This window comes from Theobroma cacao, chromosome 10 (assembly GCF_053813885.1).
Source record: "Theobroma cacao isolate CCN51 chromosome 10, ASM5381388v1, whole genome shotgun sequence".
Lineage (NCBI taxonomy): Eukaryota > Viridiplantae > Streptophyta > Magnoliopsida > Malvales > Malvaceae > Theobroma > Theobroma cacao.
The window spans coordinates 16399535-16471623 of record NC_142648.1 but is presented as its reverse complement, the minus strand read 5'-3'; the positions used below and the strand labels follow the sequence as shown (position 1 = coordinate 16471623).

At 33.9% G+C, this 72089-nt stretch overlaps 3 protein-coding genes across 11 annotated transcripts; all 3 read left to right on the top strand.

The window, feature by feature from the left end:
• The first annotated feature begins 26255 nt into the window (after positions 1 to 26255).
• Positions 26256 to 41021, top strand: LOC18586732 (Sodium Bile acid symporter family). 5 transcript variants are annotated; one of them, XR_016023087.1, is made up of 16 exons: positions 26256 to 26484; positions 26575 to 26656; positions 29291 to 29398; positions 29485 to 29552; positions 33718 to 33796; positions 34211 to 34269; positions 34355 to 34423; positions 35656 to 35769; positions 36180 to 36249; positions 36672 to 36739; positions 39072 to 39157; positions 39844 to 39973; positions 40115 to 40216; positions 40289 to 40354; positions 40562 to 40700; positions 40833 to 41021. XR_016023087.1 is itself a non-coding variant. In XM_088802503.1 (15 exons), exons 1-15 carry the CDS (start codon positions 26326 to 26328, stop codon positions 40646 to 40648), a joined length of 1347 nt encoding a protein of 448 aa, XP_088658629.1. In that variant the 5' UTR covers positions 26256 to 26325; the 3' UTR covers positions 40649 to 41021. The 5 variants fall into 5 exon arrangements, 4 of the variants coding, with proteins under 4 accessions (XP_088658629.1, XP_088658630.1, XP_007010323.3 ...); XM_088802503.1 differs by having other exon boundaries at positions 40562 to 41021; XM_088802504.1 differs by having other exon boundaries at positions 26257 to 26484; positions 36180 to 36201; positions 40562 to 41021.
• A 2329-nt stretch (positions 41022 to 43350) lies between these two features.
• On the top strand, positions 43351 to 46171 carry LOC18586733 (uncharacterized). 5 transcript variants are annotated; one of them, XM_088802716.1, is made up of 6 exons: positions 43351 to 43464; positions 43566 to 43843; positions 44399 to 44661; positions 44760 to 44971; positions 45227 to 45491; positions 45722 to 46171. In XM_088802716.1, the coding sequence occupies exons 3-6, from the start codon at positions 44401 to 44403 to the stop codon at positions 46016 to 46018; spliced, it is 1035 nt and encodes a 344-aa protein (XP_088658842.1). In that variant the 5' UTR covers positions 43351 to 43464; positions 43566 to 43843; positions 44399 to 44400; the 3' UTR covers positions 46019 to 46171. The 5 variants fall into 5 exon arrangements, with proteins under 5 accessions (XP_088658842.1, XP_088658840.1, XP_088658841.1 ...); XM_088802715.1 differs by having other exon boundaries at positions 43360 to 43479; XM_088802714.1 differs by lacking the exon at positions 43566 to 43843 and having other exon boundaries at positions 43354 to 43464.
• A 15317-nt stretch (positions 46172 to 61488) lies between these two features.
• On the top strand, positions 61489 to 62328 carry LOC148760378 (uncharacterized). Its single transcript, XM_088810478.1, has one exon. The coding sequence runs from the start codon at positions 61489 to 61491 to the stop codon at positions 62326 to 62328; it is 840 nt and encodes a 279-aa protein (XP_088666604.1).
• The last annotated feature ends 9761 nt before the right edge of the window (positions 62329 to 72089 follow it).

The window sequence follows — 72089 nt, the reverse complement described above, 5'->3', positions numbered from 1 at the left end:
ACTCAAAACCTAAATTTCTAAGTTAAATCTTCCATTTTTGCCACTCCTTAAGTTCCCTTACCTCTTGGGACTTTCTTTAAGGCTCAATCCTCTTCATTAAACACATTTTCATGTCATCATCATTGAGTTTAATTCATGATCAATACTCAAATAACATTAGCATGCAATGTACCATAAACATAATAATTACGATTATTCCACTAACATTAAACTCATACTTTGTGATGGTATGTTCCCAATCACTTTGGGTTGGTAACGTACATCCGCATTACCCTTGGGCATTTATGATGCTTCACAGAAGTGAAGTCGTCACTTGCACCCCGTGAGAATGGGATCAATCACACTTATAGAGTTCTCATACTTATAACATCAGGTTTGTGGAATGTCCTTCACAAACAAGCTTACTCATCTCATATAGTATATGGACAAATACATCATATACATAATCTCATGTATTCATCATGCCTTTTTAACCATTTCAAGTAGTATATGGAATGTACATCATATACTTAATTTCATGGCAATCATCATGCCTTATTAATCATCTCATGTAGTATATGGTATATATATATCATATACATAATATAACATCTTAGATGGGATCCATCATGTAATTCATCATACCTATCATGCCTCATCACATCTAACATACACATCATAGTATTTATGCATTAATCACAAATCATATCTTATACCCACACTAGTCTGAAGACCAAAGTAATCGAGTGCTTCAAACAATAAAGTGCTTGTCCTTCTTTGTTGAAAATTAATACATAATAGAATATTTACAAACGTAGTAGATTCGTAAACATTTTGAAAACCATTGTGTCAATCATATTACAGTCACTAGTGATTTATTTTCTTAAAAAATCATTTTCATTCTTGAAACTCAAATCTTTTGATAAACCATTTCAGAGATGTCATTTCAACGTACACAAATAATCCTTTGCATAGAAGTCCTTCTAACTTTACATATTAAAATAATTTGAAAGTGGTGTATCCACTTACCTTAATCGAAAACCTGATCATAACCCTTTTTCTGTAATTTCCTTAGAGTTTTCAATCGTTCTTGTCACATAGCAATCTTAGAAATCAGTTTCTAAACTAATAACCTCGGATTGATCGTTTTAAAAGCTTTCGAAAGTTACTCGCTTTTGACTAAGTCTACTTTCTATTATTAAACCCATTCTAAAATTGATAAATCATCCATTCTAACCTCAGATGAGCTTAGATTGCTTGAAAATTCACAAACCTTTAACTTTAATACTCTAACAGAGTTTTTGGGCCTAGAAACAAAATTTTCAAAATAAAAAAGATAAGCTTTTAAGGTTTCAAGGCATAACAATGTCATTTTTATCATTAAATCTCAAAACCAAGCTTAAAAACATAAAAAGGAATGATTTTTGCTTACAAATGAATTAAAAAGGTTTTGGGAGAGAGTTACCTTTGAAAAATGTGGCTGATGGTTGCTAAGCCTCAGAAAATGTGGGGTATTTATAGTTTTTAAAGCGAAAAAACCATTTTGCCCCTTTTGTTATTCTAAAAATGACGTAATGTATCGATAAATAGGGCAAATGTATCGATACATTGTGTTTTGGAAAAGGATTCTATCAATATATTTGGCCATGTATTGATATATGTTCATAAAAATTCAAATCTATCGATACATTTTTACATGTATCGATACATGTTCTTCAAATCCCCTTTTTAAAAGATTCTAGGCTAAATCTATCAATACATTAAGGTTATATATCAATACTTTTGTTCCAGTAAGCAAAAATACACTTAAAAACTTGTCCAATTGGATTTCTCTTCAAACCAAACTTTGTACAACAACTCAAAACATTAAAACATGAAATTTTCTAAGTATAAAACTAAGTTTCAAGTGTTAAATACAAATTTTATCTTGCTCATCTAAGGGTTTTTAACTTAGAAATCCTACATTAGGGTGGGATTTCACAATAATTGTCATAATCAGTTTTGCAATTATGGTTTATGATTACATGCATGTAAATCTAAAAAGATAACACATAATCAATAACATTAATGAATAGAGTGAGAACCTTTTTTAAAAAAAGAATGCTTTTATCAATAACAACTACATTGATTGGAAAATATTTTTCAATATCCATCCTATCAAGTTAAATATAAAAAAAAAATGTTATGATCCATTCGCTATACGATCAAAGAATATTTTTGAATGCTAAGTCTATTAAGTAGATCATTAAAAGTTAAAAGATTGGTACATAGGTGTACCAATCAAGAAGAAATATATTAAACAAATGATCAAACCAAATTGGTTCATGGAAAATATGAAAACCTAAGAAAAAAATGAAGGCACAAAATAGATGGACCAAATCATGCCAGCAATCAAAAGCAAACAATAATGGTAAATACAATCCAAGTCCATGTACTCTCAAACAAGCCCACAATAAAGCAACAATAAACACAAAATAATCGAAATCGCTATTCCCCAAAAGAACAGCAATGCACATGAGTTAGGAATCCATGAATAAAATGGAAAACAATTATCTTAAAATAGCAAACAAAAGCGTGGAAACGTCTGAGAAACTGAAATACCCCATACTTTGATATGGTGATAAATAAAATTGATCGGATGTAAATTGAGGTCAATTAAAATTTTTAAAAGTGATAAAAGACGAAAAGAGTAGTTTAAGATAAAATATTTCGCACGCGAGAAAATAACAATAAAATAATAATAATTTTATTGGAGGAGAATTTGTAAGATAGAAGGCAATTCGGAAGTCAAGTGAGGCATAATAAGGTATTTTGAGTACCAAGAAGACAAGATAAAATTTTTAAAATAAAATAATATTTTATTAATAAAATAATATTAAAATATTAATATTTAACCAGATGTTGAAATCAGTCATGAAAAATGATCATATGGTTGATCCAAGTGGGAGAGAAGAAATACAAGTGAATTTTTGTAGAAATGAGCGACAAAAGTGAAATACGCGTGTTTTGTTAAGTCGAACTCACACGGATAAGTAAATATTTAAAAATTGTGGTAATACCGTAATTTTTATATTTTGGTGGTATACGCACCGAGAAAGGAAGTTAGATGAAAATTGGAATTTTTAGATGTATTAATAGGATGGAATTTAACATATAAAAGTTAAAGGATATGTTATGGAAATTAATGAGAAAAAAAAATGAACATAGAATAAAATAATAATAGTAAATATATATATATATATATATACATATTAGAGGACCAACATGGGCAGCCGCCCATGTGGTCAATAAAAGAGTCAAAGACTCTTTACTTGGTGAATTGGAAGGGGGGGCGGCCATGTGAAGCAACAAGTGAAGGAAGAAAAGAAAAAAAATTGTGATGTGGCCGGATGGAACAAGGTGGAAGTTTGTGGAACATTCAAGAAAGAAATAATATATATATATATATATATATATATAATTGACCAAACTAAGTGAAGAAGAAAAAGAAGAAGAGAGAGGTCGGTTGAGGGAGTGTAAAAGAGAAACCAAAGAACAAAGAAGAAACAGAAAGAAAGAAAAACAAAGAGAAAATTGTGCGTGAGAAAGAAAGTGAGAGGAGAGAAAGAGCTGAGTTGAGGGGGCTATTTTTACTACCATTCAAGAAGGAAAAGAGAGCCATTTAAGGGCTGGTTTTGGAGGTTGAAAAGTGCCATTTTTTTGCTAATTTTGGAGCCCAAAAAGTGCCATTTTTCTGTTGATTTTGGAGGCCAAAAAGTGTAAAATTTTGCAGCAGAATTTGAAGGTTTTGAGGTGCTGTTTTAATGGTTAATTGTTGTTATTTTGGCTACAAATTTTTGGAGAGAAAGGTGCAGCTTAGCTATTGAATTTTTGAGAAAAAATAGAGTAGCATAGCTACTGATTTTGAAGCAAAAATAAGCAGCCTTAGCTGCTAGAAAAATTAAAAGTTGAAAAGCAAGAAAGGGTGACCGGTGGTGAGAGGGAGAGGGAGAAAGAGAGTGGGACGGTTTGTGCATGTGAAAAGAAGAAAAAGGAAGACAACAAGGGCTGCTGGACGGTAGGAAAGAAAGAAAAGAAGAGAAAAGAAAAGAAAAGAAAGGAAAAGAAAATAACAAGATAGAAAATTGGACATGGCCCAATAAAGGAAGAATGGGCATGACCCAATTAAAAAAAGAAATTGGAGAAGTCCATGAATAAGAGTCCAAAAACAACAAAGGAAGAAAAATCCAAAAGAAAAGGAAGGTGGAGATTTGGGCCAACTTAGTCTAATTGGGTAAAATTCTTTACTCTTTTTCATGGTTTATTGTGAAATTGGATTATATGGAGGCTAAATTATTTTATTTAATTATGCATTGGTTAATTGGTGATGTGAAGTAAATTTAAGTTGCTTAGAAGGTTGAAATAGGCACTTAATACCGTAAATAAGTTACCGGTGTTAATACTCTAAAGAATTACGTGAGTAAAGGATGCAATTAATTATAGTAAGAATATATTAAAATATGAATTAGATGGGTGAATTTATAATAGAATGAGAGAGAGAGAAGTGGAATTGATGTACTAAATATAGTGGATTTAAATTGTTGCTAGGAAAGTTAATATGGAAGCGTGTCGAGCAAAGTATGTGATTGGCAAGTAGGAATAATTGTAAGTGCATACGAACCAATAGCGATGTAGAAATCCCGCTATTGTGAGATGAGTAACCTTACCATCATTTTAATTATCTAAAGCATGTTTTTAATCGATTTTGGTGAAATTTCATGAAAATGAGTTTAAATGGTAAATCTTTGTGTTTTACAAACAAAATGTGTTTAGATGAAAGGATTTTATAAATTATCTTGAAATTGAATGATGATTTTGAAAAACAGAGTAATCGGAGACCACTTGTTATGTCGTAAATTTATTATTTGAATCAAATGGCTTATGACAATATTTTCATGAATGGTTGAATTGATATTCGTGTTGAAATATATGAAATGTGTATTTAGCCTTAAAAGGCTGTGAATTACAATAATTGCCAAATCATGTTATTGAATTTTATTGATTGATGGGATAATTATTAGCTTACTACAGTAAGGGGGTTCCGTGGACCAGTCTATGAAAGAGGCACGGTAACCCCGTTTATATATGCTCACCTCAATTGTAGAGACGCGTAGGGTAGCTCCTAAGGTGATATTTGAGTTCACTTCATGCCGAACCACCATGTGATGGTGAACTCAGCCAACGCTAAGGAATGGCTGTATTTTTCTCAAATTAAAAATATGTTTTACGTGTATACAAAATTTTAACAGACTTGGCGAGCTCGAGTGTACACCTCTGATCAAGGTGTCACCGAGTACTATTTGATGGCATGAGCCAAATGTTTATGGAAATCATAAGCCTTAATGAGAAATTAAATGAAATACAACCGTTTGCATGGGTTGGGATGAATTTTCAAATTGTGAAATACGTATTGTGATGGGATATTTTAATTGTCTCCTTTTACTCGGTTTTAGCTGATTTAAATGATGTTTGTTTATTCACTAGGATTTTATAATCTCACCACCCTCCTTTCCACCCATTTCAAGCTTAGAGTAGGCTATAGATAGCTGATTCCATCGAGGGCTTCTATTGGATTAGCATCCTCTACACAATAGGTTCACAGTTTCTTTAATTCTGGTTATTGTGGGCCCACTTGATATTGTAACTTTAATAGCTTATTGTGCTACAATATGATGAATTCATTTTGTTTTTACATTTCAAAAAGTATTTACGTATAACTCTAAAATTACTGTTTCTAAGAAAATAAAATATTTTGTTGAATACTTTGTTTTATCTTCTTATTATATTCAAATAATTATAATTTCATTTTAAATAAAGGTTAATGCCTAAACTTATTTTTAATTGTGAATTATGCAATTGGTACTTGTTTACTACATTTTTAACTGCTTTCAAAATTTTGAGTGAAAAATGACCAAAATGCCCCTATGAGACAAAAATTTTTATTTTATCAGTTTTAAGTTGGAAATAGCTCAAAATCCTTTAGAACATAATATTTGGCAATAGTTACTCACTGGGGAAAACGAGAAATTGATATCAAGCCTTGCGGGGTTCCGATTGGCATTTCGGGAGATGAGTGCCTATCGAGGCACCGAGGCAGTTGTCACGGGCTCGAGGGAAGTTTCGGGTCATGACAATTAGAGTGGTATAAAAGCTTTTGGTTTTAAAGATCTGAGCTTTTGGGTTTAAAGTTGTTTTAAAAGTTGTTTTAAAGTTATTTCAAATTTTACAATGTCATGTCTAGAAGAGGTAGTGGTCCCTATACCCCTCATAATGCTAGCGAAAGATCTCTAGATTCTACGGCTAGAAGCAAATGGCGCCTTGATCCAGGTGATTCAGAAGGTGGTTCGTCTCGAATTCCTAATAATAGAATTCTTTCGAACTTATCAAAATGGGTTCATAATAAAGGGAGCTTCGAGAGTAGCAAAAATTTTGTAAGTAAGAGTAGCTCCAATACTCCGAAAATTGAACAAGATTTCCTTTCAGAACAACCTGGAGAGCACCATAGAGAATGGACGAGGGAAAAAATTGCAAGGGGATATATTCGTCCTAGGAAGAGCGTGGTAGTTGTCCGACACTTTCCTCCCGGATGTGGGAGTAATATAAGGGGACAACCAGAAAAGAATGTGGAGAAAGAAATAGTTGTAAGTAAACCCCGTAGGGGGGTGAATGTTGTACGACATTTTCCTCCCGAATGTGGAAGAAATGCTACACCGGTGAGTGTTGAGGAAATTAGGAGAAGACAACAAGCCTGGATTAAAAAGCAAAGAAAAAAATCTAAGGAGGAAGAAAACCCGGAAGAGGATCTTCAGGAGGACTCGAAGTAAAATCTTCTGATAAGATCAGATTAAGATAATGATCCCAATGACATGTAATATTTTTGTAGGATTTTGCACTACCTTAACTGTAAGTAGATGTTGTGTAAAAGAGATAATAATTATCTGTGCAAAGAAGTAAAAATAGTTTGGCTTTTAAAGTATATGACTAGAATGTAATATAAAGTAGCTATTTAAATAAAGGGGATTACTCAGTGATGTTATGACACTATGAGGTAATAATTGGGCACAAATATAACCCAATGAAGTTAAATTATGGAATATAGGGAATATAAAATTTCGATTTAGTAAGGATTGCGAGAATAAAGTGAGGAAGAAGTTGAGCTGTTTTCGTAGTTAATTTACTGAAAATCAATAAAATTAATGAAGTATAAGACAAGGAGGATAATTAGATAGAGATGACAATAAATTTGAGAAAAATTGTAGACAGTAAGCAACTTATGTGTGGAGTGGTATATGTATCATGAATTTATTACATTGTATGGAAATGCTGTGTTGAGGAGGAATTTTATGAATGATGATGAAAGTCAGAAGATGACACGAGTTAAAAGTATTAATTTGGCTTAGTGTGTATGACAAGAAAATAAAAGGTACCTATACTTATGGAACTCATGATATATGTCTAAAAGGGAAACCCACTGGTTGAGAATGATTAATATGGTGACTTTGAATACAGACAAATAGCTTTGATGAAGAAATTTCTAATAGTTGCAGCGCCGTAACATTGACTGTCCAGCGCTGCAATACTCTGAATACCTCACATCTATGATGCACGAGTATGATGGGAGTGGCACAATAATGAGCATAAAAAAATTTTTCTTGAGATAAAATACTAAATGATAAAAGTGTGAATGAAAAATTACGAGACTGGTATAGAAAACTAGCTTATATAGAGTATCATTACGAGAATTTGCAATTTCTGTCTTGATTCAGTTAAATGACAAGGGTTAGAAACAACATGAGGCTAATTGTGTGGCACCCTAGAAACCTATGAAGATGAGTTAGGGATTGAATGGATGAGTATGTACTTATATACGTTTAAGATTAAGTGTTTTATAAATGCATAAACATCTTTGAGAAGAAATTTTTAATCATACACGGCAAATACGAAATGTGAGATTTTTAAAACTTGTTGAGGAGGATAACGGCTAAGTCAAAAGTTAAGTGATCACATGCTGTGAGACATGAGTCTAAGATAGATATTCCCAAGGAGATGCTCAAGAGGAGTTTTACTATGGATTTTGTGAAAGTTAGCATAAAGTTATGTAACTATAAAGAGGAAGCAGTAAGCTGGAAGTGAAATTTGTGTTGATGTTGAAAAGTACTTAAGGAGAACCTTATTTAAAGTCTTACAATTTTAAGTACAATTGCAGATTGGTATAGGGAGAGTGATGTCCCATTAGTACGAAAAAATAAAACAAAGGATTATTGAAGATAATTTGGATAATGAAGCTAATAATGAAAACTTCCTAAGGTAGAATGAAAATTGGAAATTTGAAAATGCCTAGGGCATGCATGATTCGAAACAGTCTAAGTTTTTAAGTGACACTTAGTTGGTGAGATGTGATTAATGACATTGTGATGTGAGGATAAAGCATGATAAAACTCAAGCATATGATTGGAAATAACATAAATCATATGAAGTTATACGCAAGCATAATAAAAAGGTTGACATGCACTATAGGAATCATTATATTGAAACTAGGAGTTGAATGCGAATGAATAAAGGGAAATGTAGTCCAAGGCATGTGAACACATGGATCCCTATACATAACGAGAGATGTTGACATTTGAAAATGCATGTACGCATGTATATATGAAATTGACAATTTGACTAACTAAGGTGAAGAATTGTTCTTAATAATTGGGATATTTTGAAATAATGCCAGAGGAGGTCGGTGAACTAAAGTGTTATCGGACATGTAATAAACGATTAGAGTTACGAGTGGCTTTGAAGGTAAACCTTGAATTGTTTAAGTTCTTAATGAAACTCTATTAAAGGAAGTGTATGGAAAAGCATAAGATGAATAAATCAAGGTTGAGAAATTTGGCATGGAGCAAATTAATAAAATGATGATTAGGTATACATAAGTAACTATAATAGGTGATAAAGGTATGCTTAATGACTCAATATAAGAAATCATGATTGTGAAAGGTACTACTGATTTGGCTTCAAATGATGATAATTGGCATAAATAAAGTATTTAATTGAACTGAAGGTGAACGAGGTAAATAAATTGAATGTGCCTATAAAAGGAAAAAAGAAAAGGATCATAGAAAGAGATTGATAACGCAACATCGACGGGAATTCGAGGACGAATTCTATTTAAGTAGGGGAGATTGAAATACCCCATACTTTGATATGGTGATAAATAAAGTTGATCGGATGCAAATTGAGGTCAATTATAATGTTTAAATGTAAAGAAAGACGAAATAAGTAGTTTCGGATAAAAGAATCCGCACTCGAAAAAATAACAATAAAATAATAATAATTTTATCGGAGGAGAATTTGTGAGATAAAAGGTGATTCAAAAGTCAAGTGAGGCATAATAAGGTATTTTGGGTACCAAGGAGACAAGATAAAATTTTTAGAATAAAATAATATTAAAATATTAATATTTAGCCGGATGTCGAAATCAGTCATGAAGAATGATCATATGGTTGATCCAAGTGGGGGAGAAGAAATACAAGTGAATTTTTGTAGAAATGAGCAACAAAAGTGAAATACACGTATTTTATTAAGTCGAACCAACACGGATAAGTAAATATTTAAATATTGTGGTAATACCGCGTTGAGGTGCAATTTTTATATTTCAGTGGTACACACATCGAGAAAGGAAGTTAGATGAAAATTGAAATTTTTAGATGTATTAAAAGGATCGACATTGAAATATAAAAGTTATAGGATATGTAGTGAAATTAATGAGAAAAATAAATGAATATATAGTAAAATAATAATAATATAAAAAAAATATTAGAGGACCAACATGGGCAGCCGCCCATGTGGTCAATAAAAGAGTCAAAGACTCTTTACTTGGTGAATTGGAGGGGGGGCCCGTCCATGTGAAGCAACAAGTGAAGGAAGAAAAGAAAAAAAATTGTGATGTGGCCGGTTGGAATAATGTGGAACATTCATGAAGAAAAAAAATAATATATATATATATGTGTAATTGACCAAACTAAGTGAAGAAGACCAAGAAGAAGAAAGAGATCAGTTGAGGGAGTGTAAAAGAGAAACCAAAGAACAAAGAAGAAATGGAGAGAAAGAAAAACAAAGAGAAAATCGTGCGTGAGAAAGAAAGTGAGAGGAAGGAAAGAGCTGAGTTGAGGGGTTGGTTTTGCTACCATTCAAGAACGAAAAAAGAGCTATTTAAGGGCTGATTTTGGAGGTTAGAAAGAGCTATTTTTCTGCTGATTTTGGAGGCTGGAAAGAGCTGTTTTTCTGCTAGTTTTGGAGGTCAAAAAGTGCAGAATTTTGTAGCAGAATTTGAAAGTTTTGAGGTGTTGTTTTGATGATTAATTGTTGTTGTTTTGGCTGTTAATTTTTGGAGAGAAAGGTGCAGCTTAGCTGCTGAAATTTTAAGGAAAAACAGAGCAGCATAGCTGCTGATTTTGAAGGAAAAACAGAGCAGCCTTAGTTGCTGAAAAATTAAAAGTTGAAAGGCAAGAAAGGGTGACAGGTGGCGAGAGGGAGAGAGAGGAAGAGAGTGGGACGATTTGTGCATGTGAAGAGAAGAAAAAGGAAGACAACAAGGCTGCTGGACGGTGGGAGAGAAAGAAAGAAAGAAAAGAAAAGAAAAGAAAAGAAAAGAAAAGAAAAGAAAGGAAAAGAAAATAACAAGGAAAATGGGCATGGCCCAACAAGCAAGAAAAATGGACATGGTCCAATTAGAAAGAAATGGGAGAAGTCCATAAACAAGAGTCCAAAAACACCAAAGGAAGAAAAATCCAAAAGAAAATGAAGGTGGAGATTTGGGCCAACCTAGCCAAATTGGGTAAAATTCTTTACTCTTCTCCATGCTTTATTGTGAAATTGGACTATATGGAGGCTAGCTTATTTTATTTAATTGCACATTAGTTAGTTGGAGATATGAAGTAAATTTAAGTTGCTTAGAAGGTTGAAATAGGCACTTAATACCATAAATAAGTTACCGGTGTTAATACTCTAAAGAATTACTTGAACGAAGGATGCAATTAATTATAGTAAAAATATATTAAGATATGAATTAGGTGTGTGGATTTGTGATAGAATGAGAGAGAAAAGTAGAATTGATGCACTAAATTGTTTCTAGGAAAGCGTGTTGAACGAAGTAAGTGACGAGCAATTAGGTATAATTATACGCGTATACGAATCAATAACGACGTAGAAATCCCGCTATTGTGAGGTGAGTAACCTTACCATCATTTTAATTATCTAAAGTATGTTTTTAATCGGTTTTGGTGAAATTTTATGAAAATGAGTTTAAATGGTAAATCTTTGCATTTTACGAACAAAATGTGTTTACATGAAAAGATTTTATAAATTATCTTGAAATTGAATAATAATTTTGAAAAACAGAGTAATTGGAGACCACTTGTTATGATGTAAAATTTATGATTTGAATTGAATGGCTTATGACAATATTTGCATGAATGGCTGAATTGATATTTGTGTTGAAATATGTGAAATATATATTTAGCCTTGAAAGGCTGTGAATTACAATAATTGCCATATCATGTTATTGAATTTTATTGTATGGCGGGTTTAGCTTGCTGCAGTGGGCGGATTCTATGGACCAACCTATTAGAGGGGCACAGAATCCGGATATATATATATATATACCTCGTTCGGAGAGACGCGTAGGGTATCTCCTGAGGTATGGTTAGAGTTCACGTCACGCTGAACCACCTTGTGATGATGAACTCCGCCAACGCCAAGGAATGGTTATATTTTTCTCAAACTAAAAATATGTTTTACGTGTATACAAAATTTTAACAGCCTTGGCGGACTTGAGTGTACGCCTCTGATCAAGGTGTCATCGAGTACTATTTGATGGCATGAGCCAAATGTTTATAGAAGTCATAAGCCTTAATGAGAAATTAAATGAAATACAATCGTTTGCATGGGTTGGGATGAATTTTCAAATTGTGAAATACGTAATATGATGGGATATTTTGATTGTTTCCTTTACTTGGCTTTAGCTAATTTAAATGATGTTTGTTTACTCACTAGGATTTTATAATCTCACCACCCTCTTTTCCACCCATTTCAGGCTCAGAGTAGGCTGTAAATAGCTGGTTTCATCGGAGATTTTCATTGGATTTGTGTATTCCAAACTGTAGGCTCACAGCTTCTTTAATTCTAGTTATTCGAGAGCCCACTTGATATTGTAAATTTAAATTAATTTAAATACTCTAGTTTATTGCATTACAGTATGAATGAATTTATTTTGTTGTTACGTTACAAAAAGTATTTACGCATAACTCCAAAATTATTGTTTATAAGAAAATAAAATATTTTATTGAATACTTTGTTTTATCTTCTTATTATATTCAAATAATTATAATTTCATTTTAAATAAAGGTTTTAGATGCCTAAACTTATTTTTAATTGTGAATTATGCGATTGGTACTTGTTTACTACATTTTTAACTGGTTTTGAAATTTTCAGTAGAAAATGACCAAAATGCCCCTATGAGACAAAAATTTTTATTTTATCAGTTTTAAGTTGGAAATAACTCAAAATCTTTTAGAACATAATATTTGGCAACGGTTACTCACCGAGGGAAATGAGAAACTAATATTAAGCCTTGCGGGATTTCGGTTGGCATTCTGGGAGATGAGTGCCCATCAAGGCACCACAGCGGTTGTCACGAGCTCGAGCGGAGTTCCGGGTCGTGACATGTGAGAGTTAATGTAACAATTCAACTAAGTAAAAAAAATATAATTTTAGTGAAAAACAAATGTTTAAATTTATATTCTCAAGCTAAAAGTGTTTAACGATATATAAATTTTAATTTTTAAATAAAAAATAATAAAGATAAAAATAATTATAGTTCAAAATTGACATAGATAAGCCTAAACGTAAAATTGTAATAATTGACGTAAAAACTTATAAAGGTGGAATAACTAAATTTTAAATCTGAACGTAAATGTGTAAGAGTTAACGTAAAAAATCAATTAAGTTAAAAAGTCTAATTTTAGTGAAAAACACATATTTAAATTTATATTCTTGGGCTAAAAGTGTTTAACGATATACAAATTTTAATTTTTAAATAAAAAATAAAAATAATAAAAAAATTATAGTTCAAAATTGATATAGATAAGTCTTTACATAAAATTGTAAGAATTAACATTAAAACTTATAAAGGTTAAATAACTAAATTTTAAACTTTACCGTAAATGTGTGATAGTTAATACAATAAGTTAATGAAGTAAAAAAAATCTAATTTTAATGAAAAAGAAACAGTAATATTTATATTATCGAGCTAAAAGTATTTAATGATATACAAATTTTTATTTTAAAATAAAGAATAATAAGGATAAAGATAATTATAGTTAAAAGTTACCATTAAAAAGGCTTGACACAAAATTATAAGAATTGACATAAAAACTTATAAAGGTGAAATAAGCGAATTTAAAATCTTAAAATAAATGTGTGAGAGTTAACGTAACAAGTGATAATAATAATTTTTGTTAAATTAATTAATTAAATATAATTTTAATATTAAAAAATAATATTCTTGTAGTTTAAAGTAATAAAAAATAAAATTAAAAGTAAAATAACTTTTAAAATAACTTAAATAAGTTTAAAAATTATCTACGTTGTTATCCTTTTTTTTTAATGCTGGAAATTCACGCAGAGCCCAGTTACCCTGTTAAATTTTATTTATTACGAAATAAAAAGTACAAAGGAGGGGGGCCTAACTGTACCTCCAAATTACATGATATAAGAAAATTTCAAAGAAGCACCTATAGTAAGGAAAACCATTTTACGTGCATAACTTTTGATGCTACAGTAAAACAGATATTCTTTACTATTACATTGAGACAATAAACTAAAATAAAATTTAAAACAGGAAATGAAAATAAGAAAAGCACCTAGAGTGGAGTATTTCATTTTATGACCATATTTTTTACTATCGTCACAAAATTGAAACACTTCCATATTATAAAAATCTATGTGAATAACAAAAGAAGAAAAATAAATTAGGAGTACTACTCCTTTACATTCATTTGAAGCGAACATAAGGTAAACTAACTTTATCTAATCTAAGAATACCTTTAAGCTGACCTTCTGCTTGTGAAAATACCTGCAAGTTTTAGTGCGTATGCCCTTGATTTGAGAGATGGTCTGCTGCCTGGTTTCTTTCTCTATGGATGTGCAAAATCCGAAAAGAGATATCACTTAAGGATCTACGAATGGAAGCAAGCAAATACCGAGTCCTAGAGGATCCCTGATGACCCTCATTTATCATGTGTACCACTACTTTTGCGTCCATTTCTATCCAAAGTCTAGTAACATTGTACTCAATACACAAAAGTAAGCCCCTATGTAGTGCCATTAACTCTGCTTGTAATGAATCACACGGTCCAAAATTTTCAAAAAATCCAAAAATCATGGTACCTGTATGATCTCGAAGAAGTCCTCCTCCAGCAGCATTCTGAAAATTATGCTTGGAACTTCCATCAACATTCAACTTAAACTCACCTGCTAATGGTTTATGCCAAGAGAATATTTTTGGTGGATGTGGGGCTACCTACTGAAATATTAGACCCCATGCCTGAGCAATCTGTAGATCTCCCCTCCATTGCCATTAGTGGAATTGCCTCCCATGAAATAATTGGTGGATAAGTTTGAGTACTCTCCACACCACTCTGTTAGGTTACATACCAAGGTTCCTATGTTTTGCATCATTCCTTTCAACCCATAAGAACCAAAAAATACATAAAGGCATTAACGTGCGTATGTGTCCTTTTTTCGTATAATCACTAGAGAACCACCATGCCCATATAATATGATAAACATTCTGGGGATAAGTTATGTTGATTTGGAAAAATTTTGTAAAATAATTCCAAACCTGTGTAGCAATTGGGCATTCCCACATGACATGCAAGAGGGACTCCTCTGAATTACAATGTTGGCATTTAGAAACTAACTAGAATCCTTTGCTTTTCAATCGCATGTCAACTGGGATCCAATCTTGTAACAACCTCCAAAGGAAAAAAAAGATAGTTAAAGGAATGTTTTTATGCCAAATTAAATTGAACACTGGATTTACTGACTAGCGTTGTCGAATCATCTCCCAAGCGGACTTAATAGTGAATTGCCCATCCGAGGTTGGCACCCAATACACCCTATCATCACTAGAAGGATCTATCGGAATTTTTAGAATTTTCGTCACAACATCCTTCGACAACACATTGTTCAACTTATCCACATTCCATTTTCCATCATCATAGAAATAGGAGACTCTCGTCATCGATGAAACAAATGATGGGAAACGATTAACTAAGGGAGTTTCACCCATCCAACAATCATGCCAGAAGAATAACTCACCTTACTAATCCGCCACTAGTGTATTGCTTTGTGGTTGGGCAACTAGCAAGCATCCGTTTCCATGTTTGTGAATCATGAAGTTTCGGCTGAACGTACCTCAAAATTTTGCCAATACAATATTTAGTCCACATAAATCGCATCCAAATGTTGTTACAGGACATAAACCTCCACCAAAGCTTCATGCTAGATGCCTCGAACACATCACCTAGGCTGCGGATGTCCAATCCTCCCTCATTGGATGGAAGAGAGGTTTTTTGCCACTGACCCCAATGAATGTGTCTAGTGCCTACTGAACCTCCCCATAAGAAATTATTGAACATTCTTTCGATTTTCTCAATCACACAAATAGGGGGCTTAAGGACTTGGAGCAAATAGATAGGAAAAGAAGACAGAACACTTCGTAATAATGTAATTCGCCCACCCAGAGATAAAACTTTGTTGTCCCATCCTTTTATACGCCCCTGAATCTTTTCCACCAACTCATCAAATAACATTACCTTTTTTGGACCTTTATAGAGTGGCACCCCCAAATACGTGATAGGTAGGCACTTGTGGATGAAACCAGTAGCTTGAGAGATGATCTGTATGCTCGAATTTGCCACATTTCGATGAGTGATAAAGCAGCTTTTAGAGTGGTTTATTCGCTGTCTAGAAATCTCCTCAAAATCTTGCAAGAACTTTAGAATCTTTTGTAAGGAGGATTTGGCAACATTACTGAATATAAGAATATCATCCGCAAAAGCCAAGTGGCTGACTGTCATGGAGCAATCAGAAACATAGTGCAAAGATGGATATCGAGCAAACAAAGCATTTAACCCTCGGGGATAAATATTCGGCAGCCAGGATGAACAAAATAGGAGAAATGGAGTCGCCTTGTCTGAGTCCCCTCTCTGACTTGAAGTACCCCACAACACCACCATTTATCAGCAAAGAAAACCAGCAATTAGAGATGCAACGGCGAATCATGCAGATCCATTGAGAATTAAATCCGAATTGCTCTAGCATTCTATAAAGAAAATCCCATTCAAGCCGATCATATGCCTTCATCATGTCTAACTTGAGAGCAATATTTCCACCCCTTGACTTCCGATCAATCTCCCCCCTACGAATCCGCTCTGATTATCTGTAATAATGGAAGGAAGCACCTTTGCAAGGTGATTAGCTAAAATCTTAGTAATGATTTTATTTAAAACATTACAAAGACTTATCGGTCTAAAATCGCTCCATGTCGAGGTAGTATGATTCTTAGGCAACAGCACAATTGTTGTGGACGTGATTCCCCTTGGGAGGTTAGTCCCATGAAAAAAATCAACTACTGCTTCTAGGAGGTCATTAACAATTATATCCCAACATTGTTGATAAAAATAAGAGGAGAATCCATCAAGGCCAGCAACGTTGTCCTTGTCAATATTAAAAACTGCCTCTTTCAGCTCCTCCCTGGATGGCTCTGCACATAAATTCAGATTATCGTTATCAGAAATAATAGTAGGAATCAATGAGGCATCAAACCTGGCCATATTACATGGTTCTTTCTTCACAAGAAAGGAAAAGAAATCCACTGTAGAGGACTTTACTGCGTCCCGTTCTTCAATCCAACTGCCATCCGAATTTTGAATCTTGAATATATGGCTTTTAATTTGTTTCTTCTTGACCTGCATGTGGAAGAACTTGGTGTTGCACTCACTCTCCACAAGCCCTTTATTACCAAATTTCTGCTTCCAGAATAATTCTTCCTCACTAAGATAATGATTAAGCTGTGCATACGCTTTGTTCATTACTGCACGATTCTTAATTGACTGCTCCTATTGAAAAATTAATTCACAATCTGCAGCTCTTTGTTCCGCCACCTTCAAGTTGTGAAAAATGTCTCCAAAGACCTCTTTATTCCATCGTTTTAAAGCCTGTTTCAATCGGCGTTGCTTTGCCCAAAAAGCTTGTATACCTGATCCAACAATGGGACAATTCCAATTCTGTGCCACAAAATTTTTAAACCCATGATGAAGAACCCAAGCATGCAAGAAACGAAAGGATGAGGGAATTCTATTTTTATTCATGGAACAGGAAATCAGTAATGGACAGTGATCTGATCCGTCCCTATTTAGGTGCTATATACGTGTCGACGGAAAAAACTCTGCCCAATGATGATTATACACTATTTTGTCCAACCGTTGGAACATCCGGTTATTGGTCCAAGTGAATGGATTTCCTTCATAACCACCATCCATTAAACCGTAATCAAGTAGAGAAGTAGCAAAGTCTTCCATAGAACTTCCATGCAGAACTGCACCATTCAACCACTCTCCACTATGTAAAATGACATTAAAGTCGCCCCCAACTATCCACGGTGTCTGAATATCCATAGTCAAGTTCCTTAAGCAGTCCCATAACCCCAGCCTCTCAGTTCTGGTACATTTGGCATAGATAAAGGATACCAGCAATGGTAATTCCAACTACGGTAAGGAAAGTTTGATGTGCAAACATTGCACATGATCTAAAAGCACTGCACAACTCAAGTCAAAAGAATGAAAAAGCCAGATTTTACGTGAGCAGTTTGTAAACACTTTATCAAAACCCAACTTCCTTCTAATAAACTCAGTTTTAGAAACATCAACCATTGGCTCCAATATCACTAAAATTTTTATTTTATGCACTAACCACAATGTCTTGATCCTTCTATGAATTACTGCACTTGAAATACCCCTTACATTCCACACAAGTGCACTAATCATGATCGGTTTCTAGCTGCATAACTTACCGAGATGGAATCGTCATCAGAGATTCCATCATTTCCTCCCACTTCCACTACTTCCTCTGAGGCCAGATTGGTTATTTTTCCAATTGAAATTGTAGTATCCGAGTTCCTTCTACGTCACGCTAATGGGTGGACTTCCATCTCCAAATAAGTTCCTGATAATGAAGGTATAGCACTTATTTCTTTATTATACATATATTTGCCGAAGGCGGACTCCAAATTGGGAGGATTATCATCATTTCCTGCCATTCTTTCACTTGAACTGGATCTTTTAGAAGAAATCCAAATATTTACAGCTTGAGTTCGTGTTTGGCTTGCACCTTCTCCCATTATTGGGCTGTGCTCTCCACTTCTTTCTAATGTGTCAATTGACATGTTCTGACCTCCCAACTCTCTCTTTGCCCTCAACTGTCCTTTCAATTACCGCAAGGCCTCTTTCTGCACCAATGGGTCCATATTAGCATTTTTTAAAATCTGGTCTACGCTTGCCTATCCCGCACCTTGCTGCGCCATCCCGTCCTGGTCTGCAAAAATAATCAATTCTTGCTCCCTCTCGCCCGTGACTCTATTTTCATGCACGTGAAGCATGGGACATGGGGCGAGCCCTACTACCGTCTGTCCCTCACAACAAAAGGGTGTTGTCCATGATCCTTCAATCTCGACAAGTATTGTCCCAGTGGCTAGGGGGTCTCAATCAAGGTCTTTCTCTGGTTTACTGTCAGCAGACCTCTTTAATTCCCCATCTTGAGAATTTTCTTTGGACAAAAAATTGATATTTTTCTTCGCAGTAGCCTTTTTGTCCATCTCTTCTGTCAAATCCTGCTGCAGGTGATTGACTTTACGTACAGTACTGCCTATTTTTAGAGCCTCCACTATTGCACTCTGGTCCCGCGGGCCATACTTGCTGTTGGAAAAGCTTGTAGCAAGCCTGCCACCTGCCTACGAAGAGTCTTTTTTATTTTCCCCATCTTCGGCTGCTTTGTCTAACATCTTTATTGCCGGTTTTGAAATACCTTCACTGCCTATTGCTGCCATGCCGAGCTGAGCACTGTCAGCAACTGCAACCGGGCTCGCTACAAGCCTAGATGTCTCATTTAACTCACCATGCATGTTCTGGATGTCGATCACACCTCCACTTTTTGTCAGCTGCTGTACTTCCCCATGCAAAACAAGTACGTCCAACTGTTCCTCTCCTGCATGCTCTGACCGCTCCCTTCCTCTCACTTTGTTTCCCATTTGCACAAGCTTTCCATATTCATGAAATAAGGTATGGATGTCTCTCTCTTCGGTCTGCAGCTTTGCAAAATTTTCTGTTGCTTTCTCTGCATCAGCTGAACTGTCGATGCTGTGCTATCCCGTTACGCCCTTCCTCCGCTCGTCTATTACTTCCTGGGGCTCTGTCAAGTCTCCACCTTCAGCCTGCAGTAAATGCCCAGCAGCCGCATAGGCAGGCGTATCATGCTCTATAGCCGCTACAGTTGTTTGGGCGAGTATGGCAGTATTCACGTGCCCTGTTCGCCCCTGTTCCACTTGCATTCCCGGTTCGGCAACCTCACCCTCTTCCAATGTACCAAAACGGTTCGCCAGTGGCCTCGTTGCCTTGCCCTGGACCTGTGCCTCAACCTCTCGACCTGCAATTTCTTTTTCCCCGCTCTTCCCCGATTTTCCAACCATTTGCCATTGCTTATTCTGTTTCAGCTGACCTGGCAGCATCGATTCTTTTTCTTTTCCTTTTTCTTGTTTTTGCTTCGGTTCTGCCTCCTTCTTCAGCATTTTTTTTTTCTTATCTCAATGTTTTGCTTACCTGCACCTTCCCTGGAGTCGTTAGCCTATTACCTAACACCAAACACATTGAACTCACATGACCCATATGACAACAATGCTCACAATACGCCAGCATCTTAGCAAATTCAACTCGCTGTATGTAACCTCCAGTAACAGCCCCAGAAATTCGATCCTTCACCACTATCCATACCTGGTCCACCGGTTCCTTTCTGCAATCATATTCCATGCAAACCCGAGCCACACTAAGTCGGGATCCTGTAGTTGTAGCTTCATCAAAGTACAACGGCTTCCCTACGATTTTAGCTATTAACAGCAATGCTGATTTCTCATAAAGGTGGGCTTTTAGGTTAGGAAAAGAGATCCACACAGGGACAATAGGTGATTCTTTTTCTGCTTCAAAGTCTGGGCTCCATTTAAAAACCCTCATTTTTTGATTAACAATGAACCATCACTGCTTGACCCATATCCTGTTGAAGTCTTGCTCGTTTGATAAATGGATCAGAACGTGTTTGTAGTCTAACCATCGGATAGTGTAAGCTCTAGTGAGGCCGATTCCTTTGAATGCTTGCCGGATGTCTTGAAGTTTTGGCATGCGGCTAAATTTTCCAATGAGTGATGCTTGAACGGCTGGGCAAGGGACTGGATTTCGTCCTCAAAAAAAGCCGTTGCTGGTCGATCCTTGAAAACGATGGGATCTCTAGAGAAGGGGATCAAAGCCGGCTTGTCTCCAACGGCTATTGAGAGGAAAGATTTTTTTAAGGTTCGGGGGGATAGTGGTGGCTAGGTTTTGTCTTCTGCAACTTGCTGGAATTCATGGGGGGCTTGTGGGTTGGTGCTAGGGGGAGTTGTCGACGGTGGCTGGAGAGTTGCCGGAGGTGGCTGGAGGGGGTCCAGCGGCCGGCCAGAGGGTGGACTATGTGTGGTGGGGAGCCTTGGGGACTCATGTTGGTTGAGAGCGTTTTGCATTTTTTTTTTTTTGGTTTAAGTGCACATGTTCATCTACGTTGTTATCTTAAAATTGATAAGTTTGAAAATTATATATATTGTTTACCTGTTATATAAAATTTTATTATTTTTTTTAAATTTTATTAATTGATCTTAAAGTTAAACTTATTGTAGTGTTCACTTACCAAAATATGATTCAAGCAGCCTACAAAGTAAGCCCACTCAAAATTGAACAGCAGAGCCAACGCCAGTGTGACACATTTACCTTTGTTGAGGTAGCCACGTGGCAAAAAAGAAACCCTTCGAGGCTTCCTCTGTTTTTAAAAACTAGAAATGTACCCGTGCATTGCACATAAATATAAAAATATATATCGTAATAGTTCGGACTCGTTATAATCTAATATGGATGTTGTACACATTCAAATATATGATAAAATAGTTGATGTATGATTTTTATTTTTAAAAACTAAAAATCCTCAATTTTTTAGATAAAAAAATGAATTTTGTATAAAAATAAAACTCTTAGAAATAAAATTATGAATTTGGGTCATCCAACTTTCAAACATTGAGAGAAGCACAGACTGATCAGCAACAATAACACCCCCAAGAACGGAAAAAAAAAATAACGCAAGTTGGAAGAAAGGAAAGAAAAATCTGGAAGGCAAAAAGAGGTTGAAGGAAGAGTTTAATATCAAAACACAGAAGCAATGATGGACAATGGTACAGGAGACACCATCGCTCAAGCCAAATAAACAAAAGTCAAAAGCCATTTCAAAGCTCTGATTAGGTAAGCCGTATAGGGAGATGTGGAGCTTATGACAGGTTATTCTTTGAAAGCAGTAAAATTTGTTTATGACTTCTAACTTACACTATGGAATTTCTTCTTGTATTTTTTTAATCACTTTTTTGTCTCAATTATTATCTTTATTTTTAATATTTGACCAAATGAATTCAATTAGTCATTTCGGAAACGCCAAAGACCCTCATCAATTTTCTTTTCATTATTTTCACAACTCATCATGTGGTAGCCTAATAGAACCATAACGTGGCTAAATGTGGATCCAACTTTGAATCTTCTTTTTATATATGTTTTAGATTATGTACAAAATAGAAGTTGTAGAGAACTTTGATGAAGAGAAATTAGATGATTTATATGAAGGAGATCATATCTTTCAAAGTAGAACTTTTTTAATTTATTTGAACATTAAGATGTTTCCGAGAAAAGGAACAGAACAAACTTTCTCTAAAGCAATTCATGTAGCACAAATTTACACAGTCAAAAGCGAAATGATAAACCATAAAATAGCAAAAATAAAACTCAAATACCGAATAAAAAATAAACAAAGAAAAGGTTGGGGTAGGACGATTTGGGTTGTAAAAGAAATATGCCGAATGGATTGAAGGGTGAATTTAAAATAGACTTGATATGTATGGGAATTCCAAGATCATTAATGGTATTGACAAAGATGAAATTGGGCATCAAATTGAGATGATTATGTCTTCTGGGGGAAACCTTTTTGTTTAATCATCGTGACTTACTTTCATATGATAGTTTTTCTGTACCAAAGAACTCATTAAAATGATAACCCATTAAAAATTAATCACAACCAGATTGATGAAAAGGGCTAACATGGTAAGCTCAAGCATGGCTGGCCCTTGGGTGAAACCACCCAAGCAAGGGCTTTAGGCCTCCAATTTGGGGAGGCCCCAGTTTTAGAGAAAATTTATAATTTTATAATAATTATAATATAATTAATTATATTAAAAATATATAAAAATTAAAAAAATGTAAAAGTAAAAAATAATTAATAAAATTATTTATTTTTTCATTTTTTAATTATGTGCCTAATAAATCTTAATTTTTTATTACTTTCTTATTTCTAAAATGCTATTAATTCTCAACTATATTATCTCATTTTCAATAAACTAACAGTCATATGTATTTAATCATCTCCAACAACTATTTTTTTCTCACTTATTTCTCTTATTTCCAATTAACGCATTTAATGATTGCCAATAGCTTTTTTTTTCCTATATATAAAACTAATTTTTTTTTCAACGTATAATATCTACTTTTGAAATCTTCCTTTATCATTTGCTCTTTCTTCCTTTAATTTCAATTTTTCTCCAAAAAATACACAATAAGTCTGTTTTTTTATTATCTTCATAAAGTTGTGAGCCTTATTTGAAAGACTATTGCCTTAGTCTTGAATGTTTATTAAAATATAACAACTATTCTGATATTGATGGTTTCGATTTATTTTCAGAGTTAAAAATTTTAAAAGAAATTATACAGTAAGAAAACAGTCCAATTGACATACTTAATTATATAAGAAGACTCGATTCTTTTCCAAATGTATATATTGCTTTTAGAATAATATTAACAATTCCAGTAAGTGTTGCTTCAGGAGAAAGAAGTTTTTCAAAACTAAAATTAATAAAATCTTATTAAATGGATTGGTTATATTATTATTTGAAAAAGAAATATTAGAAAAACTTGATTATAAAAGTTTAATTAAAAATTTTACATTTCAAAAACTCATCAAGCAGAGCTTTTTAGCTTTCTTCAGGATTTGGTCCGAACTGTTCGACAGATTCCCACTCGTTACGCTAGAAGAATAAAATTTTAATAATTTTTTTTAATTTCAATTAAAAAAAGTCTCATTTGAATATTTCGCTTTAGACCTTTGAACTTATTGAGTCGTCCTTGAGCTCAAGAACTACCTAGAATAAAGCAAGGTAAGCACTTGTGGTTGGGCAACTAATGAAGATCAATAGGGAACAGACCAAAGACAAAAGCACTACAAAATGGTAAACAAAAGATTGGGAGGTAAGAAACAAAAGTAAAGAAACTTATAAACAACAAAAGAAATTTATGGAATGGAAGAGAAGTCCAAGCAAAGGTGATAAACAAATGTTACTAATGTCATGGGATAACAATGACCTCCGGCCAAATCCTCATTATAAGAAAAAAAGGTACCAATGCCTTTGGATGAAGGATGACATGAGTTCAAATCATTAGGGTGCATGGGCGTTATTTTCTAACTAAAAAGAGAATGACCTCCCTCATACTGCACAAAAGAAAGAGAGCTAATGGGTTTTCTTTGAAGAAAAAATGACACTTCAAGAGGAGCATACATCATAAATGGAGTTATGATTAACAAACACAATAAAAAAAGTTTTTCCAAGGGAAAAAAGAAACACTTTTCAAAACAATTAAGAAATGATCTCCTTCAGGTTGGTATTATGATAATCTAGATCCAAGTCAAAACAATAAAAACATTCAAAAAACATTCAACACAACTTTGTTCAGCTTCCTATGGATGCTTTCAAATAGACTGAAATTACTACCAGATTTTTGCAAAGATCAGTGCAAGTATGGCTAATCAAAGAATTACGAATAGACAATCTAATAATTTTCAAAATCACTAAAGGCAACAACAAAACAAACTTAATTCTAATCAAAACTAAAACGTCATTTTAGGTGATATATCAACCAGAGACTAAAATGATAATCCATTAAAAATTAATCACAACCAAGATGATGAAAAGGGCTAACATGTAAGCTCAAAAATTACCTAAAATAAAGCAAGATAAGCGCTTGCGGTTGGGCAGCTAACGAAGCTCAACAGGAACAGATTAAAAATAAAAGCACAACAAAATGATAAACAAAAGATTTATAGGTAAGAAACAAAAGTAAAAAAACTTATAAACAACAAAAGAAATCTTTAGAAAGAAAGAGAAGTTCAAGCAAAGGTGATAAAATTGACATAGAAAACAGTTCATAGATATAACTATTAAATACAATTCCAAAGGAAGAGGAAAAGCTCATGCAAATTTGACGTGTTGCACACTCAAACAATGTGTGGCAATTCCCAAACTTGAAAAGGCTAAAGGCTAGTTTTTTTTTTTTTATTACTTTCCATATGACAACTTAAGAAAGGATAACAATGTAGTTAAATACGGAATTACTCAAACAACGTGTTGCAATTCCCAAACCTAAAAAGGTCAAAGGCCAGCTTCTTTTTTTCTATTTTGATAATTTTTCACGTGACAGCTTAAGAGATAAAAACGTGACTAAATATAGAGCCAGTTGTTGATCTTATTTCTATATAAGTTAGTATAGATATAGATTTGCTGGATTAAAGATGTTTCAATGTAAAACACTTATTATTGTACATGTTTGCTGCTTTAACACAATCACTTTAACACAATTGCTTCCTCCTCTATTTTACAATTTTTGTACTAAAGAACGTGAAAGAAAGGTTTCCCAATAAGAAGCAAAATCGGATAGAGAGAGTAGAGAAGGGAGTGAAGACCCAAAGCATCAGGGCGGAGCTAGTTAATTTTTATTGGGAGGACTAAAGGTTAAGAAGAATAAAAGTTAAAAAATTTTAAAGCTAATATATTAAACTTAATTGTTAATAATAAAAAAATTTATAATAAATAATAATTTTATATAACATATAAATCAAAAAAAATAAAAAGAAAAAAACTTACAATATTGTTCTAAAAATGTTTTGTTCAATGATAGTAATATATTTTTAATATAAATAACTAAATTATTTGTAAAAAACTTATCATCTATTTTGTTTTGAAATCTTGTCTTTTTCAACATAAACGACTAAAAAATTAATGTTGTCAACATCTAATATTCTTATTTTATTATATTTAAATTTGTAATACTAAATATTAAACTATAATGTATAAACTATAAATAGTTAAATACGATATACAGAATTAATAATTTCTTTTTATACTCAAGATAATTTTCTTTCAACTAAATATAAAATATAAAGCACATTAAAAACATATACTCAAGATAATTTTTTTCTTATATAATTAAGATTAATAAAAAATAACATATTAGTGAAAATTTAAACAACAACCAATAATGCAATACTAGAACTTATATTTGAGAATTACATATACAATAATTTTTTAATTTTTAAAAATTAAAATCATTAAAAATAAAATTCACATAACAAGAAAAGAAAACCATGATAAGTAGGAGATATAACCTATATAACAAAAAAAAAGAATGTGGTTGATGATTCATAAAAATTTAAAAAAGAAAATCTATAGAAACTTAAAATATATAAGTAAATAAAATATAATTGAAAAAATAAATAAATAAAAAAATAATAATATAAATAGAAAAAATTAAATAAAAAATTTATTTTTTTTATAATTTTACAATATAAGGATTAAAAAAAAAGAGGAAAAGAAGAGTGGAGAAACTAAAAAAATTTAAAAAAAATTAAGAATTTGAGTAAAATTGAATAAGTTTGTAAGTTCATTTTATTATTTTTTAATTATATTAATTATTTAATAACAAATTATTTTGAAAATTTATTAAAAAATATATAATATGTTAAAAACTTAAAAAAGTTTGCCCATTACAAAGGGACGCTCCGCTCCTGCAAAGCACCATTTCCGTGTTTGAGAGCTCCATGGCGGTTACCATCCAATCCATAATTTTGACGCCTCCGCGCACCGCGACCACACCATTTCCTTGCCTGAAAACTTCCCATCTCTTAAGCCGCTCACTCAGAATCAATCCTAGCCGTTCCTTTGCAACACCTATCAGATCATGTAAACCGTCCGATGAGGTTTCCTCCAGAACTAAGCTTTCTACTTTCACTTTTACTCTTTTTGTTGTAATGTCCTTTTGCAGCTAATGAGGTTTGAATTGTATTTAGACACATGGTTCGGGTTTGGCAAATGGATTAAATTGGACAAAACCTTTGCTGAATTTTGCTGCCGATAATTTTCTTCCATTAGGTAATTTATCTTTCTTTTCTTTTTTGTTTAATGGAATGGAACTGCTTTAGGTTTTAGTTTTAAACATTTCATTTTTTATCTTGAAATTTTGGTATAGAATTAGGTAAATATCATTGCTGTTCGTGAAGAATGTACAAGAATATTTTTTATTTTGTAATAATTAAGGATTTTAAATTTCACAGTGGAGTTTAGTTCTTGATAAATGTCAAAGCATTTTGCTTAGGATTTATTAGTTATGAAAATTGAATTTATTCTTCTCATCTTTGAGAAAAATGAGTAATGTCGCCTTTTTCTGGGTTCTTTTGTGCGAAAATTCTGATCTGGGCATATTGTCTCGGAAGTGCTTTTCATGGTTCTGTAATTTTCTGTAAAATAAGCTTACAAATTGTTGAATGTGTGCTCATTGACCCTTAAATAATGAAAATCTTGAGTTGCAAAAAGATTTGCTTTAGGCTCTGTTTATCTCATGTAAAACTACTTCCTGACAATAAAATTTTCCACGGAAGATATTTTCTAGAAAATAAGACATTTCCATTTTTTGGGTGGTTTTAAAGAATATTATATTCTAGTGTTCATTTCAGATCAAAGCGCCCATGTTTTGCTGCATTCCTCTCTCCTCCCCTTCCTTTTCATCACTCTATTTAGCTTCTTTCGAAGAAAACCACCCCCTAAACTCCTTGTTTATCTTGCTAAGTTCATCAAGCTTCAAAACCTCGGCAAATTTGTCATCTCAAAATCTGTTGATCTAAAGATAATTAAGGGCTCATGGCAGAGAGAGAGAGAGAGAGAGAGAGAATGTTACGATCTCTAAAAGTTAGGTGACCTTGCATATTGGTATGACTTTTAGGCATATGAGAGGTTGTAAAATTTCTGGTTCTTTACGTAAAATTGATTAGATTCTTTCCTATCTTGGTGATGAGTCAAGGTTCTCTGTTTAATGGTGATTAGGGAGAGGAAGAGTTTAAGGAAGAGAGAGAGTGATGTGGTGGAGAGGGAGATTGAAGGAGCAGCGGGACAATGAAGGGAGATATTTAAGGTGTGGGTGATTGACGGAGATAAACCGTCTTCGATGGTAGTGGTTCTGGGTTCAACAAAGTGTCTTTGTGCTTGGGTTGTGGGAGAAAGCCAAAAGGCTGCTATTGTGGGACAAAGGGAGAGTAAGGAGAGTCTGGAAATTGTCTTCCATTATTTTAAAATGTAAGAGAAATTGCAAAATTTAGGCCACATTTTTTGTTGACTAACAAACATTTTTAGTTGGCCAACTGGTTTATGCTTACCAAACACAGGAAAATGCAGAAATGAGAAGTCATTTTCTGCAAAACAAACGGAGCCTCAAAGTGGAATAAGAAGTATTCTGCTTATCTTTTCTCAAACTAAAAGGCAAAACATGTTCTTCCTTAGTGGGATCATTTAACTAGAATGGAAATTAAGACTTGACTTTTGCCATATGGTAAAGCTTAAGCCAACAAAATTATATGCTTCAACCTGTTATAATTGACCCTTTTAGATAAAATAAGAGACTTGTTTGTTGATTTTGGATTGAGAGCAATTCCTTCTCTATTCAAATATATTCCTGTGGCTGTGGCACCTAAAACATAATATATGTTCTCAATATTTCTTTTAGATTCCTGACAGTTACACTTGTTAACATTGTAACTTATATAAGATCAACATAATTTATTAATAATTTGTCTTTTGTTTTCTTTTTATTTGGAGAAGGAGAGATTCAAACTCAGCTCTTTGAACAAAGGGAAACATGCACCTACAATAGAGCCAAATGATGGGGTGCAATATTAATTTGTTTTTATTTGAGGAAAAACAAAAAAATTGGGATGATTTTGTCATTTATAATTGATTCAACAACTGAGAAAGGGAAACAGTTTGTTTACTTCAGAGGTGCTCAAAGGAGGGGTTAAACAAATTGAACTGATGTTTGTGATTTAGTAATGCCTTCAATGTTTGATATATAGCAGGTTGATAAACACATGCACTAGTCATTCCAATTTGTTTTCTTGCTCGGTAGAGTTCTCAGCATTTTAAGGCTAGTGCAAAAGCATATAATATTGAGATTTAGAAAGAATAAAAAATCACACACAGAGAGACATACTTTGTGTTGTTTTTTTGAAATATTCTTCTGTTTCCCTTACCATGCTTCCTGGTGTTTTCCCATCTCTTTGCATCTCTAGAAATTCTTGTGTACACATGCATACTATTCTCCCATAATTCCTAAATCTAGTATACCCAGATAATCAGCCTCTAAACCAATTCCTTATTGTCTGGCCAAAAAAGAAAAGCAATTTCTTATTGGATAAAGAAAGGTTGTTCCTTCTTGTACAAGAAAGCCAATTGTAATTATCATTAAATAAAAGACAATGCTGCACCAAGATCCAAAAGCAAACTAGGACAATAAAGTTGAGTCAATTGCTGACCACATAAATGGTCATGTGATTAAAAGGTGGTTCTTGGCAAAAAAAGGAAAAGCTGAATATGTTAAGTTTTTCCTTTTTATCTTGAAACCTTTGCCTTGACTAGATTATTTAAAATTTTTCTTTTCTTATATGTTCTTTGTGTGAGAAAATTCTCATCATCCTCAAAATAACAAGAATTTGGTTGTGTTTGTGATCTTACATGCAGCACTTATTGGTGGAGTAGCATTTGGACTTGCTAATCCTACCCTTGGCTGTCTAGCTGATAAATATTATCTATCAAAATTTAGCACATTTGGGATATTTTTTGTATCAGGTAAAAATTTAATATTGTTCCTTTCCTTTTCATGGTAATGATGTTGTCTTATGATGCACATTTCTCATAATCCACCAGTTATGCAGGTTTGACTCTGCGTAGTGATGCAATTGGTGCTGCTGCCAAAGCATGGCCTGTAGGAGTTTTTGGGCTAGTATGACCTCAAATTTCTTATGTGCCATTTTTTAGTTTATAGGTTCATTTCTCATTCCTTTCCATTTCCCCTTTTGTCATATATATATATAATATTTTCTCTCCCATGGATTATGTGAAAATGATGGAAAATTAAGTCTGTGAATGTGAAGGAAAAATAAGAGAAAGTGGGAGAGAGAGACAATTCTCATTCTACCTCTAATTATACCATATAGATGCCAGTTGGTCTTGAGGACATTGAAGGGTTGTACAATTTTTTATTTTCCTTTTTTCATGGTGGGGGTGGGGATGCTGTTACTCCATAGTAAGGAATGATTGACGACAAACTAAGAAGTTATATTTTACAGAAAGATCTCTAACTAGCTCTTGAATTATTGACTTATACAAACATAATTTCTCTCTAAACTTTCCAACAAGTTTCGAAAAGCATTTGCACCCATTCTGTGTTGTTACCTATTTTGATCAAATTGAAATGAAAGGTTGAGCTAGCTCCTTTTGTTACATAAGCGTGGATTGGCATCCAAAACCCAAGTTCCTCAAAAAATTGGCTGATCTTCATTCATAAGCAAGTTTTGCTTCTATTTCCTATTACTCTGGTCAACCTTTGTATTTTACTTGTGAAATTCTAAGCCTTAGTGTTGCATCAAACCTCTATAGAGATTTGATGTCTAGATTTACTTTGTTGGGCAAGCACTAAGAAGTTTTGTAGTATGTTCTTAATGTTGTGAGATTAAGGTGCACTGCAGGTATTAATATTCACTAGAGTGCTTGGAAGGTTAAAATACCTCCTAAAGTTGCTTAACATTATTGTAGAATGACTTTATAACAAGAAATTGGATTGGTGTGGATTTCTGTTTTATGTTAAAAAGAATGTCAAGTTTATGGATCATTGATCACTACATCTCAGTGTGGGAGCTGTGGGCTTTAGCTATCCCGTTATTTGGGGCTCATCATTGACTCCAAAAATGATGGGTAAATATTTTTTAAGGTAAGCTTGTAAGTGAAGAATTCTAGATGATTGGAGCTGACTTTTGATATGCCTTTACTATTTGGTGATGAGGAAATAATTGGAACTTTGTATGGAGTGGAGTCAACTTCGAATTCTTAAGCTGGCTTTTTTCATTTTTGTCACTCTTAAAAGGGGTTCTTTTTTTATTGACAGTCAGGCTGCAATGGTATCTAACTTTTCCCTTTTTCTCGATGCCTTCATAAAGTTTCCATTGTAAAAGTTTAAGACATTATGGTCTTCTCATATTGTGCCTTGTATATGGTCTGTGTAGATGTTTGTTTTTGATCACTTACGAATTACCAATTTATCCTTCTATATATGTCTTCTAGGAAACTACACTATCATTTTGGGCATAGGATCACATTAATAGATTTAAATTTAGGATATTAGCATGCTGTAGAGAGCTTGGCTTGGTTGCTCAAGATGGAGTTAGATAAGGCTTCACTAACTTAACTTTTCCACAAATGGAATCTATCACTAATTTGCAATCCTAGCTTGTCACTTTAGGATTCACAAAGGATTTCTATGAATGACAAACGAGCTGGCATCTTTCCCATGGGTGGCATTAACTACCCTCATTATCATCTTCTGATTGAGAGTCTTTTTTCGGGAAGCTAAGCAAGTTCCAACATGGAGCTCTAAATTTCTCTCCTCAGCTTCTTGTTTCCAAGTTCCCATTCTCATCCCCAAGTCATTACTTTCCATTAACCATTTCTCTACTCCTACTTCTCTCTTCTGGTTCTAACTTGGCTTCCTTTCTCTTACATCTGCTACGACACTGCTCCGAAGTTTGCTCCTATCTTCCTCTGTGCTACTGTTACTTCATACTCATTTGAAACATTACCTCACCCACATTTGAAGGTTCCTTTCAATGTTTTCATAACAAGATTGGTAAAAAAGGAGATGATGGAAAAGTTCAGATTCAACTAGTCCAACTAGTTTAACTAGATGGTTCAAACAACTTTGATGATTTGACTATTCAATGACAATTTAAATATTATTTACTATTGTTTTAGTATTTAAAGCACTAAGCTTTCCAATTGTCTGTCTTTTTTCTACCCCGCTTCTAGAGTTTACTCTCTCTCTCCTTGTAATCTTTTATCCTACAAATCTCGATTGTCTTCTTCCCAATTTATGCTGATATCTAAGTTAGCACCAGCCACCTGAGAACTGAACCAACAGAAGGCTGCATTTTCTATTTTCTTTTCTTTTGCTTCTCTCTCTCTCTCTCTCTCTCTCTCTCTAATGAAATAGATTCTAAATTTGATATGACAATACACAAATATGAGATTTCAAGATATTAAGTAAACTCAAGGCCTTTGTTTTTGTTGGCATAGATCTGATGTTTTTGAGGTTTCATAGATTTTTTATTTTCTATTTTTAAGCAAGAGATTCCCTAGATTTGATATCATCCTGGTTCAGATTTCAAAATGATCTATTAGCCTTCTTGGTGGTTTCCGCTTTCTACTACTAGATCAGCAATTTTGATAACATTGCTACACAAAAGGCTATTTAACTGCTGAAATCTGGTCTAATACTTTATTGGTTCTTGCGCTTATCAGGATGTTGATTGGTTTTGGCCATAGTTTCTATGTAGCTATCTGAGTTGGCAAGGTCGATAGTTTCCAGTTTAACTGGTTGAACTAGCCAATCCCATCAGGTCTTGTTTTTAAAATGCTGGTTTCTTTATATGTTGGTTAATTCACCATGGACCAAATCTGGAATCTCAGTTAAGTGTCTTTTGAATGTGAGTTGATGTAATGTTTCAGATGGGTGAACTAGAATGAAGTTGGAATAATAGAGAGGAAGATTGGAGCATACTATAGAGTGTGAACTGTCATGGAAGGTTGAAGAAGTTGGAAGCTATGGTTTGTAAGGGGAGAACATAAAGCAAGTTGTTTTGTCTTTAGCAAGGCGAGGCATAAGCCTCAAAGCATCAAGGCAAGCCTCTGTTTTTTTTTTTTTTTGTGATAGTATGTGTTGTAAGCCTTTTGATTATTTATTGTTAATAAAATTCAAAACATCTAACTAAATATTACTAAATAATAAATAATAACTATGATGACCTTTATGAGATAAACATAAAAAAATGAAGAATATCTTGTGAAATAATGTAGCATGGTCTTGTCACTATTCATATAAATGAAACAGTTGCATTTTGTGTAAATGTTGAATTTTTAAACCTCAAGGTTATTTGTGTTTGCTTTGCACTAAGATGTGCCTCATCAATGCCTTTAAAAACAGGGGTTGGAAGTGCGATTCAAGCCAGAGGTGAGATATAAGAGTGGAAAAGTGGAGTGTTGGAAGTTGGAACTCAAGAATGTGAATTGGAACTTGGACAAAAATCTGAGGAATGTGGAGCCTTATTTGGAGACTTGCTAAACCTCCCCAAAAATGACTCTCACTAGCTATAAATATAGGCTAGGATGTAGTTAATATCACCGAAGGGAAACTGTCAGCTCATATCTCATTTAGGGAATTCTTGGTGAATTCCCTGGTGACTAGTTATGATAGTAAACTTGTTCTAGGCAATGTGAGGTAATGCCATGTGTAAAAAGGGTGTATGGCAGTGGGCACCATGACTCCAAGGAAAGGTTAAAGGTGGGAAACTAGCTCCATTTCCGAGCAATCAAACTGAGCTCTCTAGACCCAATACATGGAATTAACTTAGGGATCCTACTTCTTCTGGTGGTTTAAGTACATGAATCCATGTACATCCAAATGATAGGGCAAGTTTCTACGAGACAAACTTAGAAGAAGTATAAATTGTTCATTCATAATTGACAACTTACAGAAATCTACAGATCATTGCCTTTCATAATAATGTACCTACCTTTTCCATCCCTTATGGAGAACTATCAACTCTACTTAAATATGCTGCAGCTTGAGAAAAATTGCATTGGCTAGGAGCTTTCTCATAGTTCTAGAGATGGGGTAAATTTTTGCAGTTCAGTTTTGTCGGAAGAAGAGGGACACCGCGAACAACATATGGTCATTTGGAAGGTGAAGGAAAGCTAAAATCAAGGAACTTAGATGGCTGTTTCTGTCTTCTCTTGGCATTTTATTTGAATGTTCAGTGTTCTGATGCTTCTTGCATTTGTAGTCAAATGATGCAGGAGTGCATGTTTTAAAAAAATATCGCCTTCTTTCATTGCAGTGCTCCATCCTATTGTTTACTCCATACTTCTCAAGGCTAATACTGCAAATTCACCTTCAACCTCAAGAGTTTGTAACAGGTTTGGTAATAGAATTTAGTTTATCTTATAGTTTATTCAAGGAAGATTTCTTGCTCTCTTGATCTTATCATTTGAAAAATTGAACTTGAGAAAATGAATTATTTATCAGATGTCTGTTATTCTCTGATTCTAAATTTTGCAAATGACCTAAGGTTTTTTTATATTTGTTGAAATGGTTGGAAATGTCTCTAGGTGATGGACACTGAGTTCAAATAGAATTGCTGATGTTCCTTCTGGCATGGACCATTTTGAAATTATCCATCCAGTTTTTCTTTTTTCATGTTGTAGCAACTTTGTGAAGGATCCTTACTACCTTTTGACAAGTAATGCTGAATTTAGTGAAAAACAAAAGCACTAGTTTGTTGTTATTGTTGTGATTATAAGCTCATTTTTCTGTTCTTATTTTATCTGCAGGACTGGCCATATTTAACTGTATGCCAACTACATTATCAAGTGGAGTGGCACTTACTCAGGCATGCTTGCTAGTTGTTTTCTAAACCCTTTTCTTAATGTCTTTGACTTTTTGCTTAAAAGAATGTCTGTGTTTCTCCAATGCAGCTTGCTGGGGGGAACTCTGCACTTGCTCTTGCAATGACAGTGATGTCTAATATGATAGGAATTTTGATTGTAAGTTATACGTAAAAAGGTGTATGATTAATATTCTGTTAATTTTTAGCTTTGCTATTGGAATTGGTTGGATGTTTGATATATCCTTGCTCCCCTTTTACCTCTCTATATGAATATTTTATTGTTCTCTAATACTGGTGTTAATCTTTTATTTTCTGATGTCTACTTTCTGCACATCATTTCGTTGTATCAATCACCCTAATTTTTATGTAATTTGAATGTAATATATTTCTATTGTTGATTGAGGAGAAATATGAAGTGTAAGAATCTAATGAAAATATATTTCTGTTATATTAAGTGAAATTTGTAATGTCATAGAAGTATGATTATCTACCATCAATTAAACTTATGGTTTGTGAGAATTAAAAGGATATTATTTATATAAGAGTGGAACTAATGGGAAATTTTTTTTAGTAAGATGTCTTTAAATTAGTTCTGCTTTATGGTTGAAATTTGGGCAATTAAATACATTATTGTGAAATGATTGTTCAAAATGAGAATATGATGATATTGGGAAACATAAAATAAGAAATGAATGAATTCAAAATGGGTAAAAATGACACTAATGGAGGATAAATTCAGAGAGGAGTGCTCTCTAAATAGTTTGGTCATATTCACCATAAGTTTCCGGAAATGCTGATTCACAAAGTGATGTAACACTAACAGAAGGATTGCTAATGTATACAGCTATAATTGAAATTTTTTTGTATTGCAGTGATAAAAGGTTTTTTGTTTGAGCATATTGCGAAGAGCATTGTCTTCAAGCAAGCAGAAAGGAGATCTATTTAAGTTGTTTAAAATTAATGTTTGGTTCGGTTATCTTTTAAGTTTTAAATCATTGTGTACAGCTAAAGTCAGAAAAATGATAGTCTTAGGATCAGAACCTTTTTTCCTTTCTTTTACCCTTTTAAATCAACTTATGTTAAATTATAATCCAATAAAGTTATAGTCTCCAGGGGAATACCCCAGCAGTCAAGAACCTGAGTGTGTAACTTGGAGGTCATGGGTTTGGATCCTTGAAGGGGAGGAGTGGGATTTGTGAAATGGGAGAGAGCCGAACATCTATGTACCAAAAAAGAAATTTGAATGAAGTTACTAAGTTGTCTCATATTCCCTCTCTCATGTGCACACACATGCATAGCGTGTATTCAAATGTGTTTGATGTATTGACCTCAAAATTTTTTTTAAAGAAAAATTAAATGAGCATATTTTCTAATTTATATCATTTTCAGATTCCATTTTCCATCTCAAAATTCATAGCTGATGGAGTTGGCGTATCTGTTCCAACTGCACAACTGCTTAGAAGTCTTGTTCTCACACTTTTGATTCCTCTGATCTTGGGGAAGGTAATATTTCCATTGATTTTAACCTGGAAAGAAGAAAATCTTCTGGTATCTCTAATTTAGAAAGAAGTGGTTGTTTGCTGTATGAAAACTATTTCATTTTACAAACTTTTCAGTATTTTGGCGGAAGTGTAAGTTATCTTCTTGTTATTGCAAGAAAACATTTAAAGTAGGCATTTATTGAAGTCTTCCTAGAATATATTCCTGACTCTTTTACATGAAGTACTTGAGTACCTTAGTTCAATATTGTTCTTTTGTGATTTTCCATTCACCATGTTTTTACTGGTTTTAAACTTCCACAGCATACAAAATGGTTGACTTCTGATACATAAACTGGTTCTCCAAATCGTTTTAGTATACCCTTCCTATAGCCTTTTATTGTTTTTAACTGTAATTGTGCCTTCTAATTACAGGTGTTACGAGAATCCTTCAGAGGTGAGTCTCTCTTCCTTGGCCAACTGTTTCCCCCTTTCATTTCCCTTTGTAAGCAAGTTCTGCTGAAGATTAATGCTAAGGCATCCATGTTTCAGAATACTTAAGCTAACGTACCAATCTTCATGGCTCCTTCATACTCCAAGGTTTCAATTGCATGAAATAATAGGATGGCTTATTGGAATATATAGGCTGGCATTGATAATGTGTTTTTGCTATGATAGTGACCATTGTCAATACCTTTAATTCTGGTATCAGTTTCAGTCTTAGTTGATGAGCATCTTCTTGTACAAAACTTAAAAATTTAAAGTCAAAATGTTAATGGAAGCAAGGTATTCAAAATTATTCAAGAATCAAATTCTGTAGGCTGAAAATGGAATCCCATCAATACAGGATTCGGAAGATCAGATTGAAAGAAAGAATAGATGTTATTTACCAATTCATATCTCAACATGATTCAATGTGTAATGCAGGCTTGGCAGACTATGTTGACCATAATCGTAAGCTATATTCAAGGATCAGTGCAGTCTTCCTCAGCTTAGTATGGCCTCAAACTTTGGATCTTTTTAGTTTTATTTTACCTATGATATTGTAACATCAAGTAAATATAACTTTTGCTTTTACCATGGCAAAGAATTACTCTCTTTTCGTTTAGAGTTTACACTGGCAGTTCGGAAGTTCTGTTATGTTCAAGTTTCAACCTAACATTCTGTTGCTCTACTGAAATTTGAGACTTGTGATCTTTCAAATTATGCCAATGAGAATAGGTTAACTAAAGAGTCGAATTCAGTAATTACACTTGGCACCTTGTATGTTTCCGGGCCTACAAATGTTTTCAGATAAAACTGTTTTCTTCTTTGTTATGGCACTTGCCCTGACTATAAGTAAAAGATTCAGCACAGGCTGCCCTAGCAGGTGATTTACTGAGCAAATTGGTCAGCACTGACTGCTTTGAATTGAACATGTCCTCAACCCCTCTTCGATGGTACTATTTATCATAGATCTAATGCCATGGCTATCCTTTTGCTAACCATGTAAGAATTTGGTTTATCAGTAAATTTTTTTTAATAAAAATAATTATTTGTCCAACTGCATACTGATTTTGACTAGTTGAAACACCATGGAGATTTCTTATCTGTTGGAGGACTATATCCTAAATGCTATAATAACATTTTACAGCACGTATTCAAGGATCTGTAGTGGCTAATTTTCACATCTTGCTTCTAAGCTCTGTTTCTTTACTTCCAGTAGTCCTTCCTTTCAAACCCTCTCATTTCCATTCTTAGCTCCTTAGCTACTTCTATAGAAACTTTTTTAGTTTTAGTTCACTTATCCATTCTTAATCTTTAAACTGATATCACATTTCTTTAAGTTCTTGAGAGTTAATCTATCCATTAGTACAAGTTCTAACATTTAAAAAGTAATAATGTCAGAATAATTAAGTTTATACGTATACTTTTTTTTTTTTTTTTATAATTGGGGGAGGGGGGATTCGAACTCCTACTCTTTAGGCAGGGGAATTATGCGCCAACTAATGAGCCAAATGCTCAGGTGCAATTTATACATATACTTATGCTGTTCAATTTTTTTTTTTTCTAGAAATAGAATATTGAAATGAATTTTTAAGGCAACTATGAATGGAAAGAAGAGCTAGATTCTATAATGCAGTATGGAAAGAAGCTAATAGAGTATTTAAACTATTTAAGATTTTATTTTCTTCTTGTTGAATTTATGAGTGGCTTAATTGTATTTTTCTATAGTAATTTAGAATTTAGATTATTTAGGCTATTTCTTATTAATTAGTATTTAGCTTATTTTTAAAGAATTAGATGTTTGGAATTATATGGTTATTTTGCAATTTTATTAGGGTTTTAGGGTTTAATTTATTAATACCTTTGTTAAAGTGCTAATTGTAAGTTGTGCTAAAAATGATGGTGTTTATAAGCCTTTGATAGGATACATGAACTTTTAATCAGTTTGAATGATATAGTTAAAGTCTATGCCTGTTTTTATTTACTTAAAGTTGGCACAGTCCATCCAAAATCTTATGTAGGTGTACAACTAACAGCAGAATTATACAAGTAGAGACAGATGCTTGAAATGTGATGTGAGAGTGCAAACAAAACAAACAGCAGAATTATACAATCAGTTGAAATTTATTAATACCTTTGTTAAAAGTGCTAATTATAAGTTGTGCTAAAAATGATGATGTTTATAAGCCTTTGATAGGTTACATGAACTTTTAATCAGTTTGAATGATATAGTTAAAGTCTATGCCTGTTTTTATTTACTTAGAATGGGCACAGTCCATCCAAAATCTTATGTAGGTGTACAACTAACAGCAGAATTATACAAGTAGAGACAGATGCTTTGAATGAGATGTGAGAGTGCAAACAAAGCAAAAAGACATTTAGATAGTACAGTTGAGATTTTAATTATGATTTTATTTTTATTTTAGGAAGAAGTGTAGCTGAAGTTTATTGCATGCATTGTCAAGATGTACGGTTTATCTGATAGTAAGCTATATCTTTGTGCAGGGTTGTTTTGGTTCTAAATTGCATTCTGTGCCAATTGTGCATGTGCAATGACATTTTTCATATGACACAATGTTATAATATTCTATAAGTAGAAATCAAGCCCGTTTTCATACTATGTCAAGTAGCAAAAAATTTCATGTTTTTCAATATTTTCTTATGTCATTTCCTTTATATTTAAATTTTAATTTTCCTTTTTATCCAAAGCTTAAGGTTTTTACTGTTTCTATGAAACATGTCTGAAGTTTACATATGATTCTTATAGGAACAAATGCAGCAACTTTGAATGCCATTTTGGTTTTACTTACATTATGTTTCAAAACTATCATGGTTGGCTAGGTGCCATGGATACAAGTGAGCAGGTCAAGGTCGCTGCTTCTGATGGTTAAGCCCACTGTTTTTATTGTAGCTATTGGAATAGGAGCGTATGTTCACTCTTCACTTTGTTTTATATTTCCAGTTCAACACTAACTGTAAGGTACAGGGAAGTTATGAAAACTGTCATGCATCTGATCTAAGACCTAAGATCCTAGTGTAAAAGAAAATGATCAGAGACCTAATAGTATGGAAACTAGCTAATCTGTGAACATTTTACGCTAATTGTCATCATACGGTGTCAGCTGATGTTCTTGCCAAGGACCAGTCTATTGCATGTGAATAAGGTGATATCATGGTAGACTTTCATGTTTCATACTCTGTTGTTTGGCATAGTTTGCCTGCTATTGTTTTATCCTAGATCGCAATTGAGTTGGTCCTGGGTCTTTCATTGAGAACGGTCTTGGTGCTGTTCTGAATTGCAAGCAATTTTAGCATTGACCTACATCATAGCGGTCGATGTATTCACATGGGTTTACATTACAAGTTCTGAAGAAACTAATATTCACATCCATTGTTTTTCCATTTGCTATAGCCAATCATACAAGTCTTACCCATTTTTTTTTTTAGAATTAGTCCAAGATGTTGTGACTACAGTTGTGTACATCTTAGGTCACACTGGCAGAGAAAAGATGAAAAATTGATGCACCTGTTATTTATAATTTCCATATTAATTATCTTATACACTTTGATGGAGTTGCATCTACTTATTGAAGGAATCCTTAATTTATTGCAGGCTTTTACACCTCGTATTGTTAGCTTTTAATACTCTCGCTATAAGGAGCCTCTCAGCTGTTACTGGTGGTAGTGAATCAATTTTTGCCAAGAAAGAAAATGCCCAAGCAGCTTTGCTTGTTGCAAGCCAGGTGGCTATCTATTGAGCTAGCTACACAAAATTTTCTCCTCTAAAAAGCATTTTCTGCTATCATCCACTTATGAAACTTTCTCAAACGCCCTTGTTTATTTGGTAATTCTTTTGTCCTGACCCCTGCCACTATGCTTTGTAGAAAACTCTGCCTGTAATGGTGGCAGTTGTGGAGCAACTTGGTGGTGCATTTGGTGAATCTGGTTTACTGGTTTTACCCTGTGTTGCTGCACATATAATTCAGGTTATATCATCATCTCCCAGCTTTCTATTGCTTTTAATGTCATTGTTTTTGACATTAGTGTTATTTATGTAGATTATCTTGGATTCCTTCCTTGTTAACTTCTGGCTTCGAATGGATCTCCCATCGAACACTGCCAAGGTAGCCTGATATGTACATCCTTCATGATCCTTGAAACAGCATTTATTCTTTGTACACAATTCTTTTCTGCTTAACATTGATTCAAATTAAACTTTGAGAAATTATTGAATCATCTCAAAATGGTTTAGATATTGTTGTCCCTCCACTTTTCATTTGCCGATACCAGTTGTTTCTGTTCTCCAAATGAACTAATGCCTGTATCTGCAGAGTTACTGTAAACGTTTTGCTCATCCCTTAATGTATAGTAGAACCTCTCTCTCTCTCTCTCTCTCTCTCTGTGGTTTGAGGACGTGAATGGAAATGGAAGGCAAAGCTGGGGGAGGAAAAAGCATGTATGTCTAAAAAGGTAAAAGAGGATAAGGTCTCTGATCCATTGGTTTAAAGTAATATTTTCTTGGGAGTGAAATGGGCTGGGCAACTCCAAACCAATGGATAGGGCCCCTGATCCGTTGGTTGAACTATATTGTTCTTGGGACAGAAATGGCCGAACAACCTTGGCAAATGGAGATAGCATATGGTATTTGTAAATAATTCGACTGACAATGATTGACCTTTGAAAGGGAATGTCACCAGTGAACCAACAGGTTAGCAGCCACTAACGTTGGATCATATCATAGAGACATGCTTTCGACAACTACTTCTAAACAGCTGCATCGTCCATTCCATCTTTCGCTTTTTCAAAAGCCCTTTTTTAGTTTTAAAATCTGGCAAATGCTTGACCGACGTGCCTGTAAATAAAAAAAATGTTTTTGAATTATTTAAAAATTTTAAATTTATTTTTTATTATAATTAATTAATTTTTTATATTTTTATTTTGAATCAAATAAATTTTAATAATTATAGTTGATTAATTATTATTAATTAAATGTTATTTGTTATTTTTTAATATGTGGCACTGATTTGATATGTTGATGTTTTATAATAATAATATTGATATGGTATATTAATGTGACATGTTGATATTTATTTATTTTTTACATTAAGGTCATGTGAGTGTAAAATGATAAATATTATTTTAATTAACAGTAATTAATCAATTGTTGGTCATAATAGTTTGTTTGATTTAAAATAAAAATATAAGATTTTGATTGAATGAAATAAAAAATAAGAATTTATTTTAATTTATTTTTAATAATTCAGATATTTGGTCAAGTATTATGTCACATTTTACAAATTGTTAGAGTAGCATTGAGGAAACTAAATTGTTACACTGACTTTTGGAAAAACGACTTACTAGTCAATTGAAAAATTGATTTAATTTTAGATTGACCGGCAGAGAGACGTTGAAAATTTGTTCGAGTATGCCTTTGTCTGTTTTGAGTTGGAAGAAAAGAGACGTTGAAAATGAAAGAGGAGTGGAGTGTGATTGGGTTAGAGCCTCCTCAAGAGTCCAACCAAGACCTTAGCTTCATCAAAATTCAACTCAGAAATGCTTCTTGACCCAAAAAGGAGAACACAACCAACACCACACAGCCTCCAACGACCCCCTTCGCTTATTATTAAATCTACATGAATGGCTTTTATTTTAAGCAGCAGTTTGAGGTTTCCCAATCCCCTTTTGCTCCATTAAAATTATTACCTACCAAAGATTTACAGAAGATACCCCCAATAATTCAACCTAGAGCTGCTGCACATTTGGACCAACACTCATTTATACTTCACCTAAACTCATCTTACTTGTCAAAGCCTATGCATTAGAGCCCCTAAAGTTTGAACCCCACCTCTAAATTCAAATTAATTCAATTTGATAAAAAAAATTAAAAAAATTCAAATTCACCTAACTTGAATTCGAAATGACCTAAATACTAAAATAACTTCAACCCAAAAAGACTTAAACTTAAAACAAATCCAATTTAAATTAATTTGAACCCCAAGGATCCGGAAGACTAACCCAAAATAATTCAAACTAAAATTAAGTATAATTTTATGTTTTAAAAGTATTAATTTAATAAAAATAATAAATATAACATAAATTAATAGTTTACAAGTATGTAATAATTTTTTTTATCGCGCAAGTATGTAATAACTTTAAACTATCTGTTAGAACCTCCTTTTTGTATTTTTATATTTTTATATAACTTTGGATATTATCTTTCTTAATTATAAGTAAAGAAGTAAAAAACAAAACTCTTTCTTTTATTGTAATTAAAATCAATTTCGACAATTATGTATTATAAATTAAAGTTATGTTTTATTTTTCTTGTTTTTTTTTTAAAAAATTATCAAATAAATAATTAGAATACATAATGAGTAGAGATAAAAAATAAAGTCTTAAAATGAATTTGGAAGAGAACTGAATTAGATAATTTTTCTTCGTGTCGTTCTGAAAAATTTGTCATTATATATCATTTAAATTTCATGTAATAAATCTTTACACTTAAAAATAGATAAAAAAAGAATTAAATATATTTTATAGTCAAATTGTCAAATACATATTTTTTGTTTTTTAGTTTTAAGAAAATTTTAATATTAGGGAAATTAATTAATATCGCTTTAAATTTTTGGAGCTATGGTTGATTTTGTAAGATTTGTAACCACTAATAATAAACAGTACAATAAAATTGAAAATTAAATATCAATCAATAAACTATTATTAATAAATTTTTTTGAAAGCAAATTGTTTATTTTTATATAAAAATAATTGTAAATTAAAAAATAACTTTTAATTTACTTGTCTTGTTCTTCCTACCAATTACAATAAAGAAAAAATATTTTTTTCTCAATGTTTTAAAGCTTTTTCCTTTATGATTATGGACTGGGAGAAGCATCATCACTTTGTGTGGATATGAAATACATTTTTGTGGAATGGAATTAAAAATAAAAAATAAATATAATACTAAATAATGATGTTATTAACTACATTCAAATATTTAATTCGTTAATTAATAAATAATGTTTCCTTAAAAGTAATTTCGAATCTTCTTTTCTTGAATTAAAAAAAAATTGATGTCACTAGTAAAAAAAAAAAAAAAAAAAAAGAAACTGGCGGGTTTCACGTTGCAGACCTCTGGTTTGTGTTTTGGGTCAATCACCTACTTCAACTCGTACCGCTTACGGCCCCTTTTTCATCTCTTACAAGCTTTTCATATAATTTTGTCAGATATTTGCAGGCTGGTCTTTATGGGGTTGGTGATTATTTTAGCAATTCATTGATTACTTGTTCATTAATAGAAATAAATAAATAAAAAGGTTGCGTTGCATTGCATTGCAGCTGCGGCAGGACTTGTTATCCTATTTGTTTCAGCTTCTTTCGTTCTTCTGTCACTCTCTCCTGCGCATTGGCAACAACACCCTATCTAAATCTGAATGGGTGGCTGATACTTGTTCATACCCTCCCCAAAGTTGGAACAAGTTTTTCTATCTACTCATTCATATCTAAGGTAGCTTTTAAATGTACAAAGGCTTCTTTCCTTTCTTCTTCCTTTTTTCCCATCATCCTTCCCGCATATACAGCAACCCAATGGGTTCATTTCATCCTCATTCAGATAGGTTTGTACAATGAGTAATCCTACTTCTCAACTCAAAGGACAGATTGTTAAGCCTTTTTTTTTATTGAATTTAACGAGTAATCCTTTCCTTCAATCACTTTGTACAATGAGTCATGTGTGTTTGAACCAAATTATGTATTGGTTTTCGCCTTTCTGTCGGACTGTTACACTTTTGTTAATACTTTATGCTCTGGGAAACAAATGAAACGTTCTGAGCTCAAGCTTATATTATTTCATTTGATATTTCCAGACATTAATTCAGTACCGATTATTTGGAGAAGATAATTTTGTCCCTTTTTTTTTTTTTAAATACAGTTGCTTTTATGGGCCTGTATTTTAGTAATTTAAGTATTCTCTGGCTGTCAGATTTATGATAATTTTAATAAGCTGTTTCTTTTATTATTATTATTATTATTACCTGTTTCCTGAAATTTTGATATGCTGTTGATTCATCCCAAAATCTGTTCTAACCAATATCCTAGCTGCTACCCAAAATTTAGCTGGCTCTACTTTATCCATATTCATCACTGCAGATCACTTTGAAAACGTTTTGCAGGGATGCACAAGGGAATTTCACTCATCTTATTAATCGGTTTGCTGGCATGGACATATCAGGCCATCCAGCCTCCACCTCCCAAGATCTGTGGATCTCCAGGTGGCCCTCCCGTTACAGCAACTAGAATAAAACTGAGGGATGGAAGGCATTTGGCCTACAAGGAACATGGTCTATCAAAAGAAATGGCCAAACATAAGATCATCTTTGTTCATGGCTTTTCTAGTTGCAGACATGATGAAGTCATCGTGGCAAACCTCTCCCTGGTACTTCTTTCTCTTGATTTTACTGTCTAATAATCATTGAATTAACTAATTTTATAAGTGGTGTATTTGCTAATTCAATCCTGGATGCATCATTTCAGGAACTTGTTGAGGAACTAGGGGTATACTGTGTGTCCTTTGATAGACCAGGGTATGGAGAAAGTGATCCTGATCCAAGGCGAACACTGAAGAGTTTGGCCCTTGACATCGAAGAGCTTGCTGATCAGTTGAGACTTGGACCCAAATTTTACATAATTGGATTTTCTATGGGAGGCCAATCTGTGTGGGGCTGCCTTAAATACATACCTCATAGGTAAGATGTGTTCAAGCACAAGTTTGAATGACAGAAAGAAGCTTGCTATAAGATTGAAGTGCCGGACTTGAACATTTCCTGCAAAATCCATTTCATTAATGGGCGATTTTTTTATTTTAAAATCAGCATATATAAATGTTTTTTTCTTATATTTATAACACAAAGAGGTGCCTTTGTCTGCATTATCTTATTCATGTTTGTTTAAAGGTGTTTTTTGTTTCAATTTCTGAATCCTTGGATCTGAGATGTTTCCAGACTAGCAGGAGCAACGCTATTGGCACCAGTTATCAACTATTGGTGGCCTGGCTTTCCTGCCAATTTATCTACAGAAGCATACTACCAGCAGCTTCCCCAAGACCAATGGGCCCTGCGTGTTGCTCACTATCTCCCATTCTTGGTCTATTGGTGGAACACTCAAAAGCTTTTTCCTGCATCCGCTGTACAAGCCCGTAGACCTGAAATTTTCTCCCCTCAGGATATCCAACTCCTACCTAAAATTGCTTATAGACACAATCACAGGGTAGCTAACTTCCTTCTACCATTTTCCCTTTTTTGTTTCCGTAGCAACTTTCTTTTCTGTTAAGAAAAGGAAGAAGATCCTACAAATAGCGTTCACTGATGCGTGTGAATGGTCATTGAGGAAAACTTGAAGATGGAAAACCAATTTGGTGATACTGTTGGCCTAAATGGTTGTGTTACTGTTATCAAAATCTAAAATTAGAATTGACCGCTTGATCTTATTCTATGCAGGCAGTTGTAAGTCAGCAAGGAGTATTTGAGTCCTTGCATCGTGACATGAGGATTGGTTTTGGGAAGTGGGAATTCGATCCCCTTGATCTCGAGTCTCCTTTCCCAAACAATGAAGGCTCTGTTCACCTTTGGATGGGGGATGAGGACGGCTTTGTACCAGTTATCCTTCAACGCTACATTGCCAAAAGAGTTCCATGGATTCAGTACCACGAATTACCAGGTGCTGGCCATTTGTTTCCATATGCTGATGGAATGAGTGAAGCTATCATAAGGGCCCTTCTGGTTGGACAGAAGTAGCCACCTCCAGCGAAACAGGGCAGGATGATCCTGCTGTTTTTAGCATTGTATTACCTTCAAAAACATTCCTTACGAACACAAATATTTGACAACAGTTTTCTTTATATTTAATTGGTATTAAATTGATATATTGACCGGCTTTTAGACATTGTTTCATAACTTGTGCATTCTAGCTCATTATGGCTCAACTCGATTCAGTAAGAAAAGTTTAAAGCCGCATGATGCGTGCTGAAGTTACTTTACTCGTGACAGAAGAAGCTCATCCCTGCTAAATATAGACACCAAAGAAGATGGGATCTCTCGACCCACCCTTCTGTTGGCAACCCACTAAACAACCCTATTAACCATAAGGCTTAACATGGTGCATTTTAACATCTTCAAAACTGTCTAATGATTTTGCAATCTCATAAGATTGGATCAATTTTTCGATATATTTTCAAACTTGACTTTAATAAAACCTTGTGTTTTAGGCCAACCATGGAACTTCTTTTAAAGCCGATGCTTCAACCATTACAACCATTGTAGTTTTTATTTCTCTTCCTATCCCAACCAATCATCTGGCCATGGTGATTCCCTGCTACAATGCTAATTGCAATTATGCTTCGCTTCTCAGATACTTACCCATCACAATTCACTTCTTTTCATCCTAGGCTCAGATAAGACCATTGAACAACAAACTTGCTAACTTCGTCATAACTCTTTCTTCTTGTAGAGAGACTTTTAGAAATTGAGCTACTTAAGGCAACTTTACTAATGGCATGCAATTAATTACAAGAATAAAGTCCAAAACTATGGTTTAGAGTTTCAACTACCTAGTCTATTAAACCATCAAGATTAAGCAACTAATCATGAACAGAAGCAAAGTGAATATACAAGTAGGGGCTATATTATGAGGCATTGACAAATGATCCAACATGTCTTAAGCTCCAAGTCAGAATCCTAAAGTCCAAGATGTAGTTCAAGAATGAAGACAAAATCTTCAAGTCCAAGAAAGAAGATGAAGCCTAAAGACCAAGTCTTAAGTTGAGACTCTTACTGCTCAATCGAATAATGTTGAACTTCTTGCGACTAACTTAACAGTTTTACCCAACTTGCAATAGCACTTTTAATGAAAACTTGAACTAGTCTGTCAACTCTAACTGGTAGATTTTATTCAAACAGTCAGAAATTCAAATATTTTTATAAAAAGACGATGCCACATACGCCAAACCATCTGGAGAGTTTGAGGAATGCTGCTAAAAATAAGATTAATTCATATAATTTTACTTAGCCAATCACATATCATGCTTTGCATTAGAAATTTTGAAAGATGGTACTAAAAAAGTAAACAACATTTACTAATTTTGATGCACTTGATAGATTTATTAAAAGTATGTATTATTGACCTACATAATTAACACTACAAAAAAAATAGATTTTTTTGACGGAATTTTCTGCAAGAAATAGTCAAGTTTTTGTTGGAAATGCTTTTTTCCGACCGATTTCCAATTAAATTTTTTGTTGAAAATTCTGTCCCTAAAAGTGTTTTTGGAAATATTTTTCATCGAAAAATTATGAGGAAAGTTTCATTGGAAATATACATAAATCCATAGGAAAAGAGCTAAATTTTGATATATTGTTCTTCACAAAATTCGTCGGAAAACACAATTCCAATGGAAGTTTCCGTTGAAAATGAGTTTTCAATAGAATTCCGTTAAAGAATTTTAATGGATTCATTGATGGGATTAATCCGATGGAATTTTCCATTGGAAGTTTCCAACGGACGTTCGACAGGAGTTTTCGTTGGAAATTTTCCTTTGGAAACACTCTACCAACGGAAAATTTCGCAAAAATCCCCAAAAACGTAAATTTTGTTGTTAAAATAATCATAATTACAAATTAATAAAAATAATCTATGCAGCTTACAGTTAACATGCAATTAAAATACATAATTCAAAGTCGAGTTGGCAAAATTAAAGATCATTACAAACACGCAATATGCAAATATAAAAATAAAATTAAATGTGCTATTGTGTGCCATATTAAAAAAGTGTATCTGAGTCAAATTCGAAAAATAGGCTATTATCATAAAATGTCACCTTACTTGTCAAAATCTAAACTTAAAGTACTCACATAGCCTTTTTCCAAATGCTTCTTTGTCATCATTGCTAGAGCTATCAATAGTGGTTGGCTCGGCCCAACCCAACCTAAGCCCTTGTGGGTTAAGAAAATATAGGTTGGGCCGGGTCAACCCATTTTTTATATAGGTCATCAAAACCTTAACCCAACCCACCCCTTGCTAGCTCATAGGTTAGGTTGGGCTAGCCCATTTCTTTTTTTTGTAAAAAAAATCATTTTTTTCCAAAAAAAAATTATTTTTATAATTCTACTTAATAAATTTTCTGTTAATAAAATTATTCTATGATTTAATTCATAAATTGAATAATAAAAATATGTTAAATATATAAAATTGAACTATCATTTATATATACTTAAATATATAAAATTATTAAATTAATTAAAATTATTAATTTTTTGGCCCATAGGGCTGACCCGCCCCAACCCACTGATTTGATGGGTTGGCCCATTTAGGCCCGATTTTAATATGAGCCTAAAATTTTAAGCCTATCCCACCCCATATTCAATAAAAAATGGGTCGACCCAATGGGTCAGGCCTATTTTGACAAGTATAATCATTGCCTTCATACTTGTCATAAATTCATTCATGGCTCCAAAATGTTGCATCATTTGGTCACCCATCTGACTCATGTCATTTGATAGATTTTTTCACTTTTTCTTCTAACCTAATGTCAAGACCAATGCAAAGGCTAGCTACTGAATTAAATGTTATTGCATCATTAAGTATAGTTGTAGCAGGCCTTCGAGAACTAAACCCATGCACGTGAGTGCATGTACTTGTCATCCCTCCAATTGCTTCAATCCAAACACACGGATCAAATTCTGGCTATGAGGATGAATCTTCAACGTACTTCTGTGATAATGCAGCAGTATATGTGTAGACACCCACTTTTACTACATTACCTTTTTTTAAGTTCATATTTAATTAGGTAATTAGACTTAGATGGATTAAAACATAAATAAACCAAGATTAGGGTAAACTCAAAAAAGAAAAATAATATGAAAAAAAGAAAAAATAAAAAAAAGAAAAATTGAATTACTACCATGCCAAGCATGGCAGTAGAGACTCAACTGTCATGACAACGAGCAAAGGTTGGATTGTTAGGCAGTCATCCTTTCTCACCTCCCTAAGACCTAGGGCTTTCTTAAAAAAAAAAAACATGATTTCTTGCTAAGGTTTTTACCCTTTCAAATTTACCTGTTTTTCCCCTTTCCCTCATTTGATGAAGAACCAAAAGTAAATTTTAAAAAGTTAAGGGTTTCGCAGCTTGCGTTGCCATTGGCAACATACAACCACAAAAGCGCTACCAATGGCAATAAATAGGGAGGAAGGATTTTGAAAATCCTTCCCCTGTTCATAAAAGGGTCAAAATAAGGGTGAAAAGGGGTAGCCAAGTCTTCAAAAAACCTAGAAATCCCTAAAGTAGAAACATAAAAACCAAAAAAATCCTAACCCTAGCAGTAAAAAAAAAAAATCTTAAGAAATTAGTCTCTCTTTAAACAAAAATCTCAAAAAAATCTTAGAAATCCTTAGGCTAAAATCTTAGAAACCTAGCAACCAAAATAACCCTATGAGTCATTCTTTCAAAAATTTCAAAAGGCCTAGCTAATTGAAAACTCTAAAAATCCTAAGAACCTTAGCAACAAAACACCTAGCCACAATAAAAAACTGAACCAAGAAATGACTGAAAAAGAAATGAAAAAAACAATAAAAATAGAGAAGTAGGGGTCGGTAGTTAGGTGGATGTTGGGTTTTTTTTTTTTTTTTGGTTTAGGATAGTTTAGGGTTTGGTCGTTGTTTGAAAGAGGGAGTTAGAGACATTGAAAGTTAAGGCTTTCCATCAACAGTGGAGAGATAGAGGGAAGAGATAGGTTTAAAGGTTTTTGTTTTAGGGGATTTTTAGAGAGAAGGGAGGGGGGGTTGTCTAGTAGAGAGAGAAAGTGAAAAGGGGAAATTAAAAGAGAGGAGAAAAAGAAGGGATTTATACCTAGGACTATTGATTAAAATGGTGCCGTTTTGAAAGAGTGAGAAAAGAAATAGACCTTAGTTAAAAACGGTGTAGTTTCGAGGGAGAGAAGAGAGCTACTCTTGTAAACATCAGGCGGTGTGTTTTGGGGAAAGGCTTGGCTTGCTGTAGCAAGTTCGAGCTTTCTTTTATAGGCCAGTAACTTGGGCCTCTTCTCGCCCAGTAAGGTAAAAGTTTTTTTATGGATCTGCTATTGGTGTGGGTTTGTTTTGGGTCTAACCTATTTCATTTAGTTATAAATGTTTTCTTTAGTGATGTAGGTTTAATTCAAATCATTTTATGAAAATGTTATAAAAAATTCTAGATGATATTTTCGGTTAGGAAATTAAAATAAATAGAAAACTATAATAATAATAATAATAATAACAAAAATAATAAAAATGTTTTAAATATGGTTAGCTATAAAAAGAACATAAACTTACATGAATATTTAGTTATAAAATTAGGTTTAGATAAATAGAATATATATATATATATATATATATATATATATATATATATATATATATATATATATATATATATAGAAAGCAAATGTCTAAATAAAAAATATATATTTATGGTGATAGATTTAGTTAAGGTAAAAATATAGAAAACAAATAAATGTTTAGCAAAAAAAGAGATTTAAATAGAAAGATAGAAAATACCTGGTTATAAAGAAATAGACTTTTATAAATAAAAGAAAATATAGGAAATATAAAATATATTTAATCACAAATAAAAAAAGTTAGGTAGGTAATGGAAATGAAACATTTAGCTATACAAATTTATATATATAAGTATATATAAAAAATGAAAAAAATATGATATAATATAAAAATTATAAATATAAAAATAGAATGATTGTTTTGGATTAATTTAGATGACGAAATTTCACTCGGAAAGGCAAAGAGTTGCTATTTTTGGGTTGACTTTTCTAGGAACGGAATTCAATTAGGGTTTTCTTCGAAGTATTGGGATAAATCCTAATTTTGTATTCCAATATTCTATTAATTCTAGCAATTACTTTAAATTCATAAAGGAGTAAATTCATATAATATTCTATCTAAAATTAAAATTGATATGGTTATTAATTAATTCAAACAATTATTGCAAATAAAAGATTAGTTGTTTATTCAATAAAAAAATAATTCAATAAAAATAGTTCAATAAAATAAACTAATATTAATCTATAAAGTTAATAAAAAATTATTGATTTAAATAGAACGTTCCTTAAAAAATATATAGTAAAAATAAATGAGGTATTTAATTACATTACAATATTAAATATATAATTATATAAATTGTAATGAACAAAATTATATTCATAAGCGCGCTCATGTGACATCATTCATAGTTTTATTTTGGGCGTAGCATACTACACGTTTATTTTGTTAATGGGATGAGAACTTTGATGATGGGATTTTCTCGAAGGACTTGTAGAGATAAGTTTTTCTAAGGACATCCCTAGGTGAAGAAAACTTTTAGACCTCACCAAAGCATTGGAATGGACTACGAATGATTTTTTGATACAAGGTTTTCACTTCCTATTACTTAAAATCAGTAAATCATGACATCATTTCATAATTGCATCATGTGCATTTGTTAAACCAAAAAATCAAACTTTAGTTTTAAAAATATAATAATAATAAAAATAAATAAAAAATAGTAATAATAAATTAAAAAGAAAGAAAAAAAACTAGATATGTAAAATCAAGACTAAAAAATATATAAGGAAACATACATAAAAATTGAGGTTCAAATAGGATAAATATGATTAAATAGTACTGTTCATGGAATGGGCGTTACTAGGGTGCTAATCCTTCCCCATGTGTAATCGTATTCCCAAACCCACTCTAAAGCCTATAAACCAGTTTATTATTCTCTCGACAGACCTAAAATCAAGTTAGAATCTCGTCTATTAGAACAAATCAATAGGTGGCCAATTACACCTAAATAAAAAAAAGATTAGTGGCAACTCCCAAATCTCCATATCTAGTGGTTGGGTTCCCAAACCTGTACGTTACGAAAATATATTTCCTACAAATAAAAAAAGTGAAAAGAATTAGTATATAATTTTATTGTTAACTTTGGAGTAAAAATCGTTCTATTTTTTACATACATTAATAGTTTTAGACTTACTGTCTATGAAATCACCATGACCCCTTAAATGTTTATGGGTGCGATTGAATACTTGCACAAAGCTAACATCTCGATTCATCTCATTTGCCTGTATTCATTTACAACTATACTCAATCATAATGTGTATATTTTACATAACATGTAAAGAATATTAGAATATGGGAAGTAGTAGTATGTAAAGCATAACAAATAAATATTAATTCATACCATCCTTTTTGCATGAACAAGGAATGGAACTGAATCACCAGTGTGCTTTGTAATGCTTCTTTCTTTTTGCGTCAAATGATTCCTGCTCGCTTGTTCCGATTTATTTTTCCATTCTTCTGTACCCCATACCGTATCAATAAGGGCATCCCAAACTTCATTTGTGATCCAGTGTCTTGAAATGCCTTTGCAGTCCATGATGTTTTTTGTGTTGGCTTCTTTTCTTGCTTGTGTCCTCTCTTCTGAAAGCATGTCTCTTAGTCGATCAGAACAAATTTTATTCCATATTCGTAGAACAAAAAAATCTTCATTTAAAGCCTAGACGAATTTTTCCTACAATAAAATAATAGAGTAAATAAAAAATTTAATACATAATTAAAAACAAGAAGTTATAATTTAATTGAATATTAAACATATACCTTGAATTTCTTAAGCATTAAATCCTTAACATTATTAGCAATTTTCTTCCATGTCAGCCATGGACTGTGGAAGTGATTTTTTATGATTCTTGTTATTGTTGTGGTAACCTCTATCTCAAAAAAAGTATTACCACAATATAAAAGAAAATTATTGCTTAGTAAAATATATAAGAGATATACCTATTTCATTACAATATAAGATAATATACCTATGTACAAGAGGAGTTATACGCAATCTTTGAGTTGGATCTATAGGTGTATGTATTCCCACACCAGGCCCTCTACCCCTCGACCTTGAGGATGTACCATCTCCACTTACACCTAAATCAACGGATGTGGATCCATGAGAATCATGGGCAAATGTCACATTGATTACTGGCTCTGTAGATGCATCAAACAAAAAAGGTGGCTTTGAGGGCAAATCATTAGCCTGCTGTCTCTGTGGATGAGTGGATGGATTAGGAAATGCACCAACATTTGTAAGTGACAACATAGATCTAGAGGTATTTGTTGCTCAAGGTCTTGGTTTTGAATGCTTCCCTTTAACCATCATTCCAACAATGTAACAAAATATTCATACATAAGCTAAAAGAAATTGAAACAAATTATCAAAATTATCATCAAAATATAAGAATTAAGACTAATTCCCATTCATGTTTACAATAAAAAATGTTAACACAAACATGCCATATAAGCTAAAAGAAATTGAAACAACCTATCAAAATCATAATCAAAATGTAAGAATCAAGACTAATTCCCATACATGTTTACAATAAAATATGTGAACAAAAACATGCCATTCTAACATACATTTAAATATTTTAAAATATAAATTAAAATAATAACATATCAAGATTTTTCAATAATAATAATAATAATAATTAAGTTAAACAATTGTGCAAGAAAAGATACAAAACCAATAACTTATATTTCTAACATCATTAATCGCTTTTAGAATAAGCAAACTGATGTTCTTCATGGACTTCATTCTTATCACTATCATTAAAAGTTTCTTCATCTTAGTCCTTAAGTTCTTCTTCATCTATTTCCTTTGTCATTTTCTTCCATGTCATCTTCTTCGTCCTCAATCGAGACATTAACCTCCTTATAATCACCACTTGTTAATACTGTAGGGATATCAAGGTCCTCAGAAAGAGTAATATTAATGGGAATAGACACATCATCTTCTTGGTACATTTTTTCATTCAAATCAATTTAATTTTCCTTGTCTTCATTACATGGAAAATGGAATCTACTCCTAGCTTTTGTTTTAAATACTACCCACCAATCACGTTGATCTCTTTTGGTTGACGGATAACTATTATAGTAAACTTGGTGAGCTAGTCTAGCTAAAACAAATGGTTCATTCGTAATAAGCATCAAGTTGTGTTTAATTTCAGCAAGACCATGAAAAAAATATAGCCTAACACTTTTTTTAGTGTCAAACCAATGACACTTAAATAGCATAACTCTAATTCTGATACCAAAATATTCTAACTCGATTATATCCACCAAGATACCATAAAAGTCATAATTATAATCGTTGTAAAGACACCCTTTGACACATACCCCACTATTTATTGTCTTACAATTTTGCCCATAATCTAAGGTGTGGAACTTGAAACCATTTACGAAGTATCCTTTGTAACACCTTGCCATATGTCCTGGACCATGAGAAATTTCAAGAATACATGGGTTAGTTTCGTCCCTTCGTTTTGCGACCTACCAAACTGTAATACAACAAAGTTAATTGTTAATGCACATTAGTAATGCCTATTTATTATTAAGTGGCAACTTATAAATTGCACATAAACTTACATATTCTTGGAACCATTGTGTAAATCTTGCATCATGTATTTTCTCCAATTCATTTTCTGATATATGGACAACATCTCTTTTCACCATTTCATCAAATATCCTAACGTTACATTCACATTACAAATCAAGATTATCTTAAATCAATCATTAAGGTTTAAGGTATAATAGTACTTACTCAATATATGGAAGCATCTCCCTGTAAATCATTAAAGTATATAGTTTGGCAGCATATAACTCATCTTCATCTAAAAATCGAGATTTATCTAGTTTAGCAAAAGCACGCCTAGAATGAGTGAAAATTAAAAGATGACCATTAGATTCCATGTCTCCCTCATCATCATTACGTGGCACTCGATTTAATCTTGTTTGCATAGTAGGTTCACAATATAAAGAGTAAAACGAGGAGTTTTCTTCAATAACATATGCCTCGCAGATAGATCCCTCCATGAAGACTCGATTTTTCACTTTTTTCTTCAAGTTATGAAAATACATAAACATCATAATATTCATAAAATTTAATAAGTACCCTAAACTCTTCAATATGCATCACATCTAGATCATGATAAATAAAAAGCGTCTATCAATAAGTTAAATCACGAAATATACTCTTTTTCACTCAATTATGACTTTGGCTAAAACCAGGAATCTTCTGTTCATCACATTTTGTTCCAATTGGGATATCAAGAAGTGAATTCAACCGTGATAACATTTCTTCACTTGAGATTCAGGGAATTGGAAAGTCATGCTCAACTCATGCTCAACTCTTTTTTTAAGAAAGTTATCTCTTTGCCTCCTAAAAGCATGATTAGGTGGCAAGAATTGTTGATGACAATAAAAAAAAAAAGAAGGTTTTCTACCATGCTCCAATATGAAAGACTTGGACTGTTCTATACAATAAGGATATGATAATCGTCGATGAGTGCTCCACTCCAATAACATACCATAAGTAGGGAAATCATTAATTGTCCATAGCAACACTGCCCTCAATTGAAAATTTTGTTTCCAATAAGCATCATACATGAGAACACCCTCATTCCACAATACTTTCAACTCATTTATCAAAGGCCTAAAAAAAAACCTATGTTTTGGCCTAGACTTTTCCTACCTAGAATAACCATATTAAGAAATATATATTGTTGTTTCAAACACATCCATGGAGGTAAATTGTACACAATGAGCATTACTAGCCGAACAGCATAAGGTTTCGTAGTTTGTACAAAAAGATTGAAACCGTCTACACATTATCCTAATATGATATTTCTAGATTCCATTGCAAATAACTCATGGATGTGGTTGAAATGCTGCCAAGCCTCACCATCAACAAGGTGTCTAAACACTCCATCTTCACCTCGGTTATGTGCATGCCATGTCATAAGTTTAGAAGTTTCTCTCGACATATAAAGTCTCTAAAGCCTTGGTATAAGTGGCAAGTCATACAAAATCTTATAAGGAATTTTCTTTTGCCTTTCCACACTTGATTTCCTCGATTTATACCGAGGATGACCACATATCATACAATACTCTAAATTAGTAGTTTCCTTATAAAATAAGATGCAATTATTTTTACATGCATGCATTTTGTCATATCCAAGTCCAAATGTCACCACTTTCCTTTTCATTGTATAGAAGTCATCGAGTAAAGTTTCATCTTTTGGCAACATATTCTTGATTATATCCATCAAACAATCAAAGCACAACTCATTCAAATTAAACTCTGATTTAAAATTTAAAAGTTGCAACACTGCTGAAAGCGTTGTGTGCTTTGTGCAAGCTAACCACAAAGGTTCATCTCAACACCCAACAAAGAGTAAAAGCTTGCTGCATTTAGATTTGGATCTTCCTCCACAGATCTTGAGTCATTATCATGACTGGCATTCAAAACTATTTGCGAATCCATAGTATTTCAAAACAATTCTAAAATATTGATGTTCTATTTTCGCTTCATACATTGGTTCCCCATGTACCCTAATGACTAGAATATGGTTCAACCCCATTTATATTTCTTGATGATTGTCCAATTTCATGTGTTTCATGTAAACTCCGTATTGTATAAGCACCAATAAAATCCCTTTTTTAGAAGGTGTTTTGCCACCTTATTAGAACTTAGAAACCTAGTGTTGCTACATCGAGAGAAAAGACATCTAATTTTGTTACTCCGCATAAATGTAGGGTTAGAAGATGCAAAATCAATAAATGATTGAACTCCATTCATAAATCATCCTTCATGAAGCCATTAGGAGTTAGTCGTTGATACATCCAAGATCGATCTCTTTCCATGTTATGGTTCTAATATTGTTTTCATAGAAACAATTGCAAATAAAAACTAAAGTTGTAATTAGTGCAAACTCGTGAAAGACCAACCATGCATTCAACATTAATTTATATAATGTTAGGTACATCTATATATTATTACCTTTTGGATTTGATCTATAAATTAAAAATTAAATTAATACTATTTTCCATGTCGTATTTGGATATAGGCAGCCTTTTGATTTTTCATGGCTAAGTCTAGGTAATTTTTAGCACTATTACATTATTTTTCTTAATTTTTTTATCCTTTTACCAACCCTTTTAAAGCACTTTTATAATGGCATTAAACACTATGTAGAATGACGGAAAAGCACCAACCATATCACTTTAATAACTTATTATAATAGAAAGTAGCTTAGAATTGTTTTAATGCTATATGGTTGATCAATTACTTACAATTCCTAATGCAACACTGTTGAAGGCAGTGTGGTACTCAAAACTTGGAGTTGAAAGCTTAGGAGTGGGATAGCAAAAAGTAAGAGAAAGCTCAGTGTAACCAAAAAAGATGTAACTAAAACAAGAAAAGTAAGCATAAATTAAAATTAAAAACTACATATTACAACTAAACATTCAAATACTACGGCACAAAAGTGGGTGACCATATAGTAATAATAATAATAACATTATCAAATGAATATCTTATGTTAACAAAATGCTTTTAAATTACAACACATTTTATTTTCATGAGAAATGTAGACTTTTAATCATAGAACCGAGTGTAATTTTACTTCCTTGCTCATCACTTCCTCCAAATATTTTCTTTCATAAACATTTAACTCATGTTCCAACTTTACAAATGTGACTGATATTTCTCTACTATAAATATCATGGACCTAATCTAGGTATAGTCATAGTTGTGTTTAAGTACTAATTTTCAGTTCAAAGATTATTAAATACACAATCAAGCATATATATGTAACACCCCTCTTATTTAAAAAAAAAAAAGAAGTAAGTAGGGGCCGACATGTGAAGAGAAAAAGAGAAGGAAAAAGCCAAAAGAGAAAAGAAAAGAAAGAAGAAAAGGGGGGGGGGGGGGCTGGCCAAAAAGGGACAAGGAAGAAAGGAGAGAGAAGAAGAAAAAAAAAGAGAAAAGTCAAGCTGGCAAAAAAAGGAAAGGAAAAAGAGAGAAAAGACAAGAAAGAAAAAGAAGAAGAAAGAGAGAGGGAGCAGCGGCGTTGAGGAGCAGAAGGAGAGGGAAGAAAGAAGAAAGAAAAAGAAGAAAAAAGAGAAAGGGAGTAGCAACGTCGAGGAGAAGAAGGATAAGGAAGAAAAAAGAAAGAAAAAGAAGAAGAAAGAGATAGGGAGTAGCGACGGTGCCAGAGGAGAAAGAGGAAGAAGAGAAAAAAAGAAGGAAGAAGAGAAAGAAGAAGAGAAAGAGAAGCGCTGGTTGGAAGAAAGACTAGCAACAAGGGGAGAAAAAAAAAGAGAAAAGAAGAAACGGGAAAAAAAAAGGAATAGCTAGATATACGCAAGAACCAATAGCGAAGTAGCGTCCCGCTATTATGAGGTGAGTGGGTGCTAAATTTCAAAACTATATCCCTATAACATATTATATATGTTACACTTGATAGTTGACAAAATTGTGGATAGCATGAGTTGGTAGAAAGCCTTAGGTTGTTTGTGTTTGTGACAAGGATTTTAAATCCATTTTTCTTTATAATATATATATATATATAAATATATATATATCTACATATTTTTAATTACAGGGAAACAAACCTTTGACTAGCTTTTCGCTTCAAAATCATACCTTGCAAGCTTGTGTAATGTTTAGGCCAATGGCCTTTGTATTGATTCATAAAATTTGATGATGAATTATCTATTTCGCTTAGCATGTTGATTTGATAAATATACCATGCTTTAAGATAAAATATGCACAACATTGATTTGTGATTATATTGTTTACAAACTATTATGTTTTGCAAATGCATTAAATTGCAATGATTTTCATTTGAACGTGATTGAGATATGCTGGGTAGGACCTGTTAGCACACCACGTCAAGTGTGGTCTTCGTGCACAAAGTAGTAATTGTCGATTATTGATATTTGATTTAAAAAGGGGGACTTGAAGCCCAGATTTATATATGGTGGCGTGGGTAGTTCCCATGAGGAGGTAAAAATGGGGACCTGAAGCCCCGATTCATCTGGTGGCATTGGTAGTTCCCACGAGTAGTTGATGATGTCAAAAAAAGTAAGCCTAAGGGCTATACTAATCCTACTCGAGGATGATACTCCCTTGTGGATTTTTATTTCACTATGCATGGAATTAACACTTGAAAATTTTTATTTAATGGCAAGTGAAATTTACATATTCATTGGTGATAAATTATTTCAATTTTTTGTATTTGAGACTCTTCATTTTTCACTTGTCATTGAATTTAATGTTGACTGGATGTCGGAGTTGAAAGATTTTCTAGTACCTTAAATACAACCATTTTCATATTTGTTTATTGGTGATTTATTTCTTTCAAGACTTGCAAGGTATAAAAACAAAATCTCTCAGTTTTATGGAATGTATTTTTTTACACTTACTCTTGGATTTATAAACATTCCACCTTTATGTTTGTTTTCCCTCCTAGCTTGCTCATGGGATCGATGATGATCACTGAGTCTATGAGACTCACACCTCTCGTATTTTCCCTTTTTACAAATAGGGATCAGCCTAACGTGTAATCATCGGTACGTATGGACCACCGCAGAGTAGGTAAAGGCATCTCCTAACCCCACTCCGAGTCGCTCCGCTGTTTGGGGTTGTGTTAGAACTAAATTGCTAGATGTTGAAAAAAAATATTGTTAACTCATAGACGTGAATTGTTAAAGACCTTGTAATTGATATTTAATTGTTATTATTTTGCATGGACTAAATAGCAGTACAATTATTGATATACACTTATGTACGTGAATGTTTACTTAATGAATCTAATGAAAATCTCAAATGAGGCTTGTTCGGGACTTAACGAAAATTTCTTGGAAGTCTCGGACGCTAGTAGCGACCTAGGAGGGGTCGTTACAATATTGGTATTAGAGCCCTAGGTTTAAAAAAGTCTTAAGATTTCTTGTGTTGTCAACGAAGGGTCAGGGGTAGTGTAGAGTATTATCCATGGTTCATGACTGCAGCATGGATTATGGATAGGAGGCTACACGAACTCCTTAATCTTAGTAAGCCACCTTTATTAATAATTTTTATTAGTTATTTGAAGGGTGTTTATTGCTGTGTAGGTACCGAGATGCCGCCTAGGACGCGAGCTGCCTTAAGAGGAATGAGAGGGTTTAATGCCTCAGATGACACTACGGAGGGACCACGTGCATCTTTCTTTAGGAGCAGTGGGAGAGGTGGACCTAGAGGTAGAATTGTCTGGCCTCAAAGCAGTTAAAGTTCTAGTGAGAGGAGAGTCGGTACTAGTTCTGGGGATACGGGAGGTGATTATCCTGAGGTATCCACTGCCACCTTGGAGGAGATAGCGGCCAAATTGCGAGGGTTAACTCAGGAGTTTGTAGAGTTTAGGATACAAGGAGTGTATCAACCAAATGAAATAATGGGTTCTAGTTTTGAAGATTTGGATTATCAACCTTATGAGGAAATATATCGGGGAAATGTTATGGTGACTTTAGGTGATTTTATGAAATTGAAACCCCCTTCCTTTTCGGGTGCTAAATCAACAGAGGATCCACAAGTATTTTTAGATGAAATGGACAAAATTTGTACTGCATTAGGTTGTTCTAGTCGTCAGGAAGCTGAGTTGACAGGCTTTAGATTGATGGAGGTAGCACAAATATGGTTTGTTACGCTCAAACGCTGTAGACCTCCCGATTCTGCTCCACTTACTTAGGAAGAATTCACACAGGCTTTCATGGACAGATTTTTACCTGAAAGAGTGAGAGATGCTAAGGCACAGGAGTTTGAAACTTTAATGCAGGCGCTTGGGATGACAGTGTCAGATTATGACATCTAGTTTACTCAGTTGTCGAGATATGCCCCGAATCTGGTTCAGACTAAAAGGGAGAGGATCAAGAGGTTCATTAAGGGGTTACATGAGCCAATATATAGAATTCTAGTTTCTCAGAGATTTGCATCATATCCCGAAGTAGTTGATGTCGCTAGAAAATTGAGGCGGGACGTAAAGAGGTTAAGGTGGAAAGAGAGAGGAGTTAAAGAAATCAAGGTGAGGGATGTTCCATATATAGAGACCCCAATAGAGGTAAAGATGCTAATATAGTTGGACAACAAGGTCGAAGGGATGGTAATTTACTCAGAGGGTCAGCATTCTCTAGTCCACCGAATCAACGAAGAAATTTTCAGTTCCGTAGTCCCCCACATAGTAGTTTTTTTAGTGGGATTAATTTTGGGCTGGCTTTGAGCAGTGGAATGACTAATTCAAATCCTAGATAGAGTGGTAAGTAGGGTTCTTTCTGCACTTTTTGTGGTAAGATTCATACAGGGCCATGTAACTAGATGACGGTGTTCTGTTATGAGTGTGGGGGAATTGGTCATGTGAAGAGGGATTGTCCTACCTATAGACATAACAAGGAGATGGCTCGTGGCTCAATACGACCCGAATTTGCTACCGCACCAACTAGAAATGTCATGAGGGATAAAGGAAAAGGGGTAGCTTCCTCGTTACAAGGTAGATTGGCAGGGTCAACTCAACAAGGTGCTTCTGGACAAGGACAAGCTAGAGTGTTCGCTCTGACACCACAAGATGCTCATGTCTCGAATGCAATGGTAACAAGTAATCTTTTCATTTGTGGTTACGAAGCATCAGTTTTATTTGACCCAGGATTGACCTATTCTTTTGTGTCTTCAAATTTCATGCCTGAATTAGGCAAGCACTATGAATATATGGATGAACCGTTAGTAGTAACCACCCCTTTGGAAGAATCATATGTTGCAGAGTATGTGTTTCGTTCTTGTGTGGTACAAATTAAAGATAGGGACACTTGGGTGGACTTAGTGTTAATGACAACACTGGGACTCGACATGATACTGGGAATGGATTGGTGGGCATTTTACTACGCTAATGTAGATTGTTATCACAAGTTGGTGAAGTTTAAATTTCCTGGAGAGCCGTCATTTGTTATTTATGGTCACAGTAGCCATATGGTTGATAGTGTCATGGCTACAATTAGTAGAGAAGTACAAAGTGAAAAAGGAAATTTAGAAGCTACACCTGTAGTAAATGAATTTGTAGATGTGTTTCCAGAAGAACTGCCCGGATTACCTCCTAAAAGGGAAATCGAATTTTGTATTGATTTGATTCCAAAAATGCAACCAATATCGATGCCTCCGTACTGAATGGTGCCGGCAAAGTTAAAAGAGTTAAGGGAACAACTGTAAGATTTAATTAACAAGGGCTTTATTAGCCCGAGTGTGTCACATTGGGGAGTGCTAGTGCTGTCCGTAAAGAAGAAAGATGGTAGTCTCAGGCTATGTGTAGATTACCAGCAGCTTAATAAAGTTATGATAAAAAATAAATATCCACTTCCCAAAATTGATGATTTGTTTGATCAGCTGCAAGGGGCTCAATGCTTTTTGAAGATTGACTTAAGGTCTGGATATCATCAATTAAGGATCAGTGAAGAGGATATACCCAAAACTGCATTCCGTACGAGGTATGGACATTATGAATTTTTGGTGATGTCTTTTGGATTGACGAATACCCCTGTTGCTTTCATGGACTTGATGAATAGGGTGTTCTGAGCATACCAAGATAGATTTGTGGTCGTCTTTATTGATGACATTCTAATATACTCGAGAAGTTGGGAAGAGCACGCACAACATTTAGGGATTGTGCTACAGACCCTACAGGAGCATGGATTGTACGTAAAATTTTCTAAGTTGGCATTTTGGTTTAGTAGTGTTGGTTTTCTAGGACATATTGTATCTAAGGATGGAGTACAAGTTGATCCCAGTAAAATTGAGGCAATTGAGAATTGGGCTAGACCCACGACAGTTATAGAAATTAGGAGCTTTCTACGTGTTCACACCAAAAATAAATAAATCTTATGATTTTGACAAGTTTTGGATGGTGAAAATTATGGTTTTTACCCCGGGATGACAAAATTATCATTTTGCCCTTATGTTCTAAAAATTGCCGAAATTGAAAATTTTCACTTCCTATCATTAAATTATACTCCAAATAGTTAATCTTGGTAAAAAATTTCACTTCATGATCAAATTATTATCTTAGGTGGCAAAATGACGATTTTTGCCCCTAAACATCAAAATTTTCAATTTTACCCCTAATGAACCCTCGAACTCCGAACAATCATTTTTAGTCATTCCTGGACTAGAAAATATTAAATTTCATCATACAATTCCTATTTGAACTAGTTTAAGGTTAAATCAACTCAAGTTTACCGTTAGGTACGATACTGGATTTCGTCTATTCTTAGGTGCTTTCCTAGCATAATAACATGCTACTCAGTGCATGTATGTCATGACATGTGTTTATAGGGTTGGGTTTTACAATTCTACCCCCCTTAAAATAAAATTTTGACCTCAAAATTTCACTTACCAGATTTGACAAATAGATACGGGTATTGGTTCCTCATCTGATGCTCTCCTTCTCATGTCATTTCCTCCATGCGAGCACTTTTCCACAACACTTTGACCATTGAAATACTCTTGTACCTCAGTGCTCGATCCTTTTGATCCAAGATACTCACAAGTTGCACCTCAAACTTCAAATCATCATGCAACTTGATCGGAAGTGCTTCGAGGATGTGAGAGGGATCTGGTTCATATTTCTTAAGCATGGAGACATGGAAAACGTTGTGGATCCGATCTAACTTCGGAGGTAATTCTAACCGATAAGCCACTGGTCCAATTCTCTCAATGATTCAGAATGGTCTAATATACCTCGGGTTAAGCTTTCCCTGCTTCGCAAATCGAATCACACCTTTCATTATCCAACAAGATATCATAATTTACCATAATAATATAATCAAATAAAACTTAATACCACAAAGCATTCAAATTATTACCTTTCCAAGGAGACACCTTAAGAAAAACTCTATCATCGACCTCAAACTCCAAGTCTTTTCTCCGTTTATCTGCATAGCTCTTCTGCCTATCCTGGGCTACTTTTAGCCTCTCTCGTATAACCTTGATCTTGTTATTAGTTAGATCAATCAATTCCACACTAACTAACTTTCTTTCACCCACTTCATCCCAACAAAGTGGAGTACGACATTTCCTTCAATATAAAGCTTCGTACGGTGCCATACCGATGCTAGACTGGAAGCTGTTGTTGTAAGCAAATTCCACTAACGGCAAGTGTCTATCCTAACTCCCAAGAAAATCCATGAGACAAGCCCTCAACATATCCTCCATAGTCTGGATAGTCCTCTCTGACTGACCATCCGTCTGTGGGTGAAAAGCAGTGCTAAATTTCAATTTGGTTCCGAGAGCTTCTTAAAATTTTAACTAGAATCGAGAAGTGAATCGAGGATCTCGGTCTGACACTATAGAAATGGGAACTCCATGTAGCCTCACAATCTCATCTATATAGAGCTGAGCCAGCTTATCAATAGAGTATGTACTATGGACAGCTAAAAAGTGAGTGGACTTAGTCAATCGATCTACGATCACCCAAATTGCATCCTTTTCCCTCTGTGTCTGCGGTAGTCCCAAAACAAAATCCATAGTTACATGCTCCCATTTCCACTCAGGAATAGGAAAAAATTGAAGTGTACTTGTTGGCCTCTGATGCTCCGCCTTAACTTGCTGACATACGAGACACTTTGCTACAAATTCTGCTACGTCTCGTTTCATACCTGGCCACCAATAATTCTCCCTGATAGCCCTATACATCTTGGTGCTTTCAGGATGTAATGCATAGACAGATGAATGGGCTTCTTCCATGATCGCCTGTCTTAGCTGGTTTCCCTCAGGAACACAAACTCAGTCTCTAAACATCAATACTTTATCCTCTCCGAATTTGAACTCACTGACTCCACCATAGGTCAGTTTCTGAATTTCTTTTCTTAACTCATCATCAGACCTCTGAATATCCTGGACCTGATCAAGTAACGAAGGTCGCACTATGAAGCTTGCCAGTAAGGATCCATCCTCACCATTGCTCAATTGGACCCCAAGTCATCTCTAATAATGCTGGAAAATAACAACTCTGAAGTGCTGTTAAAGACGATGAAGACTTAGGACTTAAGGCATCAGCTACAACGTTCGCCTTTCCCGGATGATAGTCTATCACCGAGTCATAATCTTTTATCAACTTCAACCATCGCCTTTGCCTCAAATTAAGCTCCTTCTGAGTGAGCAAATATTTTAAACTCTTATGATTTGTAAATATCCGACAATGCTCACCATACAAGTAATGCCTCTAGATTTTTAAAGCAAACACCACTGCTGCTAACTCTAAATCATGGGTAGGATAATTTGCTTCATGCCTCTTTAGCTGTCTAGAAGCATAAGCCACAACTTTTTCATCCTGCATCAATACGCACCCCAACCCCAACTTTGTGGCATCACTATATACTACAAATCCCTTACCATTAATAGGAAGTGTTAAAATGGGAGCGGAGGTTAACCAGTTCTTTAGCTCCTGAAATTGATTCTTACAAACATCATCCCACTCAAACTTAACTCCCTTACGAGTTAGACGGGTCAAAGGAGCTGCTATTAAGGAAAAACCCTAAACAAACCTCCGATAATAATCGGCTAATCCAAGGAAACTACGAATCTCCGTCACTGTCTTAGGTTGCTCCCATTGTAAAATTGCCTCTATCTTCTTGGGATCAACATATATTCCAACTCCCGATACTACATGTCCCAAGAATACCACTTCCTGTAACCAAAACTCACACTTCGAAAACTTTGCATACAACTGTCTTTCTCGCAAAGTCTGTAATACTATACGCAAGTGGGTAGTGTGCTCATCATTATCTCTCTAGTAAACCAGAATATCATCAATGAACACAATAACAAACTTATCCAAGTAAGGGTGGAACACCCTATTCATGAGATCCATAAAAGCTGCCGGTGCGTTAGTTAATCCGAAAGGCATGACCAAGAACTCATAATGACCATACCGAGTCTTGAACGCTGTCTTGGGTACATCCTATTCTTTGATCCTCAACTGATGATACCCAGACCTCAGATCAACCTTAGAAAACATTGTAGCTCCCTGTAATTGATCGAAAAGATCATCAATCCTCAGTAACGGATACTTGTTCTTAATGGTCATTCTGTTAAGCTGTCGGTAATCTATACATAACCGAAGTGTACCATCTTTCTTTTTCACAAATAAAACCAGTGCTCCCCACGGAGATATACTAGGGTGTATAAAACCCTTGTCCACTAACTCTTGCAATTGTACTTTCAACTCCTTCAACTTTGCCGGAGCCATTCTATATGGAGGAATAGAGATAGGGGCAATACTCGAAAATAAATCAATGGTGAGTTCTAACTCACGATCGAGAGGAAGTCTAGGTAATTCATCAGGAAATACATCAGGGAACTCACTTACTACGAGGACGTTCTCTAACTTAGGTTCCTCCCTCGATATATCATCATGTGAGCCAAGTATGCTGGATATCCCTTTCGTACCAATTTCAAAGCTTTGAGGGTTGAGATTACACAAAACGATAATACTCAACGCTCCCCCGTAAATACCACTTCTGCTCCCTCTAAACTCTGGAGAATCACTTCTTTCTTAAAACAATCCACCTTTGCTCGATGAGTGGACAACCAATCCATACCCAAGATCAAATCAAAGTCCTGAATCTCCAAAAGGATTAAATCACCCATAAATTCTTCTTCCCCAACTTTAATACCACAGTCTCTATAATACGTATTTCTTACTAACCGCTCGCCTAGAGGAGTATGCACTATAATCTCCTCCTCTAATGGTGACAGATTCTTATACGAGAATGATGCAAATGATATGCTCACGTATGATCTATCGGAGCCCAAATCTATCAAAACATGTGCATCTCTATCAAACATAATCATAGTGCCTGTCATTGTGCTAGGTCGAACTCGGGCTTCATCCTCAGTCACTGCAAAGGCCTTGGTCAAAATCTAGGGCTGCGATTTAGAAGATGGCTGCTCTGGGGTATTACTCCCCATGCCTGACCGTATCAATGGGCCTTGTCTAGACTGTGATCTCGAAGTGTCTCTCCGTGGTATACTAGAACGAGTCAGAGGGGTAGAAGTAGTTACTGTACCCCGTCTCAACTGAGGATAATCTCTCCTAATATGCCCCTGTTGGTCGCATTGAAAACACTTTACAAGCTGTCTACATGACCCAACATGAAATCTTCCACAATTACAGCATCTGTCCAATCCTCTTGAAGTCCCCCCTTGTCTACTCATCACTGGCCGATCAAATCTAGAAGATCTCGACTGTGACTGCTGAGATGGAGGTCTAGTGGATGCCACAGACGCTGAGGTAGTACTTCCTACGGTAGATGTCGAATCTCTGCCTCTCTTTGAAGATTGACTCGGGAATGTAGGTAGATTCTTTCTCTTTGCGAACTCAACTCGAATCCGTCTATTCTCAGTGGCGAGCTTCTCAGCTCGTAAGGCCATCTGCACGATTTCCTTATGTGACTCCCTACCAGTCACTATCATTCGTTCCCTAATCTCATTACGGAGCCCTTCCTTAAAATAATTGGCCTGATCCTGCTCAGATTTCACCAGATCCGGCACATTAACATCAACTCGTTAAAACGAGTCTCATACTCCTCTATAGTTAGATTTTCTTGTTTCAAGCTTAGAAATTCTTTTTTCTTTTCTTTCTGATGAAAGTAAGTAAAATACTGACCATCAAATTCTTTGAGGAAGTCAGACCATGTCTGAGGAGTAGTGGAACGGGACTTCACCGAATTCTACCAAGTACGAGCCCTCTTCTTTAGTAATCTAGTAGCCACAATTAGCTTCATATCGTCATCTAATCTCATATTAGAAAGAGTCTCCGAAACTTGATTAACCCAATCTTTAGCTGCGGTCGCATCCAACTCACCAGTAAATGAGACGCAACCCAACTGTCTAGCTTCTTTCAATTTCTTAGAAATGGAGACGTTCGATGTTTAGGGTGGAATAGGAGGTGGTGGTACTGGGGCTGTTATAGGGGAATCAGCGGGTGGAACTGGACCAGTTTAAGCCTGGCTCGTAAGAGCAATGAGAAAAGTTGCTAATGCCTGAGCTGCTTCGGGTGACATGGCAGGTACGCCAGGAGTAGCAACAGGTGGTGGAGGAGGAGGTATAGGAATGTCAATAGACTTAGCAGTAGGAACTACTCTAAAAGAAGATGCAATCGACTCCTCTTCTATGGAATGCGATCGACTCTGTCTAGGGTGACCTCTTCCCCTATCGGTAGATCTAGTGATAGGTGGTAGCTCACGTTGAGGAGGCATAATGGTCTACAAAAAGAACGAAATTGGTTTAGACTACTAAAGACTCTATATGCAATTACATGCAACTAACTAATCTTAATTGGGTCACACTGACATTGTAAATTATTTTAAAATAACTTTAAATTCAAAAAATTCTTTCAAAACCATAAGTTTTTAAATCAAAAGCTCTGATACCAACTGAATTGTCACGACCCGGAACCTCTCTCAGGCCCATGATAATCTCCGCGACGTCCCTATTGACACTCATTATTCGGAATGCCAATCGGAACCCTGCAAGGCTAACGAATTAGTTTCTTGCCTTTCCTATGAGTAATCATTGTTAAATATCGAGTTTTAAGAAAATATAAATTATTTTAGATCAAAAATAATCAAAATAAAATTTTCACCACATAAGGGTATTTTGGTCATTTTTACCAAAAAATTTCGAAACCTGATAAAGATACAACGTATGGTAGAAAAATATCCATTGCCAATTAAAAATAAATTTTTGTAATCTAAATCATTCATTTAGAGTGAAAAGTTGGCTAATTAAACTAAATAAAAATATTTGATAATATATTTCATTTTCTTATAAAACAATTTTTATAGAACTATACATAAATAATTTTTGTAGCGTGAGAATAAAATAAATTCACACATACAATAATTTACAAAATTATAATGTACAATAATAATTACAATGACAAGTGGCCCATAAATACACCCAGTATTGGTGATAGTAACCTATTGTTTGTGGGATAGAGGGGTCAACTGGAATCCTCGACAAAATCGAATATCTACAAGCTACCACAGGCTTGAAATGTTTGGAAAGAAGCTGGGTGAGATTTTGCAATCCCAATGAGTAAACAAACATTATCATAAATATCTAAAGGCGAGTAAAATGGAGGCAAGTTTAAACAACAAATCACAAACCATTTCATAAGGTTTTCAATTTTTTTCTTAAACCATAAAACATTTGTAATTTACCAAAACAGTTGTCAAGGCTTATAACCTTTATTAAAAACATGGCTCAAGCCAAAATCTAGTCCTTGGGGATACCTTGGCCGAGGCATCTAATTGAGTCTGCCAAGGTTGTTAAGATATTTACATGTTAAACACATACTAGTTTTGAAAACAAGCCATTCCTTGGCGTTGGCCGAGTTACACATTCATGTGGGGGTTCGACGTGAAGTGAACTCTAACACTACCCCGGGAGTTACCCTCCTCGCCTTTACAACTGGAGTACCTATGAAACCGGGTTTACCGTGCCCCTCTAATAGGCAGTCTACGGAAACCCGTCACTGCAGTGACTAAACCCACCAATTTTAATAAAATTTTGACAGTATAACGTGGTTTTTATTTATTTATCCAGCCTGCATACTAAAAGACAGCTTACATTCTATTCCCAATGCAATTATAAAATATAGCCACATATACTCATATATCATAAGCCATTCATAAGAAAATATATTTTTCAAGACAATTGGTAGCCTCCAATTACTCAATTTCATAATCAACACAATGTATTTTTATTTGTCACATTTATTTCTAAAACATCAAAAATCCCATTTTAATCTCATTTTTGTTTCATAAAATACATAAAGAGCATTTAAAAATAAATTCTAGATAATTTACAATAATAATAGGTTTACTCACCGTTTGTACAAATGAAATGCTTCCTAGGTGCCCCGATCACTGTTGGTCAGGTACGACTTCCTTGCCTTTACCGGAAGGCTCTCCTCCTGGACACATTGCAAAATTTACCCAATTCACCACATTGATGCTAAATCACTATATAATTGACTTAAATCCTATACTAATGCATGGTATGAAATGCAATAGCCTAAAACGGCTTAAACGAGGTATTAACCTATTTTTGGCACTTTACCCGATAAATTGCTAACGCGCTCCATTTTAGCTCTAAATCATCCCATTCTCTCTCCAACATTTCTAACCATTAAATATCAGCCAATAACCTTCTAAAATCACCAAAATCAGTTCACTTTCCTCCTTGGAAAATTCGACCAAAAATGGGACATTAACTCGGTAAATTTTCTACTTTGTTTTTCTACCACATTTAACCATTTTTCATCATTTTCTCTTCATTTCTCTTAGAATAAAAATCAGATCATCATCATTGTACCTCATTGCAGATTCGGCCAAGGGTGGGTATTGTGAAAATTTAATGCTTTCTTGCCCAATTTAATTTCTAAACACATTTAACTAACTAAAACTATCAATTTAACTAAAAATCAAAACATAAAAATTTCAATTTCTCCCCCATTGAAATTCGGCCAGCCCTTGAAGTCACTTTTAGATCTCTCTCCTCAAGCATGCTAAATGGAAACAAAGGCATAGGAAAGGTAGAAATCAAGCTAAAGTAGAAAAATCTTACCGTTAGACACATAAACGGGCGAAAAACGCGAATTCCCTTTTGAATTTTCTTGTTTCTCTTTGGTTTTTCTTTTTTTCTTCCTTTCCTCTCTATTTTCTCTCTTGTTCTCCCTTATGGCCGGCCATCACTTAAAATGGGGTTTAAATGAACTGACTTTTCATTAAAATAATATTAAATCATTGAAAAGTGCCATGTGTCACTTTCCCATTGGTCCATTTTTAAAATTTCGTCTTTTAAACTTCAAATTTTCACCACTTAACATACCATAATTGTTCATACGAAAAATAAATAAATCCTATGATTTTGACAAGTTTTGGGTGGTGAAAATTACGATTTTTACCCCAGGATGATAAAATTATCGTTTTGCCCCTATGTTTCGAAAATTGTCAGAATTGAAAATTTTCACTTCCTATCATTAAATTATACTCCAAAAAGTTAATCTTGGTAAAAACTTTCACTCCATGATCAAATTATTATCTTAGGTGGCAAAATGACGATTTTTTCCCTTAAACATCAAAATTTTCAATTTTACCCCTAATGAACCCTCGAACTCTGAACAATCATTTTTAGTCATTCCTGGACTATAAAATGTTAAATTTCATCCTACAATTCTTATTTGAACTAGTTCGAGGTTAAATCAACTCAAGTGTATCGTTAGGTACGATACCGGGTTTTGTCTATTCTTAGGTGCTTTCCTAGCATAATAACATGCTAGTCAATGCATGTATGTCATGACATATGTTTATAGGGTCGAATTTTACAGTATAGATGATAACTTCTAGTAGGGGAGAGGTTAAAACCAATCATCTCAACACAAATGATCACTTCCAATAGGAGAGAGGTTTTATACTTAATGTCTGAACGATGGAAAAATAACACTTTAACACTTCTCTAGTACAACGACTAGTTTTTTTATTAATTTATGGCATTTTATGTTGTACAATATTGAAAAAGCATTTTCCACTCTGCTTCACATGTTCGTGGGAGCTATATGTAACACCCCTAATTTTTGATATGAACTATGTAAGGTGAACCAAGCTAACTGATGAGCGAAATTGAATCTTTGGTGTATATGTTTAAGAATTCCAAAAATGACTATGTCCATAGAGAGATGGTCAAGGAATGTATGAGTATGTAAAAACCAAAATAATGTTATGCATATGCTTGGCCCATGAATGATATAGTGCATATATTTGGCACTAAGATGAGTATGATATGTATGCGGATTATGCCATGTTAATTGATATGATATATGAAATAGAGAATGAATGAGAGTTGGTGTGCATGATGGACTTATGTGT

Coding starts and splice junctions, on each gene's coding strand:
- LOC18586732 (XM_088802503.1), top strand. CDS start 26,326: ATGGCGGTTACCATCCAATCCATAATTTTGACGCCTCCGCGCACCGCG. Junction 34,424..35,655: donor ATATGATAGGAATTTTGATT/GTAAGTTATACG, acceptor TATCATTTTCAG/ATTCCATTTTCCATCTCAAA. Junction 35,770..36,179: donor TTCCTCTGATCTTGGGGAAG/GTAATATTTCCA, acceptor TTCTAATTACAG/GTGTTACGAGAATCCTTCAG.
- LOC18586733 (XM_088802715.1), top strand. Junction 43,844..44,398: donor TTTCATCCTCATTCAGATAG/GTTTGTACAATG, acceptor AACGTTTTGCAG/GGATGCACAAGGGAATTTCA. Junction 44,972..45,226: donor CTTAAATACATACCTCATAG/GTAAGATGTGTT, acceptor AGATGTTTCCAG/ACTAGCAGGAGCAACGCTAT.
- LOC148760378 (XM_088810478.1), top strand. CDS start 61,489: ATGACGGTGTTCTGTTATGAGTGTGGGGGAATTGGTCATGTGAAGAGG.